At 38.7% G+C, this 72,089-nt stretch overlaps 1 protein-coding gene and 1 long non-coding RNA gene across 4 annotated transcripts in view; one reads left to right on the top strand and one right to left on the bottom strand.

The window, feature by feature from the left end:
- LOC125960858 (uncharacterized) overlaps positions 1-5,914 on the top strand; it is an 8,834-nt gene extending 2,920 nt beyond the window's left edge. The window contains exon 2 of the long non-coding RNA XR_007470949.1: positions 1-5,914. This exon is cut by the window's left edge and continues 1,777 nt beyond it. This is a non-coding gene — a long non-coding RNA (uncharacterized LOC125960858).
- A 6,646-nt stretch (positions 5,915-12,560) lies between these two features.
- LOC101285966 (RNA/RNP complex-1-interacting phosphatase-like) lies at positions 12,561-31,478 on the bottom strand. 3 transcript variants are annotated; one of them, XM_033401627.2, is made up of 8 exons: positions 29,409-31,478; positions 27,931-28,006; positions 25,083-25,206; positions 21,469-21,529; positions 16,180-16,226; positions 15,511-15,586; positions 15,105-15,283; positions 12,561-13,053 (listed from the first exon to the last, which is right to left on the bottom strand). In XM_033401627.2, exons 1-8 carry the CDS (start codon positions 29,507-29,509, stop codon positions 12,953-12,955), a joined length of 765 nt encoding a protein of 254 aa, XP_033257518.1. In that variant the 5' UTR covers positions 29,510-31,478; the 3' UTR covers positions 12,561-12,952. The 3 variants fall into 3 exon arrangements, with proteins under 3 accessions (XP_033257518.1, XP_033257519.1, XP_033257520.1); XM_033401628.2 differs by lacking the exon at positions 15,105-15,283; XM_033401629.2 differs by lacking the exon at positions 12,561-13,053 and having other exon boundaries at positions 15,111-15,317.
- Positions 31,479-72,089: the final 40,611 nt, after the last annotated feature.

Raw genomic sequence — 72,089 nt, 5'->3', positions numbered from 1 at the left:
CAAATGCTAAAGGAACTACTCTAGGCAAGAAACACAAGAGAAGGAAAAGACCTCCAATAACAAACCCAAAACAATTAAGAAAATGGGAATAGGAACATATATATCGATAATTACCTTAAATGTAAATGGACAAAATGCTCCCACCAAAAGACACAGATTGGCTGAATGGATACAAAAACAAGACCCATATATATGCTGTCTACAAGAGACCCACTTCAAACCTAGAGCCACATACAGACTTAAGTAAGGGGATGGAAAAAGATATTCCATGCAAATGGAAACCAAAAGAAAGCTGGAGTAGCAATTCTCATATCAGACAAAATACACTTTAAAATAAAGACTATTACAAGAGACAAAGAAGAACACTACATAATGATCAAGGGATCGATCCAAGAAGAAGATATAACAATTGTAAATATTTATGCACCCAACATAGGAGCACCTCAATACATAAGGGAAATACTAACAGCCATAAAAGGGGAAATCGACAGTAACACATTCGTACTAGGGGACTTTAACACCCCACTTTCACCAATGGACAGATCATCCAAAATGAAAATAAATAAGGAAACACAAGCTTTAAATGATACATTAAACAAGATGGACTTAATTGATATTTATAGGACACTCCATCCAAAATCAACAGAATACACATTTTTCTCAATTGCTCATGGAACATTCTCCAGGAGAGATCATATCTTGGGTCACAAATCAAGCCTTGGTAAATTTAAGAAACTTGCAATCATATCAAGTATCTTTTCTGACCACAAGGCTATGAGACTAGATATCAATTACAGGAAAAGATGTGTAAAAAAAACAAACACATGGAGGCTAAACAATACACTACTTAATAACGAAGTGATCACTGAAGAAATCAAAGAGGAAATCAAAAAATACCTAGAAACAAATGACAAGGGAGACACGACGACCAAAACCTATGGGATGCAGCAAAAGCAGTTCTAAGAGGGAAGTTTATCGCAATACAATCCTACCTTAAGAAACAGGAAACATCTCAAATAAACAACCTAACCTTGCACCGAAATTAATTAGAGAAAGAAGAACAAAAAAACCCCAAAGTTAGCAGAAGGAAAGAAATCATAAAGATCAGATCAGAAATGAATGAAAAAGAAATGAAGGAAACAATAGCAAAGATCAATAAAACTAATGGCTGGTTCTTTGAGAAGATAAACAAAATTGATAAAGCATTAGGAAGACTCTTCAAGAAAAAAAGGGAGAAGACTCAAATCAATAGAATTAGAAATGAAAAAGGAGAAGTAACAACTGACACTGCAGAAATACAAAGGATCATGAGTGATTACTACAAGCAACTGTATGCCAATAAAATGAACAACCTGGAAGAAATGGACAAATTCTTAGAAATGCACACCCTGCCGAGACTGAACCAGGAAGAAATAAAAACTATGAACAGACCAATCACAAACACTGAAATTGAAACTGTGATTAAAATTCTTCCAACAAACAAAAGCTCAGGACCAGATGTCTTCACAGGCGAATTCTATCAAACACTTAGAGAAGAGTTAACACCTATCCTTCTCAAACTCTTCCAAAATATAGCAGAGGGAGGAACACTCCCAAACTCATTCTACGAGGCCACCATCACCCTGATACCAAAACCAGACAAAGATGTCACAAAGAAAGAAAACTACAGGCCAATATCACTGATGAACAAAGATGCAAAAATCCTCAACAAGATACTAGCAAAGACAATCCAACAGCACATTAAAAGGATCATACACCATGATCAGGTGGGGTTGATTCCAGGAATGCAAGGATTCTTCAATATACACAAATCAATCAACGTGATACACCATATTAACAAATTGAAGGAGAAAAACCATATGATCATCTCAATAGATGCAGAGAAAGCTTTTGACTAAGTTCAACACACACTTATGATAAAAACCCTGCAGAAAGTAGGCATAGAGGGAACTTTCCTCAACATAACAAAGGCCATATATGACAAATCCACAGCCAACATCATCCACAATGGTGAAAAACTGAAACCATTCCCACTAAGATCAGGAACAAGACAAGGTTGCCCACTCTCACCACTGTTATTCAACATAGCTTTGGAAGTTTTAGCCACAGCAATCAGAGACGAAAAAGAAATAAATGGAATCCAAATCAGAAAAGAAGAAGTAAAGCTGTCACTCTTTGCAGATGACATGATACTATCCATAGAGAATCCTAAAGATGCTACCAGAAAACTACTAGAGCTAATCTATGAATTTGGTGAAGTAGCAGGATACAAAATTAATGCACAGAAATCTCTGGCATTGTTATACACTAATGATGAAAAATCTGAAAGTGAAATTAAGAAAACACTCCCATTTACCACTGCAACAAAAAGAATAAAATATCTAGGAATAAACCTACATAAGGAGCCAAAAGACCTGTATGCAGAAAATTATGATACTGATGAAAGAAATTAAAGATGATACAAATAGATGGAGAGATATACCATGTTCTTGGATTGGAAGAATCAACATTGTGAAAATGACTCTACTACCCAAAGCAATCTACAGATTCAATGCAATCCCTATTAAACTACCACTGGCATTTTTCACAGAACTAGAACAAAAAGTTTCACAATTTGTATGGAAACACAAAAGACCCCGAATAGCCAAAGCAATCTTGAGAACGAAAAATGGAGCTGGAGGAATCAGGCTCCCTGATTTCAGACTATACTACATAGCTACAGTTATTAAGACAGTATGGTACTGGCACAAAAACAGAAATATAGATCAGTGAAACAGGATAGAAAGCCCAGAGATAAACCCACGCACATATGGTCACCTTATCTTTGATAAAGGAGGCAAGAATATACAGTGGAGGGCTTCCCTGGTGGCACAGTGGTTGAAAGTCCGCCTGCCAATGCAGGCGACACGGGTTCGTGCCCTGGTCCAGTAAGATCCCACATGCCATGGAGCAGCTAGGCCCATGAGTCCTGGCTGCTGATCCTGTGCATCTGGAGCCTGTGCTCCACAACACGAGAGGCCACAACAGTGAGAGGCCCTCGTACCAAAAAAAAACCCAAAAAAACAGAATATGCAGTGGAGAGGAGACAGCCTCTTCAATAAGTGGTGCTGGGAAAACTGGACAGCTACATGTAAAAGTATGATATTAGAACACTCCCTAACACCATACAAAAAAATAAGCTCAAAATGGATTAAAGACCTAAATGTTAGGCCAGAAGCTATCAAAGTCTTAGAGGAAAACATAGGCAGAACACTCTATGACATAAATCACAGAAAGATCCTTTATCACCCATCTCCTAGAGAAATGGAAATAAAAATAAACAAATGGGACCTAATGAAACTTCAAAGCTTTTGCACAGCAAAGGAACCATAAACAAGACCAAAAGACAACCCTCAGAATGGCAGAAAATATTTGCAAATGAAGCAACTGACAAAGGATTAATCTCCAAAATTTACAAGCAGCTCATGCAGCTCAATAACAAAAAAAGAAACAACCCAATCCAAAAATGGGCAGAAGACCTAAATAGACACTTTTCCAAAGAAGATATACAGATTGCCAACACACACATGAAAGAATGCTCAACATCATAATCATTAGAGAAATGCAAAGCAAAACTACAATGAGATATCATCTCACACCGGCCATCATCAAAAAATCTAGAAACAATAAATGCTGGAGAGGGTGTGGAGAAAAGGGAACATTCTTGCACTATTGGTGGGAATGTAAATTGACACAAGCCACTATGGAGAACATATGGAGGTTCCTTAAAAAACTACAAATAGAACGACCATACGACCCAGCAATCCCACTACTGGGCATATACCCTGAGAAAACCATAATTCAAAAAGAGTTATGTACCAATATGTTCATTCCAGCTCTATTTACAATAGCCAGGACATGGAAGCAACCTAAGTGTCTATCGACACATGAATGCATAAAGAAGATGTCGCACATATATACAATGGAATATTACTCAGCCATAAAAAGAAACGAAATTGAGTTATTTGTAGTGAGGTGGATGGACCTAGAGTCTGTCATACAGAGTGAAGTAAGTCAGAAAGAGAAAAACAAATAACATATGCTGACACATATGTATGGAATCTAAGGAAAAAAAAGTCATGAAGAACCTAGGGGTAAGACAGGAATAAAGACACAGACCTACTAGAGAATGGACTTGAGGATATGGGGAGGGGGAAGGGTAAGCTGTGACAAAGTGAGAGAGTGGCATGGACATATATACACTACCAGACGTAAAATACATAGCTAGTGGGAAGTAGCCGCATAGCACAGGGAGATCAACTTGGTGGTTTGTGACCACCTAGAAGGGTGGGATCGGGAGGGTGGGAGGGAGGGAGATGCAAGAGGGAAGAGATATGGGAACATATGTATATGTATATCTGATTCACTTTGTTATAAAGCAGAAACTAACACACCATTGTAAAGCAATTATACTCCAATAAAGATGTTTTTTAAAAAAAGTAAATTACAAATAGGGTGGTTATATGCTATGAAGACAAAACCAGAGGAAATGGGGTAATGTCAGGCCGTGGGTATTACTATTTTAAATAGGATGGTTAAGAAAGATCTCACCAAATAGAGCCATTTGAACAGTGACTGGAGGAGATCTGGAAGCAAGTTCTGTGTGTATTTGAAGAGCAGCATTCCAGGCAACAAAGAGTGTTCAAAGGCTGAGACAGATATGGCCTTAGCCTATTTAAGAAAGAGCAAAGAACCTTGTGTCTTGAGCACAGTGGGAATATATAAGAAAAAAAAATTGTTCTGACAGAAGACTGGTATCCAGATTATGGAAAGAACTCCAACTCAAAAATTATGAGACAACCTAATTAAGAAAAGGAGATATTTTTGAACACACTTCACAAAAGATATATGAAAAGCCAATAGAAACTTGAAAACATGCTCAACATCATTAGTCATCAGGGAAATACAAATTAAAAACATAATGAGATACTACTACATACCCGTAAGATGACTAAAATTTAAAATACCTTAAAAATTTTAAATACCAAGTGTTGTCAGACATGCAGGACTGGAACACTCACATGTTGCTAGTCTGAGTATAAAATAGTATAACCACTTTGGAGAAGAGTTTGGCAGTTTCTTAAGAAATTAAATGTATTCTTACCATACGCAGCAGTTTCACTCCTTGGTATTTACCCAGAAGTGAAAACGTGTCCACACAAAGGCTTGAACGTGAATGTTCATAGCAACTTGACTCATAATAGTCCCAAACTGGAAACAACCCAATGCCCAACAACACATCAATGGATAAACAAATTGTGGTAAATTCATGTCATGAAATACTATTCAGTAATAAAAGGAATGAATATACTTGCAACAATACTTGCAACATGGATGTATCTAAAAACATGCTCAGCAAAAAAGCAAGAAACTAAAATTATGTTACTGTATGATTCCATTTCTATAAAACTATAGGAATTGCAAATTTATTCTAGAGTGACTGAAAGCAAATTAGTGGTTGCTAGGAATGGGCAAGTGGGAGACAGTGACTGAAAAGAACACCCAAGGGAACCTTTGCAGTGAAGCCAATGTTCTATATCTTGATGTGGTGTTAGTTAAAAGGGAGTATGAATTTGTCAAAATTCATCAAATTATGTACTTTTAAAGAGTACATTTTATAAAATTATGCCTCAGTAAAGTCAATTAAAAAATAGACGTAGAGGGCTTCCCTGGTGGCACAGTGGTTGAGAGTCTGCCTGCCGATGCAGGGGATGCGGGTTCGTGCCCCGGTCCGGGAAGATCCCACATGCCGCGGAGCGGCTGGGCCCGTGAGCCATGGCCGCTGAGCCTGCGCGTCCGGAGCCTGTGCTCCGCAACGGGAGAGGCCACAACAGTGAGAGGCCCACGTACCGCAAAAAAAAAAAAAAAAAAATAGACGTAGAAAAAATAGTTGTCCCAGTTCAGTGGCTTGTCTGTGACCACCAAAAGCTGGAAACAACCCAAATGTTCATCAAGTGAATTGACAAACTATATATCCATACAGTGGAATACAAGTTGGCAGTAAAAAGGAAATCAACTATTGCTACATAAAATAACATGGATAAATCTCAAAATAGTCATGCTGAAAAAAGCCAGACCTAAAAATAGTGTACACTGTATGACTCCATTTATATAAAACTAATTTATAGTGACAAAGCAAATCACCGGTGGCTTGGGTAGGGGGCCTGGGGTGGAAAAGGAGAATTACAAAGGGGCACTAGGAAACTTTGGGGTAATATCAATAGATGTATTCTATCTTAATTGTGGTAATGATCTCATGGATGTATACATGTCAAATTTATCAACCTGTTCACTTTAACAGTTGTACAGTGTAACAGATGTCAATTATATCTCTAAAGCTGTTTTAAAAATCATGAGACAACACTACATCTGTATTAGAACAGCTCAAAGAAATGAAAAAACTGACAATATAAGTGCTGGTGAGCAACTGGAACCATGTGAGCAACTGGAACCATTCCTGTGTCATGTGAAAATAACCCCCCAAATGAAATCTGTACTTCTTGATAAACTGTTACTTGACGTCTCTGTATTCCTAAAAGGTATAAATATTTGTAGGATCTCAATGTCAAGTCAGTGGAAGAGCTCTGGTACTTCTTGGTCTCATATGCGTGGTTGAAAAATTAACAGCTATGACTGCCAGATTTATTAACAAATAATAAATATATGAATTTTATTATTTTTAAATTTTAGTTATTTATTTTTGGCTGCATTGGGTCTTCATTGCTGCGCACAGGCTTTCTCTAGTTGTGGCGAGCAGGTGCTACTTTTTGTTGCAGTGTGCATGCTTCTCATTGCAGTGGCTTCTCTTGTTGTGGAGCAAGGGCTTTCGGTGCATGGGCTTCAGTAGTTGTGGCTCGCAGGCTCTAGAGTGCAGGCTCAGTAGTTGTGGCGCATGGGGTTAGTTGCTCCATGGCACGTGGGATCTTCCTGAACCAGGGCTCGAACCCGTGTCCCCTGCATTGGCAGGCGGATTCTTAACCACTGTGCCACCAGGGACGTCCCTACATTTATGAATTTTAAATGTGTTACATTTGTCTTGCTGATGTCCTCTAGAAAGCAGAGCCTGAGGCAAGGATTAAAATGCTGGTATTTTATTTGGGGTATGTAAGAACAGAGTTGTGAGGGTGAGGAACAGGCTTCACAATGAGACAAAAAGCCACACAGTTGTTTGGTATATGTGTTCACTCAGCAGGCTGGACTTTCTTTGGGAGGCTTGAAAGGAAAAACCATGCCTGAGAGTAATCCACAGAAGGGAGAGAGAAGCGGGAATTTGCCTGCCAGGCTTCCTCCTGTCTTACACGTCTCATTAATCAAGGCTCCTTCCATGGGAGCCAACTCCTCTACACTTCTGTTCATCATCTCACCCTTCTCTGGCAGCTCAGAAAGCCAGAGTTGTGGCCTGATATGTAGCATTTCCTCCAACTCTAACATGGAGGGATGGCTGAGAATGGAGAGGGCTTGGTATGGAGGCCCAGAGTTTAACTTGGGCTCTAGTGAGCTTAGAGAGTGCTAATTAGGTTTGGTGGCAAAGGCAAGACCAGGGAGTGTGGTCCAGGTGGCAGATGGCACCTTCAGGGAGGAGGAGGAGGTTGAGGGAATCTGAGACCATTCTTAGAACCTGTGTTTCACATAACAGGAGATATAAATGAAATAAATGCTAAATAGTGATACAAGGTACCTTGTAGAAAAAGGAGTAATTCAGTAGGGGGTAGGGTTGGGAGAGAAGGCTTTACTGAGGAGAGGGGGCTTCAAGAATGATTTGTTCACAGAGGCTATATGAGAGCCATTATAGCCAAGGGAACAACCTGAAAGACAAAGATACTGTGGCATAAACATGTATAATGTTGTGGTCAAGAAACAGCTGGCACACTGAAGAATGGAGTGGAACACAGCAGAGGCTTTGAAAAGTCAGCTGGGAGTCAGATTACACAGGGCCCTGACAAGGAGTTGGAAATGGATTCTGAAGGCCATAAGCCATTAAAGATTTCCAAGAGTGGAATAACATTAATGAGCTTGTTTTAGGACATAATTCTGGGGCAGTTGTTAGAATTACATTAGAAATGTGGTTCAGACAGGATCTAGATAGGGCCTACCTCCATAGCAGGAGTGTTTGTAGTTGATTTTGTGGGTCCAAATCATGACTTAGGGCCCTGAATGGCCTACAGTCCTGAGATACGAGGCATAAAAATCAAGCTTACCAGACTGAGGTTAAACCCAAAACCAATTTAATGGCAAAGTCTCATTACACTGGCTAGATTGAACTCATGCCTATATCTCTACTCTTTACTCAAACCCTACCAAGAAGATAAGACTCCTAAAGATTAAGAACTCACAAGAGAATGGGAGGGATGATGAATGGTAGACAGAGAGAGAGAGAGAGAACAATAAAAATTTCATAGATATTAACTCTTAGAATGGAGAAAAATAAAACCTAATTGTGTGCAGCAAGGGGAAACTAAACAAAAAAGTCAAGGTGCCTGACCACCTTATTTCAAGTCTACCATACACTTCCATCAGCTCTGAGTGCCTCAATCTTAAGTACTAAATGACAGGCAAAGATCACCAGATATTTCAAGATCACATCTAACAGGAGAGAAAGGCATCAACAAACAGGAGAAAACAAAAACAGCTGACACAGGGAACAGAAGAAACTTAAAAACTGATAACTTTAGAGAGAGAAAAGATAATACATTCATTTAAAAAAATAAAAGAATGAAGTGCCTGGGGAAAAAAACTATTCAGAAAAGAAGAGCTAGCTCTTGGAGATTAAAAACATATAGCAGGGGACTTCCCTGGTGGCGCAGTGGTTAAGAATCCACCTGCCAATTCAGGAGACATGGGTTCGAGCTGTGGTCCGGGAAGATCCCACATGCTGAGGAGCAACTAAGCCCGTGCACCACAACTACTGAGCCCACGCGCCGCAACTACTGAAGCCCACGTGTCCTAAAGCCCATGCTCAGCAACAAGAGAGGCCACCATAATGAGAAGCCCGCGCACCACAACGAAGAAGAGCCCCCGCTCCCCGCAACTAGAGAAAGCCCGCGTGCAGCAACAAAGACCCAAGGCAGCCAAAAATAAATAAATAAATAAATTTATTAAGAAAAACACATATAGCAGAAAAATATGTATATAATATGTAGAAGAAAACCTAAACAATCAACAGAAGGGTGGAAATAAAGCTGAGAAAATTCTTGTGATTTAAAAAAAAGAAGAAAGGAAAGGTTAAAAATGGAAAATAAAAGAAAAAATTTAATTAACTTAGAGGTACATTTCAGAAAATCCAATAGTCAACTAATAGAAGTTCCCCAAAAAGAAAATAGAGAAGATAAAGTGAAAAGAAAATTTCCCAGAACTGATGCACATAGCCTGCCAGACTGGAAGACCTCACTTAGTATCTAGCATTACGAATTTAAAAAATACCCACACTAAGTCATATCATGAACTTTCAGGACACCTGAAACAAAGATCCTAAAGCTTGCAGAAAGAAAAATTACAGTTCACAAATAAAAGTTCGGTAATCAGAATAGTACAAGGCTTCAAACAGCAACAATGAACTATGGAAAACAATGAATAAATGCATTTTAAAGTGCTTACCTACAATTGTACATTCTATCAAACTATCAGTGCAGTGCAAGAATAAAATAAACCCATTTCAGACATGCAAAAGCCTCAACAAATTTACATCCCATTAATCCTTGGGAAACCATGGAAGGATATGCTCCACCAAACAGGGAAGTAAACCATGAACGCAGCAGCTGTGGATCCAGGAAACAGAAGAGGGATATAAGAAAGGACCAGGGTGAAGGCAAAGAGAAATCTCAGGGCAAGAGCTATGCCCCAGGTGTAGAGAACAACCAACGTGCCTGTCATGTGTTGAGCTGTGCTCCCGCAAAAGTCATATGTTGAAGTTGTCCTAACCACCTGGACTTCAGAATATGACTGTACTTGGAGACGACGTCTTTAAAGAGGTAAGTTTAAATGAGGTCATTAGGGTGGGCACTAATCCAATATGACTGGTATCCTTATAAGAAAAGGAAATCTGGACGTAGACACAGAGGGAAGACCATGTGAAGACCAAGGGAGAGGATGGCCATTTACAAGTCAAGGAGAGAGGCCTCAGAAGAAACCAGCCCTGCCAACACCTTGATCTTGGACTTCTGGCCTCCTGTACTGTAAGAAAGTAAAACATCTGTTGTTTAAGCCACCCAGTCTGTGGTACATTTTTATGGCAGCTCTGGCAAACTAAAAGCAGTGCCCAACCTAGAACAGGTCAAGAACAAGTCCAATCAATCCAGGAAAGATTTCAAACAAAAAAGAATCTGATGTGTTTACCCTATCCACACTGAGAAATGTTACAGTGGTGTTAGAGATCTGGAGGATGAATTAGTGATAGGTTCATAGGAAAAGACACAAACAAAAATGAAGGGGACAAAATGGTGTAAGAATGGAAACATACCCGTGCACGATGGTTCAGAGGTGAATGATACTTACCTAGCAAATAACATAAACTTAGAATATTGATTAACCAAAAGTTGGGAAATAACTCTCCTGAAAAGATGAGGGGAACAGAAGTGTGTATGTGGACAGATGATGTGAAAGAGCTAAGTTCTCATCTTCCACGGTAGGAAGTCAACAGACAGTATCAGAAACTGAAAAATCAAGACGTGGTAATATACGCCTAGTATTTAAATATGGAGGCAAATGTTAGCAAATAATGCTAAAATACTTTAAGTGGTTGCCTTTGGGTAGAAAATAATGCAAAACTACTTAAAGTGATTGCCCTTGGGGAGTGACAATCAGGGGATAGGGCAGGGGTGCTGATGGGAAGACTACTCTCTTTCATAGACATCTCGGTAGAACTATTTGAATTTTAAACTATTGGGTTGGCCAAAAAGTTCGTTTGGGTTTTCCGTAACATCCTGCAGAAAAACCCAAACGAACTTTTTGGCCAACCCAATACTTACCTGTGTTTTTTTAATAAAAATAAAAAAATTAAAAGCTTAAACAGACCACTAAAGACCTTTAAAAAAATTTGCTTGTCCCTTTAGCCAGAGGACTTTCAGTGGTGTGATGTGAGCAGAAGCCGGGAAAACAGTGTGTTGAAGAATAAATGAGACACGAGATAGCAAAAGGAGACTGGTTTTCAATAAGCTGTGTTGATAAATGAAATGGGATGGGGACAGAGAGGACAACACGATCAAAGAAGGTTTTCAAAGGTGGCAGTGCTTAAGATGACACTTCTGCTGGCAATGTCCTCCTCAGAAACTGCTTGCCCAGGAACTCCTTAAAACTATTAGATTAGCTGGACTCACATGCCTGTCCCTGGTGGTTCTTTTTTTGCCTCACCAGTTGTCTTGCTGCGCCAGTATCTTTCCAAGGGAGAGTTCACGATGTATGCGAAGGAACAATTCCACAGAGCAGCCTTCTGGCAAGAAGAACTCTTGTATCTCTGTTAAATGTGGCGGGCAGAAAAAAACTTTCTGAGCCACCACCTAGATGAAAGGTAGTAACCTGACTGAGCTCATCAGACACAGACCAGGGAGTAGCTGAGTTAGAGCACATCCTTAGGGTCAGGTTCCACATGATGTTCATTTATAACACAGAACAGAGAAAACAACTATCATATGCAATATCAGACTTCCCATGATACAACACTTCAAAATCAGAGACTTAAACAATGCAGCCAATTTGCCCAAGTATTCATAAAATATTTACCAAGGCTTATGATGTCATGGCAGTTAGACCCTTTCTTGAGCAAACAAAGGTTTCTGGCTTCCTCTGCAACTAAAAATAATTAACACCTCCCACATGATCCAGCTGTGTGTTCCAGAGGTAAACTAGCAGAAGGGGCAACTTAGAAAAAGTCAAGGTCAAGGCACCATTCCACTGTGAGAGGCAAGTGGAGAAAGACTGCAGCAGGTTATGGTCAACAAAGAAGCAACAACACAAGGAGCCATGCAAGTCTCCCCAGATATTCCAGGCTTTAAATGTCACACCCTATTCTGTTCATCAAGCAACCTTTATAGTCTATAAAAGTTTTCAAGTTTTCTAAGTAGCTCCACCCAGTTGATAACAATTACCTCGTCAGGTAAATTACCCAGCATTTAGCATTTACATTTACCAATTGGTCTCTCCTGCTCAATTGACAATAAATCCCTAAAAGTTTGTCCAGTGTTAGATGGTGTATCTGACAATTCAGTGAAAGGAAATTGGTCAAATCCAACAGTAGACTGCCAAAAGAAAGAAAGAAATGTCTAATCACAAAAATACTACAACTAATTACAAATAGTGATTAGGTTCTAAAGAGATTATCTCCTAGGTAGATTTTGATAGAAATCTTGAACAGTTTGGTGGGGGGGAGATATCCTGATGATTGGGTAATAACAGAACATGACAGAAACACTAAAAATTTTCTGCACACACACACACACACACACACACACACACACACACACACACACACACACACATACTCTAACATTACAAGTCTAGTCAGAAGGAAATACACCAGAAAAGGAAGATAGAATTTTTAAAAATAATTTACAAGCGATGTTCTTTATTACTTTTTATCAGTTCTAAAATATCATCCTCCTTTAAAAAAATTTAAGATTAGAATGACAGACTATTTCCTTCACTGTTGTAAATACTGCAAATTTATCAGCGGAGCTAAGTATCAATATAATTTTTCCTTAAGCTCAAACACATAAGGGAGCACTAAAATAGATTATAAACCTCATTTGACCTGATTTTATAAAACGTCACTCTGGCTGTCTTCAGTCCTGTTCTGTCTCCAGGTAGATTTCCAGGGTAGGCTTGCGTCACTTGGTCCATCTATAATAGGTCGGATAGGGTAGTCTGTAGTAATTGCCAGGATACCACCTTCTGTTCTGCGCTGCTTGACTGGCGTTTGGCTCTACATTCCAAGAGTACCTCCTTTGTAAACAGTCCTCTCCGTGGGGACCAGGAGTAGGAATATGGCCTCTCTGGTAAATGTTTTGATTCTGTGAAAATTTTCTTAAACAAAACAAAAGTAATACACCATTATTAGTTTTAATAAATATATATAATAAGCTTTATAAAATTATACATAGATACTCTGGTTCTACTGTTTTCTACCTGTGTGATTTTAGCAGATAAAATTGCTTAATCTGGGCTTCCCTGGTGGCACAGTGGTTGAGAGTCTGCCTGCCGATGCAGGGGACACGTGTTCATGCCCCGGTCCGGGAAGATCCCACATGCCGCGGAGCAGCTGGGCCCGTGAGGGCCGCTGAGCCTGCGCGTCCAGAGCCTGTGCTCCGCAACGGGAGAGGCCACGACAGTGAGAGGCCCGCATACCGCAAAAAAAAAAAAAATTGCTTAATCTTTGGATTTCGTAGTTCTTTATAAAATAGAGCTAATAATACCTTCCATCTTCATGGATTGTTTTGAAGGTAAATTAAGATGATATACTTCAATTACCCACCACAATGCCTTGGCACACTGTAGGTTCCCAGAAGCCTTTCCACCTTTCCCTATAGAGATAAATGCCCATACTATTCTAATCAGATACATTCTCTCTAAGTGTGGCAGTGTTGACATGAAACAGAATAAGCTATTTATTTTTGAAACCAGGAACCTATTTTCACTTTATAAGTAAACACATATATAAATTAATTATAAAATGTAGAAATTCTAACCATGGCACATGCAGCAAATTTGGAAAATTAGAATTTAATTGTTTCAAAGGTAACATCAGTAAATCTAATATAATCATACAAAAGAAAATTTGGAGATCTGAGAAAAGTAAACACCTCCCAAAACCCCTCAATCCCACTTAATCTAAGTAAACTGGTTAATATTACTTTTGGTCTTTTTCCCCCTAGCATCTTTTTTTGACTGCTGAATCATAACCTATTATTTTCACTTATCGTAAGTAAGCTATCACTTTCAATGGCTTTATAAAATATCATAGTATGGATATAATAATTTACTTAGCTATTCTTCATCGTTAGAAATGCAAGCTGCTACCAATTTTTCCACTACTGTAAATAATGCTGGGATTAACATCCCAGAACATATACAACTGTATCCTAAGTACCTAGTCCAGAGTCTGATACATAGTAGGGAGTTTGAGGAATGTGCTGAGTGATTAAATGCATGTAGATTTTTCCATATTTTAAAGTATTTCTGTAACCTCATGGTGGAATTACCAGGTATGAACATTTTTATGGCTATTACAGTTATGTTTCGAAAGGGCTATACCATTTTTCAGTGCCCCTGGCAACACAAGCAACACCTTTTTGAAATGTTTACATCTGCTAAAAATGTCAAAACATCTTTTTGAAAACTGAAAGTTTACAATGTGCTAAAGTACTTTATTAACTCATGTAATAATCAACAACAATCCCAAGGTATATGTTATTAAAAATTTATTTATAATATTAGTAAAATTTCCATCTAATTGATAAGAAAATAGGAATTTAGAGATCTTACTCAAGATCACATACAGGGTGAACAGCAGAGCCAGGATGCAAACCCAGGTCCAGCCTTACAATCAATACACTGGACTACCTTGTCAAAAACTTGCTAAATTAATAGCAAAATGGCAAAAACTGTTGTTGTTTTAATTGTACTGAGGTTTTTCCTGTTTCCCAAGTAAAAGTATGTTTGTGATTTATGTGTTCAACCCCTTTGCAAGTTTCTCTACAGGAATTTTACCATTTTCCCTATAATTTGTATTTACTCTTTAAATAAAGCAAACTTCCTTATTCTGAAAACTATACCACTATTAATGCAGCCTAAGAATGTAAGATCCTTTCTGACACTCACATCAAATTATTGGCTTAAACTAAGTTTAAGAATCAATGAAAATTTCTAAGTCCTCTTCCCAACTGCCTCTAAAAACTCACCTATTCCCCCTCCTATACTTGACTTTCCACCCCTACATGCAAAATATGGAACAAACAATACCCCCTGGTTGACACTGATCAGCAAGAAAACACCAATTCTTCACATTATAATGTGTTTGCACTAATTTACAATATTAATTTCTATTTCAATTCTAGAAAAAGGGAAAGCAGAGATACCTTTCTGATTGCTGCAAATCTTGGGTCTGGGTATGGAAATGCCGAGATGTTGGGTAACCTGGGGTCTAATGTAGGTTATACTTCCTTGGTTAACAGACTTATTAGCTGTGTGAACTGGTTCCATCATATGCGCTGAGTCATCAAAACCACTTGTTCTGGATACACTGGAATCCCGATTCCTCAAACAGAATGTTTCCACAAAATGTTACTGGTCTGCAAATTCAGTAGCCAATTTAGTGACTATATTTTGGCCTGTGAAAATAACAATTCCATCCTCCCCCCATTCCTATTTGTTTAGGTTTCCTCGAGCAAGTAAACAAGCTACAAGAAGAAGGGACATGTGCAACTTAAATGATATAAAATAGATCTTCCTAACCACAAATTTCATATATAAAATGCAACTTACTTTCTGATGAGACCATTCTGAAGGTTTTCAATGTAGTTTTGTCTTTCTAAGCAATGTCCACAGCTCCTATTAAATACTGAGGAGCGGATGAACTGTTAGAAATAACTGTACAAAAAGCAAATCTTTCCCAGAGAAAGCAGATCAAAGCTGAAATCCAGGGACTTCCCTGGTGGCGCAGTGGTTAAGAATCCGCCTGCCAATGCAGGGGACAGGGGTTCGAGCCCTGGTCCGGGAAGATCTCACATGCCGCGGAGCAACTAAGCCCATGCGCCACAACTACTGAAGCCTGAGTGCCTAGAGCCCAAGCTACACAACGAGAAGCCACCGCAATGAGAGGCCCACGTACCACAACAAAGAGTAGCCCCTGCTCGTGGCAACTACAGAAAGCCCGCACAGCAACGAAGACCCAACGCAGCCAAAAATAAATAAATAAATAAAATAAATTTTAATAAGAAAAGAAAATGCTGAAATCCACTGACTAATTATTTAGGCTGTTATATCTCACTATTTCCAGATACATCCCTTTCAAAACTTTTGGTAAAAGGTTATCTTATGTCAGAACAAATGAATTACAAACTTTTCTCTTTTTCCAAAATTTGAGAAATTCCCCTACACTTCTACCTTCAAATTTTATAAAAAGGGAAAAGTAGTGACAACCCTTATACTTACATCCAATTGCATCATCTGGCCACATGCCTTCTACATCAACCAAATATCTAAAAAACAACAAAATTCGAGTCATTTGTAAATAAAAAGAAAAGAAAATCAAGGTTTTGCAAAAAAGGTCCAATTTTGCTTTATAAATATAGATATAAAAATCCTAAGAAAATATCAGCACATCTAATCAATAATTATTAAAGAATGATATATACCATGAATACAAAAAGGCTTTATTCCAAGGATGCAAGGATAACGCAACTTTAGAAAATCTATTAATATTTTCTATTAATATTAATATAGTTGTATTAATATTACACTAATACAACAATTTAATTAATAAATGAAAGAGAATAAAATACAGGACCAAACTGGCAGATGTTAAAAAGTTATCTGAGGGCTTCCCTGGTGGCACAGTGGTTGAGAGTCTGCCTGCCAATGCAGGGAACGCGGGTTCGTGCCCCGGTCCGGGAAGATCCCACATGCCACGGAGCGGCTGGGCCCGTGAGCCATGGCCGCTAGGCCTGCGCGTCCGGAGCCTGTGCTCCGCAACGGGAGAGGCCACAACAGTGAGAGGCCCGCGTACCAAAAAAAAAAAAAAAAAAGTTATCTGATAACATACAACAGTCAGTTTTGGTCAAAATGCTTTGTACACTCAAAACAGGAGACTTAATATGACACAGTATTCATCAAGAACCAACAAATAACAAAAGACAAATTAGGATAAATATTAACATCATATCTAAAAACCCTATCTAACCAACCATAGGAGCCAGAAACTTAGGAATCACCATCACTGACAGCTATTTCTCCCTCACCCTCATCCTCAACCCACCACCAGTGCTAACAATGATACTGCCTACATACCTCTAGAATCTGTCCACATCTTTCCACCAAAATGAACACCATAGCCTGGTCCAAGCCACCATTATGCCCAATTTCTACAAAAGTCTCCTATCTTGTTTCCTCGCTTCCACTCTTTCTCCCTGCAGTGTATTCTCCACTCGGTAGCAAAATGATAGGTTGAAAATGCAATTGGGTATGTTCCACACACTCACCTCAAAAAAAAAAGTTCAATGGTTTTCTATTACTCTTAAATTCTGAAACCTTAAACATAAGCCTGCACGATCGAGCTCCTGCCCACACTTGTAGCTCCATTATAATCACATGCTCCCCCAACAGCCCCACCTTCCTGGCCAGTTCCTCCAGCACAGCATATGCTTTCCTCTTATAGGGTCTTCTGCTATTCCTTATGCTCAGAAATCTGTCCCCAACGTCCCTATCTGGTTAATACCTACTCAACCTTCAGATATCAGCTGAAACATCCCTAAATAAACCTTCTCTAATCTCCATGATGAGATCAAATCCTCCCTAAAATATGCTCTCATGGTACCGTGTTCCTCTCCTTGGCACTTGTCAGAGTTGTAATTCTACATGCACAGTATGATTCTTGAATATCTATTCCCTCTCTGGACTGTTAGAATTCACAAAGGGGAGGTCAAGTCTCTTCACTCACGAAATTTCACAAGTCTTTTTACTAGCACCCAGCACAGTGCTTAAATATAACAGATGCTCAATAAGTATTTCCTGCATGAACAACCATAAATTGGTACAGAGTAGCAACATCCACAAAAAGCAAAAGGACATAAACTCTTTGATGCAGAAGTCCCATTCTGAGTGAAGTTAACTGAGACAAAGCATATATATTCAAAGATGTTCACACAGGAATGTCCATTACTTTGATGTTTTATAATATCAAAAACTTCTGACTTTTATATGTTCATCAGTGAGCAAAGGTACAATGCAGCCTTAAAAAAAATAAACAAATGGGACCTAATGAAACTTAAAAGCTTTTGCACAGCAAAGGAAACTATAAACAAGATGAAAACACAACCCTCAGAATGGGAGAAAATGTTTGCAAACGAATCAACAAAGGATTAATCTCCAAAATATATAAATAGGTCATGCAGCTCACTATTAAAAAAACAAACAACCCAATCAAAAAATGGGCAGAAGACCTAAATAGACATTTCTCCAAAAGGACATACAGATGGCCAAGAGGCACATGAAAAGCTGCTAAACATCACTAATTATTAAAGAAATGCAAATCAAAACTACAATGAGGCATCACCTCAGACAGGTTAGAGTAGGCATCATCAGAAAATCTACAAACAACAAATGCTGGATGGGGTGTGAGGAAAGGGAACCCTCTTGCACTGCTGGTGGGAATGTCAACTGATACAGCCACTATGGAGAACAGTATGGAGGTTCCTTAAAAAACTAAAAATAGAATTACCATATGACGCAGCAATCCCACTACTGGGCATATACCCAGAGAAAAGCATAATTCAAAAAGACATATGCACCCCAATGTTCACTGCAGCAGTATTCACAATAGCTGGGTCATGGAAGCAACCCAAATGCCCATTGACAGATGAATGGACAAAGAAGATGTGGTAAGTATATACAATGGAATATTACTCAGAGATAAAAAAGAACAAAATTGGGTCATTTGTAGAGACGTGGATAGACCTAGAGACTGTCATACAGAGTGAAGTAAGTCAGAAAGAGAAAAACAAATATTGTATATTAATGTATATATATGGAATCTAGAAAAATGGTACAGATGAACTGGTTTGCAAGGCAGAAATAGAGACACAGATGTAGAGAACAAACGTATGGACACCAAGAGGGGAGAGTGGGGCAGGGTGGGGGTCGGTAGTGGTGAGATCAATTGGAAGATTGGGATTGACATATATACACTAATATGTATAAAATAGATAACTAATAACCTGCTGTATAAAAAATAAATTTTTTAAATTCAAAAATAAATAAATTTTTAAAATTAATTAATTAATAATCATTTAAAAAAAAGAATGAGGTTGGAAGACTGTCAAAACAGCACACAGATCACACACTCAAGCCCCAGAAGATGGGGAAGTGCCTTAAGTACCCCACTTCGGATGACATCTCCCTGCCTCACAAGTCTCAGTCCGACTGGGCTAGCTTCGGCAAGGGGACGGAGCTGGATCAGGAGCCACTGCTGCCATATCTGGATCAAGTTCCAGTTTTGGTCTATCATACAACACCTAGCCAGACTCGCCTAGCAACTCAGCTGAGAGGAACAGAATAGGATAGCTCAAAAGAATAGGCCTCATACAGCATCAGCCTAAAGGAGTTTATGATCCTGGAAGAAATGGATCAGAAAAAAGGATCCGGGGGACTTCCCTGGTGGTGCACTGGCTAAAGACTCCACACTCCCAATGCAGGGGGCCCGGGTTCGTTCCCTGGTCATGGAACTAGATCCCACACGCATGCTGCAACTAAGAGTTTGCATGCCACAACTAAGGAGCCCACCGGCTGCAACTAAGACCCGGCGCAACCAAAAAAAAAAAAAATCAATAAATAAAATAAAACAAATATTAAAAAAAAAGATCCAGGAGTGTGTGATCTGTGTGATGGACTTTGTTTATGACAACCCAATTTGATTTCTGCTGTGTATGCAGGTCACCTGGGCTGTACAGATGACTGGCTGATGAGATCCTTCACGTGCCCCTCCTGCAAGGAGACAGTTGATGCAGCACTGCTTTTGTCCTACAAGACTAACTGAGCCAGTGTCTCTCACCTGACTTCAAGAGAACCATTATTTTTGGTGGTTTTGATCTTTTGTCGTTGAGCCCAAAGAGCCGGGGATTAGGAATTAAGATAATGCATGAAAGTTTCCTAATAATTCCTGAACGGCTGCAGATGTTGGGGAAAAGTACGTGATATTTTAGAAATTTAGGGGGAAACGTAAGATGCTATTTTTATGTAAAGCCTTCACCCAGTGTTTAAAAATATAATTGTATTTAGATCTTGTTATTGCTCCAGTACATAGGATTTGTGTAAAGTGTTACAGCAGCTATATATGTTTCAATTGTGTGTCGAAGATTAGGATAAAGATAGTGGTTGTTTTTCCTAAGTGAGATAACTTTCTTCTCCCCCCTACCCAAATTCTTTTCTGAAGTTGCTGGCATTTGGGTCAAGGTTTTATTTAAAGCTACATTTTATAACACTGGCACAAAAAAAAGTAGTTTTAAGCTTGTTTGCATAGTTATTTTTTTTTTAGAATAAACATAGAGCATTTATTTTTTACTTTATAGGAACTCCACAAGTTAAGGTCCCATTGTTCTTTTGCTGTGATTGTTGTTACTATTGATGTTGCTGTTTTCTGTCTTTGCTGGTTCTTTCTAATCTACCATTTGTCGTTATTGGCATATAATCATCTCATGGTCACAAAATGGCTGCTGTAAAACCAAGTATCATATTCTCACAAAACAAGGAGGAAGCAGAAAAAGAGTCCAAATGGTCATTTTCCTAATGCATATTTATCTTTTTTCAGAGAAAAATATCATTCTCGTAAGCACAATAACAGCCTTCCCCTGTTTACTTATTTGCCAAAACAGACTGATATGACCATTCATAAGACAATTCATGGCAAAGAGGGATATGATAATGATTGCCTCAGCCTAACAAGGATATATCCACCAAAGCTGAATGCTTCACTCCTCAAATAAATCAACACTTTTCTACATACAACACACAAGTCTCTTGAAGGGTTCTTCATAAGTGCATTAGGGAAGAATTTAGTATGTCATAAGCACTTAAGAATTTGACATTCAACTGTAGTAGTATCCATGTTGGTTAATTTTCTTATAAGCCCCATGATGAGTTTGAAAAAAACTGAAAGAATTAGAATATCAGGTTCTATTAAACTCTTACATGTATCTTGCTTAAGTTTTTGTTCATTAATTTATATCCAACTACATAAAGCAAATTTGGAGGAAAAAATAATAATAAATAAATAAGATTGAGGTCTCCAAATATTTTCATAGGAAGATGTGTACCATATAGTAAATTATAAACCAGAATGTCTAAATATTATACCATTAAATCACATGTACAGTCAGTTCTATATATCCAACGGTTCCATATCCTGCAGATATGGAAGGGCGACTATACTACACCATTTTACATACAGGACTTGAGCATCCGAGGATTTTGGTATCCATGGGGAGTCCTAAAACCAATCCCCTGCAGATACCAAGGGACAATTGTATATGCTTATATCTGCATTTTTAACGTCTGAAAAAGTATGTGCTAAATAATTACTGGTCTTAACCTCTGAGTAGGGGGCAAAATTGCCTTCCACTTCATACATTTCTCTGACTGCATGTTTTGCATTCAGCTTACATTAGCTTACGTTACTACTGTATACAGTACAATTTAAACAAGGTCTGCCTCCTGGGGTTGACAACTCACCTGCAGATGTGGTAGCCAGTCCTGTTTAAACCATGGGTACAGTGGACACCAATAAGCCTGTCTATAAAACAGTGAATATGGAATTAAGTAAGCAAAGTAGATACACTAAAAACAAGTAATACAATTTTCTGAATAGTAGCCTTTATTAGTTACCACAACACTACCACTATCCTGAAAAGGAAAAACTCTGAAGAAAAGAGTGTTTTTGCAGGAACGTACTATAAAGTCAAAATTCATTGTCTCTGGGAAATTTTGCATAGCCTCCAATCAGATGCAATAGTGTGGACTGGAGAATGCCCCAAAGGAACTGATTTGACTATAGAAAAAGGGAGTGGAAAAAAACCAGGCTATCAGAAGAACACAATTTGATTTTGAGTGAAACAAATGGAATGCCTTCACTTTTAATGCTCCATATTAAAAAGAACAAACAGTTTCTGAAGGGCTCTTGGGGTCCCAAAGCACTTCCATTCCTTCTCTCATTCACTGCTGCTCACACGTCATGGGTCTATGTGCCTGTGCAGTTCTTGGGTAAGTAACACCGTGCTTATTTCACAATGAAAAAGTACGGCTTGAGACGTAAGCCCAAGCTGCACAGCACGCAAACAGAAAAAAGACTAGAATCGAGTCTCAGATTTTTCCAAGTATGCCACAGTATTTCGTGGTCCAGCACTGGAAAAATTATATGAGAAAGTAAATAAAAAACAACAACATGTAGCTGATCTCTGCAAAAGGTATGTCTGTGACTAGGTGGTGTCTGGCATTCGTCATCTCCTGCCTGGATTACTGCCGCCCTACAATACAAGAACGATCTCTTCTATTTCAACTGATCCAGGCTTCCCTGGTGGCGCAGTGGTTGAGAGTCTCCCTGTCGATGTAGGTGACACGGGTTCATGCCCCGGTCCAGGAGGATCCCACATGCCACCGAGCGGCTGGGGCCATGAGCCATGGCCGCTGAGCCTGTGCATCCAGGAGAGAACACGGCAATGAGAGGCCTGTGTGCCACAAAAAAAAAAAAAAAAAAAAAAAAAGTCTATTTCAACTGCTCCTCCACATGGAAGATGTTATCTTTCTAAAATATAAACTTGGCTGGATTGCTCTGTTGCTTAAACATCTTCACTTAGCACAGAACAAAGCCCAAGTTTTTAGCATAGCATTGAACACTCTATATAAACAAATATCACTCTGTCTCTCCAACTGAATTATAAGTTCAAACTATGACTTACAAGGACCTACATCATCCACCTCCCTCCTTTCCCCTGCCACCCTCCCTGATCTTATTCTCTACTGCTCTGCCCTCACTCACTTACCCCTGTCCAGCCACACTGGCCTCCTTACTATTCCTCAAACATGCCAAGCACAGTCATGCCTCAGGGACTTTGCACCTACTATTCCTTCTGCTTCAGAACACACCCTCCCACCTCATCTGCACTCTCCTAGAACACACAATCCCACACCATCTCCTCTCTCCCAGATATCCAATGGCTTGTTTCTCACTCCAAGGCTCTGCTCAATCGACATCTTAATAGAGGGGACTTCCCTGATCACCTACCACATTCCCTCACCTCTTCATCTTCTTTTGTTATTCTCCAAAGCATTTACCACCAATTGACACTCCATATATTTACTTATTTATTCATCTCTCTCTCCCACTAGAATGTAAATTACGTAAGGGCAAGAACTTTGTTCTGTTCCTACTTCCTAGAAGAGTGCCTTCAATGTAGAAGGTATTATACAAATATTTGCTGAAAATGAATGTATGAATTCTCTGCCCTTTCACACTACCCTCTAGTCACACCAGAGGCTGCCCCTCCAGAGCACAAGTTCAAGCCCTGTGCCTTCTGTACCTGTCCCCAATACCTGGGCTGTCCTTTCCTCATTCCGGAAAAATCCTCTTCCCCAAAGCCCAGCTCAAATGCTGTCTCCTCAGTCAGGCCTTCCTCAATTTCTCCTCTATATTCCTGCTGCATTTGATTCTTCTATCATAATTAACCCACTTATAGTCACTACATGTTTCTCTTCCTAGATAACTGTAAGTTGCTACTGAACAAAGACTTCTACTCACTTCTGTATCCCCGTGCCCTAACAACAAACCTATAAGGCTCTCACTGTTTACTGAAACAATTTATTTTCTGAGTCTCTACCAATTCTAGGGAGTGGATAGTATAGTCTCCTCATTATCAGTGAGCCTGGCACCTGTGGGAGGGGCTTATACCACAGGAAGTCACCCATGGATCATAACTAAGGTTGTGAGACTGCAATGGCAGAGAGCATGGTGAAGTTAGCCCACTGCATGCAGAAGACCCACAGAGGAGTCAGCATATGCAATGGACTACACTTGGTATAACATGTGAACAATCAAGGTTTACAAACGTGTTCTCATGCACTTGTAAGGATCTACTAGCCCACGCGGAACAGACAGAACACACACAAAGGAGCCTGGAGGAAGTGAGTAGGCCGGCAGCTGCACCCTAACATCTTAAGAGGTAATATTTCTGTGACTACAGTTTACACGAATCAGATAATTTGCCTCCTTTCTAGACACCCTGGTTATCACACGCAAGGTCAAGTCTCTCAAATTTTAAAGCTAAAGTACAGGGAAGATCTGTGAATAGGGCTTAAGATATTTAAGAGCTAGTACCTGCATTAAGCAACCAGGTTATAGAATGAAAAGTTATCTTGAAATTCCAGTCTCTCCCTCTCTCTCTCACCTCCTATCCCCTATCTTCCCACCTCCATCTCTATTCCTTCTCCCCTACTCCCTGTTTTATGTATATATGTGCATCCTTTTATATATACACGGAATATTTACTGTCTGTTAGATTTATTTAATAAAGTGCACACTCCTCAGGCTAAATTTAGAAAGAGGACAAAATGAACACTTTCTCATGGGCGTCAGTGGTGTTCCAAAGACAAAAGATTCCTCAGGCTTAAAACATGACAAATACGATGTTCTTTCTGATAGCTAGATGCTAGAAATAGGCAAGTGGAACCTTAAATTCACATGCTATTAAGACCTACTATTAACAGAGTAGATCTTAAAGTGGAAACAAGAAAACATCAGCCTTTTAAGTTCTTCCTGTCTGAAGATAAGAATAAGAGGTGGGAGTGTTCTTCCTCACTTGCACCCGAAGTGTAAAAGCGGCAAAAATATCTTAAACACATATACGATGAGGAAGCCGCTCTTCTTGTCCACTCTGTTTTGTTTTGCTTCTACGGATCTGTCTCACTCCGAACCTTTGCTTTTTGTTTTCTCTTTTATATACGCTAAGACCCTGAGAGTCTTAACCTTTTCTTCCACCTCTCAACCAATAAATAGGACAGAAGAACATTTTTATGTTTTTATGTATTTTCCATTCAAATTTTTAAAAAAGAGGTAAGTAAGCTAGTTCAGTTGAGATTTCTCACAAAAATCACTTTCCAAACTAAACTAAATTGTTGTGACCATAAACAGGAAAAACACCGTACTCTATTAGCACCATCTGACATTTCCACCTTAATGTTACCAAACACAACAGGCCTAATATCAGAACTATTAAAAATGTTAAAAATCCCCAATCCCACTCAAAATGCATACCAAAGTTCAGGTAAAGGAAAAAAAAACAAAAACAACTCACCATTATCTTTATTTTCTTTCAGAAACCCTTTAACAGCACATTGGAATTTAAAAATGGTGTGATCATCTGGCACCAGATGCCCAATTGTACAAATTTTTAAATAAGGAATAATTTCTTGTAAGTCCTACAAGGCAAAACCATGAAAATATATATTATTTCCAAGCTGCTTCAAGATAATATGGAATGGGGTGAAACAGGTGGGGGTACAGATAAAACATGACAGCCATCAGTTGGTAAATAATAAAGCTGGATGATTTCATGGGTATACAAGGAACACTTACAGTATTTTAATACTTTTGTATATGCTTAAAATTTGTGATAATTGTTTAAAAACAAGACGACACTGTAGGAAACAGTCTGGCACTTTCTCAAAGGTTAAGCGTAGAGCTACCGTATGATCCAACAACTCTGCTACTACCTACGCTGCACATCTAACAGAACTGAAAGCAGGGATTTGAACACATATTTGTACACGAATGATCATAGCAGCATGATTCACAACACCTACAAGGTGGAAAAAACCCAAGTGTCAATCAACCGTTGAATAACAAACCATGGTATATACACACAATGGGATTTATCAAGCCAAAAAAGGAATGGCCTTTTGTTACGTGCCATGACATGGATGAACCTTGAAAACATGATGTCTAGTGCAATAAGCCAGACACAGAAGGACAAATACTGCAGATTCCACTTACACGAGGTACCTAGAATAGGCCAATTCACAGAGACAGAAAATGGAACAGAGGTGTCTAAGGGCCGGTGGGAGGGAAAATGGGGTTGTTACTGTTTGATGGTTACAGAGTTTTTGTTGAGCATGATGAAAAAGTTTTGGTTATAGACAGTGGTGATGGTTACACAACACTGTGACTGTAACTAATGCCATTGAACTGCATATTTATAAATGGTTGAAATAAATATAATTTATCTATATTTTACCACAATAAAAAAAAGAGAAATAACTGAGCTGAAATTTCAATTCTTCCTTTTCCGAGAGTCAGTTTCATCGCCTGTAAAATTAGTAATTGTAGTTGTCTATCCTCTGAGCTTAGTGCAGGGTAAGCACTCAGTAGGAGATATCAGTACTACTTCCACTTCAACAGCAAAGGATTGCTGTGAAGATTAACTAAGTCAATGCATATGAAAGAACTTTCTAAATGGCAAACTGCTATACAAATCTTAACGAACATGAGGTGTTACTGTCTCCCAAGGCCATGGAACAGGTCAGAAGAAGGATAATTCTTTTGCACTGGTATGTCCTACATGGGCCAAGAGGATACATGGGTTTTTGTATTATATCAGAAGATATTAGGGAAAGAAAGCATAAAACTTAGAGAACAATTGTCTTTTACTGTGATGCTTAAACATGCTCAGGCAACTGCTTAAAATAAGTGCTAAAGACATAATGGACATACCTTTCTTTCCTTTTAGGCTACTACTATTCTTAGTAAAAGTTTACTTCATTTTCAAAATATAGAACATGGAAGCTTATAGAATTTCTTAAGCATATCTAGAGCCTACTGACAAATATATAGTTCAATTCATATCTTTAATCTCATTTTGAAACAGCAATTACAAATGTGTATTTAAGGAAACCACTAGCTTCCCTTTTTGAACCCATGAAAGAGGGCCAGGATTCAACTTAGCATAAGATGATAACTACTGAATTACTATGAATTATTCCAGTATCAGAAAGAAGGTCATTTTCAATTATGGGTTCCATTTACCTCTGGCTTATAATAGCGGCGAGTATATGTTAAGTCAACAATCAGCCCAAGTTCTTCATTCTGCTCTTGCAGTTGTTAAAAAAGATCGAAGGGGGAAAATTATTCTTCTGGAGCAAGATTCTTTTCAAAACTCAGAAAAGAATCAGAAAGAATAAAATAAGAAAGCACATGTGTTTAAAATCCTTTACTGTATTATCCATTTATTCAAACCCTGTGATGCTAACATATGAGATTCAAAGTAAAGTTTCCTCCTCTGGAATTTACAAGCGATATTACAATCCTTTCTTCCAGAGAGATTAGATGGAAGAAAATAAGTTCACTTCTCTATATTTATTTCTATGTTTCTTTGTTTCATTTTGGTCTCCTAACCAGACTGTAAACTCCCAGAAGGCAGGGACCACATCAATTGTGCCTACCACTGTATTGCTGGCTCCAATCAGAGTGCCTGAAAATAGACACAAAAATAAATACTTCTTGAATATCTACATATAGGAAGGATGGCTTTCACTGCTAAATATTCTTTCATGTATTTGGCTTATACATGTACCCTGTTCCATTGATCTCTTTGGTTATTCAAGTGTCAGCAACACACACTTTTTTTAAAATTAGTAGACTAGTTTTAGAGCAGTTTGAGATTCACAGCAAAAGTGAGCAAAAAGTACACAGTTCCCACTTATACCCGCTCTCCTTCATCCCTCACAGCCTTCCCCATTATCAACATTCCATACCAGTGTGCTTCATTTGTTAGAATTCATGAACCAACACTGACATATCATTATCATTCAAAGTCCATAGTTTATTGCATTCATGGTACAAGTAACTGACTATTCTATATTTCTAGTATGGTCATCTCTAAACATTTACATACTGAGATACATATTACTTTCTTATAAATTACTTTATTCTTTATTTATAGTTAAGGCATTATATTGTTGTTGTTTTTTTCAATTAAGTACAGAATTAGGTTGTATTTATCTATGAATTCCATTTCTGGAGAGTAAAGGAGGTATTAAAAAGTATTTGCTATAAAAAGGGAAAATGGAGTACGACGGGGTTGAGAGCCAGGGCTCTATATGGTGAATTCAGATTTCTGGAAGAATACGGTATTAACTTTTGCTTACCTTTCTGAAAGGAACTTTGAAAGCAATGAAACGAGTCCCAGGCATCCGCTGTTCAACTGGGAGATAGTCCTTCCACCTGTTAATATATTTTTTGTTAGGAAAATTTTATGTTAGGCTGTCTCCCTGCATAGGATGGATGCGCATTGAAAATGGAAATCATATCCCTATATAGTAGGTCGTTCTTCTTTATGCTTTGCATTTTGCTGCTCCACTTATTCAACCCCACCTAATAATAACCTATACTTCCCTTGTTCCTGTTTTCCCATCTTGAAAACAGATAAAAGGCAACAAAACAATGCAAAGGTCTCAACAAATAAGGGATATCTAAAACCAGAGATGGCCAGAACTTCTGTATGCCTGATAAAACCTAGCCTGCTGTTGACTACTAAGGTATCATTAATACATGCGTGCTGACTGAAATAGCTCAAACTCAATTCTTCCACTTCACAGTTTATTTTCAGTCCTCATACAAAACCTGATGATAAAATTCCTTAATGCTAGGAATCACAGTGAAAAATAATATCTGAACTGACTTCTGTAAGATGAGTTAGAACTAAGGTTAATTCAGTGTAGCTGAAGCATAGAAAGTGAGGGCAAAAGTGGCGCAAGATTGGGCCAGAGCAGAAGAGAGGATTCTAGACCACGCAAAGTCTTAAAGGCCAACGGTTTGTTTTCTATTCTCAAAACAATGGTTTTGAGCTATGTTTATGGGCAATGTTCCAACTTGCTTTTAAGGTTTCTTGTGTGAAGAATGGATTGGAAGGAAACAAGATACATGGACACTAGTTAGGACCTAATTGCAACAGACAGGAAAGTTCAGTATTAGGATGTTGAGGAAGAGCTGACAGATTCAGAAGAAATTCAGGAGATAAACTGAAGCGGGCTTAATGGGGTATGAGATGGAGGAAAGGAAGGTCTTAGGGAACTAAAGCGTTTACTGCACATATGAGCAAAGTCTCAAAATTAATCATTTCATCGTACAGAGGTAGATCTCTCAAATGACATCAGTTAGGAAGCAACAGTATGCCCTTTATCATTCCAAGAGACAACACAAATCAACTGTTTCGATGGAAAATTCGGAGGTACCCGTGTGTTTTTTCACTCAAACTTAGTTCCAGTTCCTCTTACATTTTCTGTGCCAAATCAACACAGCTTGAAGAACTGAAGGGGATTCCATCCTGGTAATTAAGGAGGGTCCCCAACACTGACAGTCCCATCTTAAAAAGCAGTCACTCTGCATTTTACCCGAGGAGCAATGGCCAGAGCCTCCCTTTTAAAACGGTGGGGAGAAATCAGAACATCACACACTGTCCCTTTCAGCTACTGTGAACTGAGCTGCGAGACGACCAATACCCCCTAGCACAGCACGGATGGGCCAGCTCGCGGGAGCAACTGTGACAGGCGACAGCACAAGAGACGAAGCCAAGGCCCAGGGCTCTGAGCTCCACCGGCAACGCCCAGGGGCCAAGGCGTATTACCTTTCCAGGATGTGCTTTCCGCCCTTCCTCTTGGCCGACGGATGTCCAGAAAAGCCGCGACGCTGGCCCCAGCGCCCGCGGGCATGATGCCACTGGCTCATGTGACCCCCAAGATATCGTCCACCCAACGTCAAGAGTGCCAAAGTCGCCAACCCGGCGCCCCCGATGCCAGCACAAGGCCACGAAACATAGGCGCCTAGGCACAAGCCCACGCAGCTCGCAGACCTCCTTCTACTGCGCAATCACCATCGCCCGTCGAGATGATGTCATCACGTCGGCCTACTGAGATTCTTCATTAGTAAAGAGGATTCTGATGCCTGCAATTTCCCTCCTTAGCAGGAGGCTGGTAGCAGAGGTCCATTAGTTCGTGTGTGTACCCTTCAGAATTCCAATCATACGGGACATGGAAAGTTGTCCCACTCTCCCACTTTCTTGTGTGGTTCTTTCACATATTTCCCAAGTGCTTACATACACACCTGTATCTTGTATGTAAGTATTTGTGCGTAAGGGATATCCTGTATTTTATAGAAGAGCAACATACTGTACATAGTCTACAATCTGTCTTGGATAGTGATTTTCCCAGTCAATTTTTGCATACATCCATTCTATTCTCTTCAATAGCTGCGTAACATTACATAATTTACATGACCAGCCCAATATTGATGGACTTTTAGTTGTTTTCAGTTTGCGGTTTTTTGTTTGTTTTCTGGTTTTGTCCTCTGTTTCAGATAGGCTGCAATGTGAACCTCTTTACACATGTATATAACTATATATAAATTTCTAGACATACAAATTCTGGAATGAAAGAGATGCAAACTTAAAATATTGAAAGATTTTCGATCAATCTAATCTGCCTAATCAACCTTCAAAATTATTCTATCAACTTATACTCCACTCACAGTGAAACATTTATTGGGTTTCTATTATGTGCCTGGTATCATGCTGGAGGTTGACAGTATGGATTTACATTTTAGACAATTCCAAAAAATGCCTGAGAGAGGTAAAAGTGGAGCTCAAGTATAACATTTCCGCACAGTATCAAGCATATGGATCTGTACCTGTTAGAAAAACTATGAATCACGCCACAAGTGGAACAGCAAAGAACAGCATGTTCTACAGTAGTTCTAAGGGTATAATAGCATACTAATTTCCATTTTTATAATAACAAATGTTTTTGTCAGTTTTACTTTTTAGTTTCTAATTTCATTTTTATTAACATCTGTATTGAAGTATAATTGCTTTACAATGGTATGTTGGTTTCTGCTTTGTAACAAAGTGAATCAGTTATACATACACATATGTTCCCATATCTCTTCCCTCTTGCGTCTCCCTACCTCCCACCCTCCCTATCCCACCCCTCTAGGTGGTCACAAAGCACTGAGCTGGTCTCCCTGTGCTATGTGGCTACTTCCCACTAGCTATTTTACGTTTGGTAGTGTATATATGTCCATGCCACTCTCTCACTTTGTCACAGTTTACCCTTCCCCCTCCCCATATCCTCAAGTCTATGGTCCAGTACGTCTGTGTCTTTATTCCCGTCTTACCCCTAGGTTCTTCATGACCTTTTTTTTCCCCCTTAGATTCCATGTATATTTTTTTCCTTAGATTTGTGTTAGCAAATGGTGTTTGTTTTTCTCTTTCTGACTTACTTCACTCTGTATGACAGATTCTTGGTCCATCCACCTCACTACAAATAACTCAGTTTCGTTTCTTTTTATGGCTGAGGAATATTCCATTTTATATATGTGCCACATCTTCTTTATCCATTCATCTGTTAATGGACACTTAGGTTGCTTCCATGTCCTGGCTATTGTAAATAGAGCTGCAATGAACATTTTGGTACATGACCCGTTTTGAATTATTGGGTTTCTAAGGGTATACGCCCAGTAGTGGGATTGCTGGATCGTATGGGTGTTCTGTTTGTAGTTTTTTAAGGAACCTCCATACTGTTCTCCATAGTGGCTGTAGCAATTTACATTCCCACCAAAAGTGCAAGAGTGTTCCCTTTTCTCCACACCCTCTACAGCATTTATTGTTTCTAGATTTTTTGATGATGGCCATTCTGACCGGTGTGAGTTGATTTCTCATTGTAGTGTTGATTTGCATTTCTCTAATGATTAATGATGTTGAGCATTCTTTCATGTGTTTGTTGGCAATCCGTGTATCTTCTTTGGAGAAATGACTATTTAGGTCTTCTGCCCACTTATGGATTGGTTTGTTTATTTGGTTTTTTTTTTTTACATCTTTATTAGAGTATAATTGCTTTACAATGGTGTGTTAGTTTCTGCTTTATAACAAAGGAATCAGTTATACTTATATATATGTTCCCATATCTCTTCCCTCTTGCGTCTCCATCCCTCCCACCCTCCATATCCCACCCCTCTAGGTGGCCACAAACCACTTAGCTGATCTCTCTGTGCGATGCGGCTACTTTCCACTAGCTATCTATTTTACGTTTGGTGGTGTATATATGTCCATGGCACTCTCTCACTTTGTCACAGCTTATACTTCCCCCTCCCCACATCCTCAAGTCTATGGTCCAGTACGTCTGTGTCTTTATTCCCGTCTTACCCCTAGGTTCTTCATGATTTTTTTTTTTTTTTAGATTCTATATATATGTGTTAGCATACAGTATTTGTTTTTCTGTTTCTGACTTACTTCACTCTGTATGACAGACTCTTGGTCCATCCACCTCACTACAAATAACTCAGTTTCGTTTCTTTTTATGGCTGAGGAATATTCCATTGTATACCTGTGCCACATCTTCTTTATCCATTCACCTGTTTATGGCCACTTAGGTTCCTTCCATGTCCTGGCTATTGTAAATAAAACTGCATTGAACATTTTGGTACATGAGTCTTTTTGAATGATTGGTTTATCAGGGTATATGCCCAGTAGTGGGATTGCTGGGTCGTATGGTCGTTCTATTTGTAGTTGTTTTTTTTTTTAACATCTTTATTGGGGTATAATTGCTTTACAATGGTGTGTTAGTTTCTGCTTTATAACAAAGTGAATCAGCTATACATACACATATGTTCCCATATCTCTTCCCTCTTGCGTCTCCCTCCCTCCCACCCTCCCTATCCCACCCCTCCAGGCGGTCACAGAGCACTGAGCCGATACCCCTGTGCCATGCGGCTACTTCCCACTAGCTATCTACCTTACGTTTGTTAGTACGTATATGTCCATGACTCTCTCTCGCCCTGTCACAGCTCACCCTTCCCCCTCCCCATATTCTCAAGTCCGTTCTCCAGTAGGTCTGTGTCTTTATTCCTGATTTACCCCTGGGTTCTTCATGACATTTTTTTTTCTTCTTAAATTCCATATATATGTGTTAGCATACGGTATTTGTCTTTTTCTTTCTGACTTACTTCACTCTGTATGACAGACTCTAGGTCTATCCACCTCATTACAAATAGCTCAATTTCGTTTCTTTTTATGGCTGAGTAATATTCCATTGTATATATGTGCCACATCTTCTTTATCCATTCATCCAATGATGGGCACTTAGGTTGTTTCCATCTCCAGGCTATTGTAAATAGAGCTGCAATGAATATTTTGGTACATGACTCTTTTGGATTTTGGTTTTCTCAGGGTATATGCCCAGCAGTGGGATTGCTGGGTCATATGGGTGTTCTATTTGTAGTTTTTTAAGGAACCTCCATACTGTTCTCCATAGTGGCTGTAGCAATTTACATTCCCACCAACAGTGCAAGAGTGTTCCCTTTTCTCCACACCCTCTCCAGCATTTATTGTTTCTAGATTTTTTGATGATGTCACATCTGACCAGTGTGAGATGATATCTCATTGTAGTTTTGATTTGTATTTCTCTAATGATTAATGATATTGAGCCACGTTGCATGTGTTTGTTGGCAATCTGTATAGCTTCTAGGGAGAAATGTCTATATGGGTCTTCTGCCCATTTTTGGATTGGGTTGTTTGTTTTTTTGTTATTGAGCTGCATGAGCTGCTTGTAAATTTTGGAGATTAATCCTTTGTCAGTTGATTCATTTGCAAATATCTTCTCCCATTCTGAGGGTTGTCTTTTGGTCTTCTTTATGGTTTCCTTTTCTGTGCAAAAGCTTTGAAGTTTCATTAGGTCCCATTTGTTTATTTTTGTTTTTATTTCCATTTCTCTAGGAGGTGGGTCAAAAAGGATCTTGCTGTGATCTATGTCATAGAGTGTTCTTCCTCTGTTTTCCTCTATGAGTTTGATAGTGTCTGGCCTTACATTTAGGTCTTTAATCCATTTTGAGTTTATTTTTGTGTATGGTGTTAGGGAGTGTTCTAATTTCATACTTGTACATGTACTTCTCCAGTTTTCCCAGCACCAATTATTGAAGAGGCTGTATTTTCTCCACTGTATATTCTTGCCTCCTTTATCAAAGTTAAGGTGTCCATATGTGCGTGGGTTTATCTCTGGGCTTTCTATCCTGTTCCATTGATCTATATTTCTGTTTTTGTGCTGGTACCATACTGTCTTGATTACTGTAGCTTTGTAGTATAGTCTGAAGTCAGGAAGCCTGATTCCTAAAGCCTCATTTTTCGTTCTCAAGATTGCTTTGGCTATTCGGGGTCTTTTATGTTTCCACACAAATTGTGAAACTTTTTGTTCTAGTTCTGTGAAAAATGCCAGGGGTAGTTTGATAGGGGTTGCATTGAATCTGTAGATTGCTGTGGGTAGTAGAGTCATTTTCACCATGTTGATTCTTCCAATCCAAGAGCATGGTATATCTCTCCATCTATTTGTATCATCTTTAACTTTTTCATCAGTGTCTTATAATTTTCCGCATACAGGTTTTTTGTCTCCTTAGGTAGGTTTATTCCTAGATATTTTATTCTTTTAGTTGCAGTTGTAAATGGGAGTGTTTTCTTAATTTCACTTTCAGATTTTTCATCACTAGTGTATAAGAATGCCAGAAATTTCTGTGCATTAATTTTGTAACCTGCTACCTTACCAAATTCATTGATTGGTTCTAGTAGTTTTCTGGTAGCATCTTTAGGATTCTCTATGTATAGTATCATGTCATCTGCAAACAGTGACAGCTTTACTTCTTTTCCAATTTGGAAATCGAACCTGCATCGCCTGCATTGGAAGGCATATTCTTAACCACTGGACAACCAGGGAAGTCCCCACTCTTGTATTATTTTAAATTTAGTCCTCATTTCTGAATGTTTTTTCTTTTATTTTGAATTCCGTCCTGAGTTCTATCATCTTAACTAATTCTGGTTTATGCTGTTTGTTCATCTTTTTTTTATTATGGTAAAATATACATAGAACAAAATTTAGTATTTCTACCATTTTCAAGTATACAATTCAGTGACATTAAATACATTCACAATGCTGTGCGACCATCACCACTATCCAAATTCAAAATAATTATGTCTAAAGATTGAGCAGGACCTCAGAAAGATGGAGGCAGCAGCATAGTTTCTGAATCTCTCCAAACCGTTTCATGGAAGAAGATCAACTAAAACCAAACACCCATAGGTGGCATTTATCAGCATTTACCATTGCCAGAACTTTTTCACCATCCTAAACAGAGACTCTAGAGCCATTAAACAATAACTTCCCATTCCCTCCTCGATTCATGTTGTTTCATCTTTTCCATTGTTTTTCCTAACATCTTTTAGCCCACTTTGAAATAATAGATTACAGTTTTGATCTGTTTTGTGGACCTGTCTTTTCCAACTTGATTTTATTGTCTGAAGAGATCCTATTCTGCTCCTTATTCTCTTTTTTCTTACACTACCTCTGTGCGGGATTTGATCCCAATCCTTTTCTTTTAATGATTTTTGGTTGAAAAAAGTTTTAAAGCACTTTGAAAAGGAGGTGCGAGGCCATGTGGAAACGTGTTCCTCATGGCTGTTTCATCAGTGCTTCACACACTGTTTTGAAATAACTCTTTTCCAGGAGACATAAACCAGTGGGCTTTATCATTGGACAGAGTGCAGAGAAAGGACCCCACAAAGGCTGATCTCCTTAGCAAAAATGATTTAGTTATGGTTTCACCCAAGATTGGTCACAATCCAGCCTGGGAAACTCAATGAACCAGAGACAAGGTATAATGCCATATTTCCTTCTCTCTGCCTCAGCTCTCAAGGATTGTTCACCTACATGTTATGAGTAATTATTAGTTGATTTCTGTTCATAATTAGTATCAGAAGACACAGCACTTATGGGCCTAATTACACTGCCCAGCTACGCAACATTCTTCTTCATTTTGCCTTCCTGTCCACCAGCAGGAACCTGATTTATTTTTGTTCTCCCCTCACCACAGCCCAGTAATTTTTGTGAATGACTCTCAGTCTCGCCGGAATCTGTATCTCTCACTCTGCCCCAACATCCCACCCCATCATTCGCTCCCTGAAGTGTACTCTAGAAATTTAGGTAAACTGGATGTTTTACCACTGTTCACCATCTCTTATGAAACCAGAAGAAGAGCAGCTCTCTTATGGAATGACAGAGAACTTGTAAGGATAAAACACCAGTCTGCAGGAGAAAGGGAAGAAGAGAATGATGGAAATAGTTTCCAGGAAAACCATTTTTACATTTTGTTTTGTTTGTTCCTGGTAAATAAATTGAAATCTTCTAAACATTAAAAGAAAATCTAAACCACTAAATTCAATAATACAGGAATATAACTTGTTAAAAAAATTTCTTTGGGTGCGCAGCATGTGGGATCTTAGCTCTCCAACTAGGGATTGAACCCACGCCTGCTGCATTGGAAGCACAGAGTCTTAACTGCTGGACCACCAGGGAAGTCCCAGAAATATAACTTTTAGAGGAGAAGTTATAAACCCATTGGTTATATGAACTGGAGATTTTTAGTAAGAAGTCATATATTTTAAATGACTTGGAGCTTTAAAGGAAGGAAGGAAGGAAGGAAGGAAGGAAGGAAGGAAGGAAGGAAGAAAAAGGGACTTCCTTGGTGGTGCAGTGGATATAATATCAAAAATAAAGTAATTAATTAAATAAATTTTAAAAAGAAAAAAATGCTGAAATCCACTGACTAATTATTCAGGCTGTTATATCTCGCTATTTCCAGATACATCCCTTTCAAAACTTTTGGTTAAAGGTTATCTTATGTCAGAACAAATGAATTACAAACTTTTCTCTTTTTCCAAAATTTGAGAAATTCCCCTACACTTCTACCTTCAAATTTTATAAAAAGGGAAAAGTAGTGACAACCCTTATACTTACATCCAATTGCATCATCTGACCACATGCCTTCTACATCAATCAAATATCTAAAAAACAACAAAATTCCAGTCATTTGTAAATAAAAAGAAAAGAAAATCAAGGTTTTGCAGAAAAGGTCCAATTTCGCTTTACAAATATAGATATAAAAATCCTAAGAAAATATCAGCACATCTAATCAATAATTATTAAAGAATGATATACACCAGGACTACAAAAAGGCGTTATTCCAAGGATGCAAGGATAACGCAACTTTAGAAAATCTATTAATATAATTATTTACATTGATACAACAACTTAATTAATAAATGAAAGAGAATAAAATACAGGACCAAACTGGCAGATGTTAAAAGGTTATCTGACAACATGCAGCAGTCAGTTTCGGTGAACATTCTCTGCACGCTAAAAACAGGAGGCTTAATATGACAGAGTATTCATCAAGAACCAACAAATAAAAAAACACACAGTGTAGTGACTCTAAGTGGGTTAATTATGATAAAAGAATCAAGTGCAGCAGGATGTTGAGTGATGATTAGTGATGTTGAGCAGCTTTTCATGTGCCTCTTGGCCATCTGTATGTCTTCTTTGGAGAAATGTCTATTTAGGTCTTCTGCCCATTTTTTGATAGGGTTGTTTGTTTTTTTAATAATGAGCTGCATGACCTATTTATATATTTTGGAGATTAATCCTTTGTCGATTCGTTTGCAAATATTTTCTCCCATTCTGAGGGTTGTCTTTTCGTCTTGTTTATACTTTCCTTTGCTATGCAAAAGCTTTTAAGTTTCATTAGGTCCCATTTGCTTATTTTTTTTAAGGCTGCATTGTTCCTTTGCTCACTGATGAACACATAAAAGTCTGAAGTTTATGATATTATAAAACGTCAAAGTAATGAACATTGCTGTGTGAACACCTTTGAATATATATGCTTTGTCTCAGTTAACTTCACTCAGAATGGGACTTCTGCATCAAAGAGTTGATGCCCTTATGATTTTGTGTACGTTGCTACACTGTACCAATTTATGGTTGTTCATGCAGGAAATACTTACTGAGCATGTGTTATGTTTAAGAACTGTGCTGAGTGCTAGCAACAAGACTTGTGAAATTTTGTGAGTGAAGAGACTTGACCTCCCCTTTGTGAATTCTAACTGTCCAGAGAAGGAATAGATATTCAAGAATCATACACTGCATGTAGGATTACATCTCTGACAAGTGCCAAGGAGAGGAACACGGTACCATGAGAACATATTTTAGGGAGGATTTGATCTCATCATGGAGATTAGAGAAGGTTTATTTAGGGATGTTTCAGCTGATATCTGAAGGTTGAGTAGGTATTAACCAGATAGGGACGTTGGGGACAGATTTCTGAGCATAAGGAATAGCAGAAGACCCTATAAGAGGAAAGCATATGCTGTGCTGGAGGAACTGGCCAGGAAGGTGGGGCTGTTGGGGGAGCATGTGATTATAACGGAGCTACAAGTGTGGGCAGCAGCTCGATCGTGCAGGCTTATGTTTAAGGTTTCAGAATTTAAGAGTAATAGAAAACCATTGAACTTTTTTTTTTGAGGTGAGTGTGTGGAACATACCCAATTGCATTTTCAACCTATCATTTTGCTACCGAGTGGAGAATACACTGCAGGGAGAAAGAGTGGAAGCGAGGAAACAAGATAGGAGACTTTTGTAGAAACTGGGCATAATGGTGGCTTGGACCAGGGTATGGTGGTCATTTTGGTGGAAAGATGTGGACAGATTCTAGAGGTATGTAGGCAGTATCATTGTTAGCACTGGTGGTGGGTTGAGGATGAGGGTGAGGGAGAAATAGCTGTCAATGATGGTGATTCCTAAGTTTCTGACCCCTATGTCTTTTAAGATAGGGGTTCCCTCCTTGTGCCTGGGAAAACGCACGTATGTTTTAGCAGTAGGACACCAGCCTCTCAAACAAACTTAAAGGCGGTCGACTCTAGTCACACTAGGATACTAAGCTGAGCGCTTCTCATCATTGGGCTGAAGAGGAAGAGGATTAAGGCAGAGCTCTGCAACCGTTCTAACACACTGCGCCCTCTGGTGTGCACTCTTGGGCAGAGAGTACAACATAGGCGGAATTCCTTTTGCCTCAATTTGACAAGACGAAAGTATTTCTGGTCGGAATACGGATCATTTCAGGCAGTGGCAACGATTTCTAGGCAACTCACCGTTGGCTCCCTTACCTGAAGGCAGCTGTAAACTAACGTGCGGAAACCGTTGCTGCATAGGCCTTCCAGAGGGACTGTAGCCTTATTCCAAAGAGACCAAGGAGTTTCAAAGGCCGAATCGATACAATGGGTGACATTTCTGAGGTCTGGCACTCAGGAGACTCACCCATGGTCTACAGAGAGAAGCTAGGACGACACACATTTCACACAGCCTTCACTCTAGATGAATCCACCGTGTACGCTGGCACGAGGGCATGTTTCAAGGGCATGCCTCTTCTTAATTCGCACGGCTGTCCCTTTAACAGGGCTCACCTCGCACTTGACTTCCATTTGACCCTCCACCTAAGGAAAGGGCTCTGCCACTAGACTCTGCCTGCACTACCCAGAAAGCAAGCGCTACTCCTCGTGGAAGAGGAACCCGTCTAAGCAGGTAACACTAAAGACTCCGCCTTCTGAACGCTTCCAGTAAACGGTCAACGTTCGCCCTGAAAGCTGCCCTGGAAAAAACTCCCCTGTCAGGCTTCCACGCAAAGTGCAAGTTTTTCCTTCTGCAACATTACCATTTTCTCACACCCCTGGAGCACAAGGCTGTGTGGGGTTTTCGTGAGAAAATCCTGAAGCATACACGTCTGCATGTTCCCTTTGAGGCATGTGGAGGGGTCTGCTTCTAAAGAGTTTGTATTAGCAACTAATCAAGATGTTTTTGCAGAAGGCTCCTGATTAGCTGTTGGTATACTAAGAGTGAATCAGAGTTAGCATAGTTTCTGATTTACATTGTCAATGTGGATGATCATTTTTTACTCCTGGGTGTGGTGGTGGTGAGGAGTGAGGGAATGTTCCTTTCCTGCTGCTGCTGTTTCAGTCCTGTCAAGAGAGCTCTTAGGGTCATTTCAGCCCTGCTTCTTTACTGACTCTGCCCCAGGGTGATCAAGTGACTTATATAGAAATCTTGAAAAGAATTAAGTGAGCATGCTTGCCTTGACTAATTCTGTTCTCTCCCTTGAGAGTGTGAGTGAGTGTCTTCTGTTTCTCTCATTCTGTGTATTACTAGTTAGTAAATCTGCCCAATTCTGGAGTTCTGTTATATGATCATTTCATTGAAACTGGATTCTCAAGCCAGGGCTATCAACAGTAACAGGAATATTCGGCCCTCCATCTTTTCGCTTTTATCTTGTTTCCTAATTTATTCCAAACCAAATGGAGTTAAGGCATTGTACTAGCTGGAAGGTAATTAAAAAACCCTAACACTTGGTGCATTACCTGGGAACACTGAGAAATAAAAAGAAAGGAGCAGACATTTTAGAGAGCAAACTGTCCTTGTGGAAGATATTTTGTTACTGCCAAGGAAGGTAGCCTAGTGCCTTGGATTTTAATGTATGGTGGGATTTTGAGACCTTTGACTGTTTGAAAATATTTAGGTTTGTGCAGTAAACTGCTGAAGCCTAGAAAAGGTTTAATGCATGCTGTATAAGTGTCCCGTGCTTGCTGGGAGACTAATAAACTTGGAGGCTTAACACAAGAGAAATTTACTATCTCACAGTTGTAGAGGCCAGAAGTGTGATATCAAGGTGTCAGCAAGGCTGCTCTCCCTACAGATGCTCTAGGGGAGATTCTATCCCTTGCCTCTTTCAGGTTCTGGTGGTTGCCATCTTCCTTGGCTTGAAGCCACATCACTCAGTTTTTGTCTCTGTCTTCACATCACCCCCTTTCTGTGTCTGTATCTTCTCTTTTGTCTGTCTCAAATGTCCCTCTGCCCTTCTTGTATAATAAGGACAACTGTCATTCTATTTAGACCCATCCAGATGATATAGGATGGAAATCCCATCTCAAGATCCTTAACGACATTTGCAAAACTGTTTTTTTTCAAATGAGGTAACAGTCAAGGATTAGGACATGGATATATCCTTTTGGGGGCCACCCATCCAACCAGCCATAAGATACTTTGATTTTGGCTGATGGCTGCAGCTTATGGTGTGGGAGAGTGGCTGTTTCTTTCGAGTCACTTAAGTAAAGGTCTGACATAAAGAAAAGGGGCGTTAGGGAGTTGCAGGTGACTGAGCAATACCTGGAGCGGAATGAATAAGGCACCTGGAGGGTCTTTAGTATACAGAGATCTTTACCTGGCACTTGACTTGAGAGTGTGCAGGAGTTTACAGGGCAGGAAAGTCTCAGGCAGCCGTCCACCTTGCCTTACTCTTCAGGTACAGTTTTTCCCAAGCAGGCTTGACTGAGACAAAGACTCAGTTGTAAGGAAAACATGTCTTGTAGAACTTGTCAGCATTGACACATATGGTCTACCGTAGGCTGAAGTGACTCCCTTTACATGTGGACCCAAGCTGACACTGGATTTGTCAATTATGCTGGAGAAAGAAATGTTCTCTTAAAGGCAGCCGCCTTTGGTCTATGCAGTTCCATAGCAGGAGGCAGTGAAAATGGCCATGGCAGCATAGGACTGTCAAATCTACGCATCAGAACTGGAGGTGTAATGTCACTTGACAGATCCCGTAATCAGTTCAGTACTGCAGTGTGAACCACAAGGTCATCAAAGAGGAAGGATAACTCAAGAGTCCATGTGTGACAGATGCTCAGGGCTGTGCACTGCACGTGGCAAATTCATAGTGACAACTCAACGTCAGGCTTCAAAGATTCCTCCTGGTTCGAAGTTCGCAAGTCAGAAATTTCAGTTAAATGGCATAGACTAATGGACATCCTAGTGACGTTAAAATGAAAGAGACTTTATCTTTCTCTCAAATGCCATTGAGTTTCTGCTTTGTTCTTTGGTCAAATTCTGTACTGGATTCTGGGAACAAACATGTGCCTAGTTTCTGTCTTCTTGGAGTGGGGCATTGGCTTGCTTTTGAGATTGTTTTTAAATTTTGGGGATAGTGCTGTAAAATCAAATTGTATCTTAGTAACTCCTTAGACTCTTTAAAAGCATGGTTCATGAGAAACTTGATAAACTGATAAAACAGCCAAGGCCCTGAGAGACCCACACCCGTGTCAGTGACAGAAGTCCAAGCTACAGATACTGAAGGAGCCCTCAGTCCTATTCAGGCAATGAAAGCCCTGTCACTGAGAATGAACCAAATGTACATCTGGGAGGATGGTTTATGGACATTTAGGACTTTGGATTTTTAACCTACAGTAACAAGGAAACTTGATTTCAAAATTGGGCTTTAATACTTTGGGACCTTAACTCATAAGAGCGTTTAATGTGTGCCCTTTTAATTTCTCTGTGAAGAATTTGATACTGGCAGAGGTGTACTTTCAAATTTGCAACATTTCTATGATTTCTGAATTGTATTACTGGATGCTTTTATGTATTTAATCTTAGTTTGTCACTTAACCTCATCAACTTTCTATGGTTAGCTGTGCTGTGGATGGCTGGTAGAACAAAAAGTTGTTTCTGATCATTGGATATGAGTAGCCATGGAGTTAATTTAAATTAAAGCAATTTCTCACCCATATCAGAGACTTCTGGGATGAAACTCTAAGTCGTCCACCAGCAGTTCCCAGAAGCCACTCAAACGAGTAGCCCCATAAAAGTGCGAGCAGGACTGTCCCAATAAAGGTCTTTTCTTTGTCCTGAAGGGAGAGCCATATTCTGTTAATTACAGGCTTAAAGGCATAGTTGAGTGGGTTGAGATTGAAAAAAACAGGGAAACATTAGTGAAACAGGGAAGCATTAGTGACAATTTCCCTTCTCGTTCCTAATGGTACCAGCATGTGAAGGGAATTTGAGTAGTATAACTTTTAACCTCCCTGCTCTTATACTCACTGACACTGGCTAGGTGAGGTGACCTACTTGACTGGCAAAGTTGGGAAGAATAACTGGCCATGCTTTGCTAAGCTCTTCTTTCCTTCATCTTGGGAGTGAGTCTGGTGATAGAGAGACAAAAGTTCTCTGCTCCATTGTGGACATGCCCCTTTCACATGGGTTTGCCTGGAACCAACTTGCTGCAACAAAGTGTTGGTAAGTCTGGATAATTCTAGAATTCACTTGACAGACTCACTTGGCTGTCTCATGAAACCCCATTTTCCAACATGGGCTCTAAAAGTAAAAAGTGACATAATGTGTGGGCTCCAGTGCAAAATGAAAATATAGTGCCTCTTGTTCAAACTGCAAAGAAAAAGTGTTGTTGAAAGTATTTGCACTGGGGTGCATAGTGTCCTCCCCAAATTCATGTTCACCTGGAACCTGTGAATGTGGCCAAGTAAATTCTTTTTTCAGATAGAATCGAGATAAGATGACTTCATACTACATTAGGGTGAGCCCTAAATGGGTTCTATGGGTTGTTCTCTCTTCTGTTTTTCATATATGTCATCTTTTTCAGCAGAAGTGTTTGGCTAATATTGGGAAGTAACACGAGTAAGAAAGGATATGATAAGATTCCTTGGATATTCTTGTTTTTTAAAAAACAACTGCTTTCTTTCTGTGTTAGAAGTAAGTTCAGATTCAAATGGAAAGCATGGCCTCCCGGAGCTGTTAACACCTTCACTTAGTCTTGGATATGAGCAGTAGCACAGAATTCTGGTGGAACTCAGTAAGACTCCAAATGGGTACCAAATAAGCATGTCATGGAAAGCACACCATAAGCAGGGTGAAAACTAGATGTGAATGGGGCAGCAGGAATGGTGGCAGACACACATATTGCACATGTCTCCTCTGCTCATGTGTTTATTTTATTGTCCTATAAATTTTACTTACAGAACGTAAGTTCAAAGATAAAATCATTAAGAATTTCAAGACAGCAATAGCACAGCATGAAACCAAGCAAGCGTGGGGCCCTTCTGAGCATGGTTCATGCGGGACTTGATCGACTGGTAAAAGAGCCAAGGCTCTGAGATACCCACACCATGTCAGTGACAGAAGTCCAAGCTACAGATATTGAAGCAGCCCTCACTGCCACTCAGGCACAGAAAGGCCTGTCACTGAAAATGAACCAAAATGTAAATTTAGGAGGATAATTTATGGACTTTTAGGACTTTGGATTTATAACCCACAATAACAAGAAAACTTCATTTCAAAAGAGAGTGTCAGGTCTTCATGTTTGCTTAGGTTGTTGAGGGTCCTTTGTGGTTACATATCAATTTTGGAGTCGTTTCTTCTATTTCTGCAAAAATAGGGTATTTTGATAGACATTGCATTAAATCTGTAGGTAGCTTTGTGTAATATGGACATTTTAACAATAGTTCATGAGCGTGAGATGTCTTCCCATTTATTTATGTTTTCCTTAGTTTCTTTCAATAATGCTGTAGTTTTCAGTGTACAAGTCTTTCATGTCTTTGGTTAAGCTTATTCCTAAGTATTTTATTCTTTTTGATGCTATTGTAAATGGAATTGTTCTCCTAATTTCTTTTTCGGATTGTTCATTGTTAATGTGCAGAAATGCAAGTGATGCGTATATGTTGATTTCATATTCTGCAAACAAATTTTGCTAAGTTTTATTAGTTCTAATAAATTTTTTGTGAAATACTTAGCATTTTCTACATCTTTTTCAATAGTTTCCCTTTCAGCCTAAGTGTATCCTTAAATCTAGGGGACATTTTGACCTCCATCTTAGGCTTTCATCTTAATTCTCAACTTCTTCAGAGTCTTAGCTGGTTAGTGTTCTCCTTATTGTTTGCCACTTTGGAGAATCCAACAAAATGTTCTACTCAAGGGGAGACCTCTTTTCTCTTCCACCTCTGAACCTGATATCACTTATTACTTACTTCATGCTCTTAGAACTTAGCATTCGAAATTTAAATGGTGATCTTTCTTAAAGGAGGTCAATATGCTCACCGAATTCAAGACCTCTGGTGAGTTGTGTTAAGTGTGTAGGAATCATATTAACTTCTTGGCTGTTACCCCCCTGGAAACATTTCTAAAGTGGCTTTTGAGCTTGATATTCAGGTTTATTGGACACCGCACTGAAGAGTTTAACAGAATAAGAGTAAGCTGGTCTTTCCTAAAGCAGACTTTATCCAAGGGTGACCTTGTAGCCACCTGCATCAGGCTCATCCTCGTTGAGTCATTGAGTGTCCTCAACTCCCCTAAACTGTAAACTCCTTATAGACAAGAATTATGTTTTATAGCTCTTGTTCCCCTTCCCTATACCTAAACATGCCTGGAATAGAAGGTGCCTCTACGAACAGGTGTTGCTTTATTTTAAACTACAGTTAGTACATGTATATGTTCATTTCCCTCTGGGAAAGGAGGCTACATTCCACAGGATTCAAATATCAAGCCTTTAAACTTTCTTGAACCCACAGATATATAAATAGTTGCATAACTATCCTCCCTCTATACAACTCTAAGATGATCATATCAAAGTATGGTCATTAATGTTTTTTTTTTTTTTTTTTTTTCAGTACGCGGGCCTCTCACTGTTGTGGCTTCTCCCGTTGTGGAGCACAGGCTCCGGACGCTCAGGCTCAGCGGCCATGGCTCGCGGGCCCAGCCGCTCCGCGGCATGTGGGATCTTCCCAGACCGGGGCACGAACCCGCGTCCCTGCATCGGCAGGTGGACTCTCAACCACTGCACCACGAGGGAAGCCCCCATTCATTGTTTTTAATTGCAAACAGATAATAAGCAAAGTGAAAGGAACTTCTTCCACCAAAGTAAAGGCCAAAGTTCAAAAAGTCAAATTAATATGGGGTTTGTTACTATCCTAAATAGAAAAGAACTATGACAAGAAATATCACAGTGTTGGTTGCTATTATCATCTTTTCATTTTCCATTACAGTTGTTTATATTATCTTCATGGGATATCACTGAAGTTATCAAGGTTTCTTAAAAGTCAAATTAAAAAACAAAATCCCTTGAAATGCCAATACAAAGGAAAATTAGTCAGAACATGAAAAAATGTTTTAGACAATTTGACAACATATATTCTTTGCTCATATCTCTTTTTGAGAGAAGTTCCATCTTATTCACACCCACATGTACTAGACTGAATAAAATACAACCCCATCACTCAATGGTGATAAAAAAAGGAAAGACAAGCTGGTTCCAGAAAATTCCTCTATTTATTCCTAGTATCTGGCTGCATCTGGCAAAAAAGAGCATTTTGAAATATTCTATAAATTTTTGTATTTTATTTTATAATTTGCTTATCTCAATGTAAATATTAAAAACGCATGAGAAATATTTTAACGTTTGGCATTTGACTATTCCTGTCTATTTCCTTAATGTTTCCTTTGTGTCCTATGATGATCTTTTGGGATAGACAGCACACACCACTCTCATACTCCCCAGACTCTACAGTCCCATACACGTGCAAAATAGCTTGTGGGGATGCGTTAACATACTCTTGGTTGAGGCAGGAAGGCTGTAGAGTACATAGTTTTTACACCTGAACATTTTAAGTGTTTTTGGAAAGTAACCCTAGTTTGAGTGCAAGTTCCATCGATTTATCAAATGCATCTCTGGTATACATAGGTATGTCCAGTAAAATGGTAAGGCTATATTACTGGGAGACTATTTACATGAGCAAGTGGAAAGACATCCGTGAAAGAATATATTATAACCAAGAGTCACATATAATACGTCAATCTAATAGAATGTAGATCCCAGAAACGTATCCACACATATAAGAACAATTGATTATTCAACAGAGCTGCAAAGCGAATTTCGAGGAGAAAGGATAGTCTTCTTGACCAATGGTGCCAGAAGCATATAGCACACGGATACTGTGCATAGATAGCCATATGCAAAAGTATGACCTTTGATCCCTACTTCACACCATATAAAGAATTAACTAAATGTAGATCAAAACATAAATCTCTAAAACGTGGACAAAATCTTTTTGACCTTGGGTTAAGCAAAGATTTCCTATAGATGACACCAAAAACAAGATCCATAAAAGAAAAAAAGTGATAAATTGGGTTTCACCTTTGGAAGCCATTATTAATAAAAGAAAAGCCACAGGTTGGAAGAAAATATTTAAAAAAAAATTATATACCTGAAAAGACTTGTGTCTCCAACACATATAGAACTCTCAAAACTCAGTAATTAGAAAAAAAATTTTTAATTAACAATATGGGTAAAAATATTTAAAAAGAGATCCTGCCAAGGAGGTGTACAGATGCAAATAAGCACATGAAGTTGCTCAATGTAATCAATTATTAGCTAAATGAAAATGAAAGCCCCAGGAGATACCACTACACACGTATTGAATGGCTAAAATTAGAAAAGTCCAACCACACCAAGTATTGGTGAGGCAGTGTAGGAACTGCAAGTCTTTTACACTGCTAGTGGGAAGGAAGATGGTACAGTCACTTCAGTCAACAGTTTGGCTGTTTCCTTATAAGTTGAACATACACCTACCGTATGATCCAGCCTTTCTGCACCTAGATGTTTATGCAAGAAAAATGAAAGCGTATGTTCATACAAAGACTTGTACATGGATCATCACAGCATCTTTATTTTTAATAGACAGAATTGTAACAAACCTCGAGCACCCATCAATAGGCAAATGAATAAACATACTGTGGTATACTCATACAGTGAAACACTACTCAGCAAAGCAAAGTGATTAACTATTGCTACCCACAAAAATATGAATTCCTCTCAAAATAATTACATTGTGTGAAAGAAGCCAGCTAAAAGCGTCCTCACTGTGTGAAGCCATTTATGTAAATTTCTAGAAAAATGCAAACACGTGTCTAACGATAGAAAGCACATCAGTGGTCACTTGGGGATGTGGAGGGGTGGAATGTGAGGGGAAAAAAAGGGGCTTTATGAATGAGGCATAAAAACACTTGCAAGTGATGGATATGTTCTTCCTTTTCATTGTGTTGGCAGGTCCATGGGTATATGCATATTTCAGAACTTAAATTGTGTGTTTTTTTTTTTAACATCTTTATTGGGGTATAATTGCTTTACAATGGTGTGTTAGTTTCTGTTTTATAACAAAGTGAATCAGTTATACATATACATATGTTCCCATATCTCTTCCCTCTTGCGTCTCCCTCCCTCCCACCCTCCCTATCCCACCCCTCCAGGCGGTCACAAAGCACCGAGCCGCTATCCCTGTGCCATACGGCTGCTTCCCACTAGTTATCTACCTTACGTTTGTTAGTGTATATATGTCCATGCCTCTCTCTCGCCCTGTCACAGCTCACCCTTCCCCCTCCCCATATTCTCAAGTCCGTTCTCCAGTACGTCTGTGTCTTTATTCCTGTCTTACCCCTAGGTTCTTCAAGACATTTTTTTTTCTTAAATTCCATATATATGTGTTAGCATACGGTATTTGTCTTTCTCTTTCTGACTTACTTCACTCTGTATGACAGACTCTAGGTCTATCCACCTCATTACAAATAGTTCAATTTCGTTTCTTTTTATGGCTGAGTAATATTCCATTGTATATACGTGCCACATCTTCTTTATCCACTCATCCAACGATGGGCACTTAGGTTGTTTCCATCTCCAGGCTATTGTAAATAGAGCTGCACTGAACATTTTGGTACATGAATCTTTTTGAATTTTGGTTTTCTCAGATAATTTTGGTTTCACAGATTTAGAAACAGGTTGGTTTTCTCAGATAATTTTGGTTTCACAGATTCAGAAACAGGTTGATCAAGGTCACACAGCTGATAAGTAACCCAGCTACAACTTGAAATCTGAGTTTAGAACTAACACTCTTTATTAATATATTTTGCTGCCTCTTAAAGGATAGTGCAATCCTAAAAGTGAATTCAGTTACAGGTATTAGGACCTTATTCAGGCAATATCTATGTGATAAAGTGAGGGAGAAAATCCATTCTCTTGGGGAATCAGACAGCAAGCACACATTGAAATCTCATTAGAAATTAGTTACAGCAAATAATACGTTTAAATGTTTCAGTATATCATCCTCCTCCACAAAAAGGACACTTCCACTTTCGCTTAATATCCTATCCTTAATCAGCAATGACAAGAGCCTCAATTATGGATTGCTTTCTATATGTGCCTAAAGCCATGCTTAGCAATTTATATAAAATATCTCATTTAATCCTCACAACCAGACTATTAAGTCTATGATTTCTTCCTGTCAATCAAGGGAACAGTATACAAAGCTCAAAGAACTCGAACAGCTACTAACCTACCTAGTTAAGGGAAGCAGAGCAATTCTGGCCCACAAACACCTTGGAAGCTAATCACCTCTGCCTTTCACATGGAAGCCACAGTTGTGAGATTATTCAGCAGTCACCCGGTGAGATGTAATGCATTTTATCTGATACGACTGTGGGAAATGTGCTATAAAAATAAACCCAGTGTGCCTTGCTTGTTATGCCGAAGAAACCTCCCTGGACAGTGTGAGTGGATAAAATATTGAAGAAATATTGCTGCCCATGATTAGAGTTAGAGGGATGGAAAAAAATGAAGCATATATTTGAGAAGGGGATAAACAGCCACAGACTTCCTTACTTTTGTCCAGAGAATGTGAGCAATTCAGCAAAGAGCTCCTAGCCTTCGTCTGTGTAAAACTATTGCTAGATGTTAACTTGCCAGGGCTGCAGGACCCAGCACCTCCTGCATGTATACCCTGTCAATGGAATGTGAGCAAAGGTAATGAATGTCACTTCTGGGATGGAGTGATTAAGAGCAGAGCCTCTACACTCTTTTCTCCTCTGTCTTCCAACTACATTCCAAAGGCTTTGAGGCCCTAGGAAATAGAATCAGGACATAGAAGAAGCCTGGGCTCCTAATTCACTTCATGGAGAAAAGATCTCAGCAAATAAAAAATATCATGTTGGATTATGTCCTTAAAAGCACAAACTCTATTAGATAGATTTCCATCTTGGGCAGGTGAATACTCAAATACATAATAAGACTAAATAAAATATTTTTCTCTGGATATTCTGTTCATAAGACTATAATGATACTTGTCCAACTGTACAATAATTATGTGTTAACCTCTATGACTCCCCTCAAGACTGGGAGACCCTCCAAGGTAATGATAATGACTTTTTCACCTTTCCAGCTCAGCACCTAGATCAATACCAGGTATAGTATCCACAGTAACAAATATTTTGTGAATATATGAATGATGTGTAAATAGATGAATACAAGTATGAATAAATGAGTGAAGAGACTGGAGTATACAGAGAATAAAACAATTATTTTCATAACAAGACCACACAAATTACTTTCCATTTGACTTTAGAATGCATTTTTGAACTTATATTTAAATGTGGGTGTGTCCAAATCAATTCAAAATCATTCAAATAATAGAATTAAGTCAAACCATGAGAGGTTAAAAAAAAGAAAAGGAAAAAGCTTGTCTCTTTTGTTCTTCATCCTCAATTTCTCTCCCTAAACCTTTCTGGCTTAGGCAAAGCACCAACCTAACTTGAATTGTCCTTTTTCATTCAAAGTGTGTTACCTTCCTGCTGAGCGTCTTAAGTAAAAGATAAAGAATAAATATGTTCTCAGCTCCTGTGAGGCTGCAGGTTTAGTCTAGGTAAAGAAAGGGTAAAATAGAGAAGTTTGCCATTTTTTATATTACTTTCAAAGTTCTTCAAGGCTGTTTTAAGTCACATACCTGAATCAGAGGGTACCAAGCAGTCTGCTTAGGTATACAGTTCTGAATCTAATGTTTGTAAGTGGGACATGAGATAATGATCCCCTCAACACTTGGGGCTGCCTGGTACAGCCTGGGTTACCCAGAACCCTGCAACTATTCACATTCAGCCACAAATAGCCTCTGTAGGGTCTCCCAGGAAGGTTACCCAAGAGAGAGAGAGAGTCAGACAAAAGGTCAAAAGTGGTCTCGGATGGCAGACACCGTGAGAAACGCCACACCCATGGGTCCATCAAAGTTCTCTCGCCATTCAACCAGCGGGCATCAACTTGTGCAACAGCCAGCGGCGAGTATGCCAATGCTCATGGTGAACAAGAGATCGCCAGGACTGCTACAAGAACTAATGATCCAGAGCAAAGATACAGCAGGTCAGGGGCGGGAGTCCCAGGAGACCTTGTCAGCGTGGGTTTAGGTGGTTACCCGCCCATCTCTGTCTTCATGTAAAGATGATATGACCACCTAGTGGATGTGAAGTCTCTACCACAGTCTGTGCCTTCTACCATCATTATTGGGACATACCTTACAAAAGCAACCACCAACTTGGAATGAAATCAGTCTCATACACATCATCAGATGATACTGCAATGAGTTTTTGTGTGCCAAAGAAAGAAGAAACTAGATTCTTTGAAAAACACTGGCTTGAAAATTTTTGATCGTAAAAATGATTAAAATTTTCTTGTCTAATGTGACGATCAAAAATAGATGTTATTAAAACATTGATTAGAATTACAGTCACAACTTCAAGGATAAGACCTGGTAAACAAAACAAAACAAACAAAAAAACCAAAAAACACTTATGTTTGTGGAAGCAACTACAAGTTTCTCAGTAAAAATCCTGAAAAGCATTACTTGAAAATTATGTAAATTAAGTATTTGATATCTTTCCCAATACTTTATACTTTATTATGGCTTGTTATTTTAAATTTTTATTTATATTAGTTGTTTTACTTTATCATTGTTTAATATAAAGGCTATACAATTTTTACCAAGCTCCATTTAGATCCCCTCTAGTTTATTCTAGTATAGCATACAAGTATCATTTAATAAGTGTGCCATGAAGTGAAAACAGTAAGCAGTAGTACCTACCTATATAAGCAGCATATTAATATTCACAACTAGACAATGCGTTCTAGAGTCGAAGGGGGCAGAACCCAGAAGATACCCTTAGCCTACTGATTAGGTAAATATTCAATTTAAGATGATATATTTCCTAGACCACACAAAAAATAGATACCAGTGTAATAATAAGATTTGAGGTCTGTAATTTTATCTAGCAATGTAGCCCTTAAGGCAGCAATCCCTGGTGTTTCATGAATTAATTGCCTACCGTGGAGCTTTTCAACATAGAATACAAATTAATCCCACACACCTTACTATTATAAAATTTACTTACATTTTTCATGACACATGCAGAATCTAAAGATTTATAAATATGGAGTAGATAATGCTTTCCATTTAAATTTGGCATCAAGCCATCGCTCTGAGCCCAAAATAACAATGCAGACAACGCTGGTTTAAAAAAAATCCCAGATTTACTTAATTTTGGCTGTTTGTTCCTTTGCCTAAGTGTTTGTTTTTTCTTTTTTTAAAATCTTACTCTCTAAAGCCAAGCCAAAGTTCTTTCTTCGAAGAATCAGATTTTTTGACTGATGGTGAAGCAGATGGATCACAAAATTAGGAGGTAGGACAACTGGATATTTCTGATTACAACTCTTTTACAGATTTGTTTGCTTGAGTATGGTTTTTTGCTTCTTATTTGAGCTAGAGTTTCCTCATCACTAGAATGAAGGTTTTCATTAAATATTTCTGAGTGTTCTTTTGAGCATCATGTGAATTTGTGATCCTGTCTAACTTGTTGCAGAAAAAATTTAAATGTATATAATCTTAGAAGTATTTATACTAGTTATAAATTCAAACAAAGTAGGGATTTTAAACGCTGAATTATCCTGATTTTATGCCATGCTGCCACTAATAAACAAACAGCAAGTTCCCTGATAGTGATTCTCTATTATGGGATATTGATATATTTTGGGATTTGGAAGTTGGATTGATCTCCCCCTGTTTACAAGACACAACTTTCTGATTTGCCACCTGCTACGTCTCCTATTCATCTTTTTTTTTTTTTTTTTTTTGCGGTACGCGGGCCTCTCACTGTTGCGGCCTCTCCCGTTGCGGAGCACAGGCTCCGGACGCGCAGGCTCAGCGGCCATGGCTCACGGGCCCAGCCACTCCGCGGCATGTGGGACCTTCCCGGACCGGGGCACGAATCCGCGTCCCCTGCATCGGCAGGCAGACTCTCAACCACTGCGCCACCAGGGAAGCCCTAAAAAGGAGTTTTTATCACATAATCAGTGAAATGCAAATTCAGGCCATAAGATGCCATTTTTGACTAAAAAACAAACTGACACAAAGAGTATATAATATTAAAACGTTAACAATGGCTCTCTTTGGGTGGGAAATTACCAGTGAATTTCTCATTTTTCTTGGAGCATTGCCATATTCCTACAATATAAATGTACATAGATTTCCAATGCACAAAAATAAAATACAATTATCAACTCAGCTACCCAATAAACTTAATATTCACTCAATAACTTTTACTCTGTATTTAATTACAGCATAAAATGTAAGAACAAATGCAATATGGATGCTGCATATTAAAGGGACTCGATCAGTCTTACTCATTTTGTGGAATCAAGGAAAGGACCATTCAAGCGTTTCCATGAGTTTCTCTTCCATTCCACCTAAAACTCCCTCTTGCTGGAGGAATTCTGTCCATCAACTTCTAGTTATCCAAATCAACACATTTAATATATCTTACAGGGGTATTAGTGCTTTGTGTGTGTGGGGGGGAGGGGTGGTGGGTACAGGTGAAATAAGTTTAGGAAATGATCAATGTACCAAAGGGGAACAGGTTTACATATTACTGTTTCTGTCTGACATACCACACAGGTTTGTACAGAACTGCAATAGTGTTTGGATCTAGCTAGAGCCTGAATATGATTCTGCTTTACCAACCCAACAAGGAACTTCTCTGCACATGACTGAATCAAGGTGAATGAACATGTTTGGGGGAAGTTTTAAAGGCTTACACAAAGCACTACAGCTCTGTCAAGTGATGTAATATAATTATAAACTGTTGCCTTTCAGTCTACCTTCCTGTATTTTACTACATTCTACCTTATTTTAAATGTGATTTAAGGAAATGTTTTGCTCCATACTTTCTTAGTCTATCCCTCCCTTTCTTCCTCTCTGCCTTATAAAAGAATAAATATATAATCGAGCCAAAAACAAAACCCTCCAGCTTATTTGTACAAAAAAGCTTCAACTAGCAACCTGTCCATCGACGGATGAATGGATAAAGATGTGGCACATATATGCAATGGAGTATTACTCAGCCATAAAAAGAAATGAAATTGCGTTATTTGTAGTGAGGTGGATGGACCTAGATTCGGTCATACAGAGTGAAGTAAGTCAGAAAGAGAAAAACAAATACTGTATGCTAACACATATATATGGAATCTAAAAAAAAAAAAAAAAGGCTCTGAAGAACCTAGGGGCAGGACAGGAATAAAGACGCAGATGTAGAGAATGGACTTGAGGACACGGGGAGGGGGAAGGGTAAGCTGGGACGAAGTGAGAGAGTGGCATGGACATATATACACTACCAAATGTAAAATAGATAGCTAGTGGGAAGCAGCTGCATAGCACAGGGAGATCAGCTCGGCGCTTTGTGACCACCTAGAGGGGTGGGATAGGGAGGGTGGGAGGGAGGAAGACGCAGAGGGAGGAGATATGGGGATATATGTATGTGTATAGCTGATTCACTTTGTTATAAAGCAGAAACTAACACACCATTGTAAAACAATTATACTCCAATAAAGATGTTAAAAAAAAATAATCTTTAAAAAAAGCTTCAACTACAAAGGGACATGTTACCGCCTGCTACCATCAATATAATACCTAACAATTTATCACTGACGCTGTAATAAAGTTAGTGGTGTACCTAAAACCATCTTTTATTTTAAATATCCCTTGTTGTGCTAGTAATGATTTTCCTTTATTATCCCCAAGTCATATATTTAAACCTAAAGGACAAACCCAATTTCACTTCTCTAAATTATTCTACTGTAACCACATGTACCCTAACTGTAGGAGATGCTTGAGCCATTTTCTACTTCAAATTCTGAAAGACTCGTGCTCACATAATCCCCACTGACACTTTTGCAAATGACCAAAAACTTCATCAAGGCCACTGGATCAGAACAATTAGTGGGTACATCAAGTAAAAAGCAATATAAAGGGTTAACACTAAGAATACCTTGAGGGAAAAGCCTAATTGTGTGCCTCTGTAGGTAAGACATCCATATTTCTTTTAAAATGCTTTTAGGGCAATACTACAGATGCATGTTAATATACCCTGCTTGATTAAAAAAACTTTAATGGTGGAACACATCAAATTCAAATCGCACAAGTTGCAGCGCTTGATTTTTCTTAAAAGGTCCATTTTTACTCCTTACTCTTCAATCTTGACATCACTTTTGGAATGCGTCCCCAACACCTGCCCCCTGATCCAGGCAGCAGTGATATTTCCTTACGTCTATGTTTCTTTTATCACATTGCATCATAATCATTTACTTCATCAACTTTCTGCTTCACTACAATATGAGTTCTGTGAAGCCAGGATCCATGTTTTATTAAGTTTGAATCTCCAAAGTTTAGTGGATTTGCTGTTTCAACAAATATTTATTAAATGTCTACTCTTTCCCAGATGTGTGTGCCGGGTGTAAATAAGGTGGCTTGTCAAAAAGAGAGATGCGGTTCTTGGGCTCATGGAATTTAGAGTTCAGTGAGGGAAACAGTAAATTAACAAGAAAACATTCTAACAGATAATTACAAATTCATACAAGTTCTATAGTATAAAATAGAAAGACGTTGCGACACATATTAACCTGGGGGAATTTCTCGGGATAAACAGGACAAGGCCACCCTTGGAGGCCACTTGGAAGCCACTTGGAAGTATGTGAGGCTCAACATAAGGGAATAGAGTGTGTGAAGTTTCTGAGTCCAGGAGAACTCAGCAGGAATAAATGGAGGAGTGAAGAAATAAATGATTTGGAAATGAACACCGTGGCAACATGATGGAAAGTTGAAACATTACCTGTGTCTCTAAGAAGCTTATAAACAGCAAGGAAATTGAGCCCGAGAATCCCCATCCTTTCCGTCCTGCAAGTCACTCAACCTATTTCTATTCTTTTTTCTTTTAACCAAGGCAGACATTGCTAATCAATCACGGCATTCTTCCCCCCTAAGGCTGGACAGAGCTTAAATTTTTTTCTTAATTCAGTGCTTCTGCCAACCATTACCACTCATTCAAAATGGGCACTCAAGATGATACCCTTTTGCCCTTCCTGATGTAAGTGGTTAATACCATTTTTACCTAATTAATAAACATTTGATATTGGCTTGAGGGGGACAAGAGGTAGCAAACTGAGCTAATATATATAAAGCAGTGAAGGTTGTAAATGGATAAGCAGCCTGGCTCATTACAGGTGCTGAACTGCTAGGAGTGATTATAATGATGCTGGGAAAATATGGGGCATCCAGTAATTGATGGGAGTTAGCATTTGAGGCTACTCCTGAGGGTGAGAGAAATTACCAAGTGGGAAGCACTGAGTCACTGAAGTCACTCTTTCATAACGCCATAGTTTTTAGCTAACATAACGTCATATGTTAGCTTGGGACAGCCAAGCTAATATTTTCTCAAAAGTACAGAGAAAAGAATATCTTTACACTCAAGTAAAAAAAAAAAAAAAAAAAAGATCATCATCAGAAAGGATATATGCAGTTGGAAACTAGCATCTTGACCTAGTCCTAGTACATTTAGAAATGAAACCTCATCAGCTTTACTGACTTCACCACTTAGTCCGTGTACCAGAACTTCAGCAAGCCAGAGTTAGCCAGTCTAAAACATTCAGTTTTCCCCCACCTGCACTGAGTGAACCATGCATCTTAGGTATAAAATGATAGCATTTATAATTCAGTAAGAGCTAAACCCAGAAGTACTCTAACATATTATTAAGGTTGAAAATTTCTTAGAAACCAAAGAAATACAGAGGTTTAGTTCTTATGATGATATTAATTGGAAATACGTTGCATCTACTACATGTTGAGAATCTCCTTGGATATGAATTGATGCACTGAGACCTAGCCATAGGATATAGCTACCCAATCCACTGCCTACTTATAAGTTCTTCTGAATAAGATTTTATTATATATTGTTTCACTTTAGAACTGCCTATGTTGGGCAGAGTAGTTTTCCTGAGTTATAGTAATACTTACCACTTTGAGTGTCTGTTTTATGTCAGTGCCGTGCTAGGCCTTTTATATATATTATTTATAATGCATACAATAACCCAGTAAAGACTGACCTGATTTCTACCTCACAGACAAGGCAACTGCAGTTCAGAGAATTTAAGGAACTTGTTCAATTTACGTAACTAAATCAATGATAGGGATGGGATTTGGATGCAGTTCTGTCTCACTCCAGAGCTCATGTCATTTTCACTACCCTTTGTTTGCACGTTAGCTCTATCTCATTCCACAGCCACACACAGATTAGGGAAAATTAGAGGACCACCCCAGACACCACATTTGTAAGGGCCTGCCTTTAGGAAGGGGGAAAGCGGGCTAGCTTGTGGGGGAGAGAGTTGTTCCCATCTGATGCTAGGGCTTGTATAGCCTCCATCAGCCCCGGAATCTCTCTGACAGCACCTGAGCAATGTATGTGATCAGCACTTTCCATCTTCCTTATGGTTACAAATGTTGATTAATTTTTCCTGGTATAGATGCTCATTTTAACAAGTCACTCGTTGTAAACAAGGCCAGGTGTAGGGCCCATTTCCTGCTCCACCCACTTTATTGAAGCCAAATACTCCATCTATATCCTTCCCGAGTTGTATCTCACAGTTATAGACAATAGGCACTGTGAGTCTTAAGCATGAATAGATTGACATAAAAGCATTCTCTCTTCACTAAAAGGAAAAAAAAAAGTACACTTACTGGGTGATAATATGGCAGGAAGTCTGCTATATATCTTTATAAACAGGGTACCGAGGTATAATTATTCCACTTTAGCTCACAGATGCTTTCACTTGTTTCCTGATTTTCGTTTTGTTTTGTGCAGCTCATGACAGACCAATCCATTTCTGCAGAGATCAGGCCCTGCAGCTCAGGGCTGACTCTCATAGATACTCTGAATCAAGTACAGGGATGAGCAGCTGGGAAGATGGGGGAGGCGGTCAGGGAGGCAGGGAGACCTGAACAGATGAGTAACGGGGACCAGGAAGGAGGACAGAGGCTCCATACATGATTAAACATGAATATGGGCCCTCTTGCCAACCAGATGCATCATCTTTATGCAACTGGAATGACCCCTTTTCCCACACCTCCCTACGCTACACAGAATGCTTTGACTGATTTTTATTGACAGCTCAGCACGTGCTATAATAGCAGTAGCACACCGAGTAGAACAGGTTGACAGTGTGGCAGATACCGCCATCCCTTTCCAATGTTTGTAGGCTTTCTGAGCAGGCCGTGGGCGTCCCGTGCACCTCACTCCTCTTCTAGCAGAGGCCAAGAGATGCAGACATTAACTATGCACCTAAATGAGACTCCTAATGAGACAGAGCAGGACCCTATGATCCTTTCCCCTAACCATGTCCTCTGCCTGCTTTTTGTCTGTGGAAAAACTTTAGCCCAAAATTAAGTTTAATCAGAGAAGTGAGAAAATGCAGAAGCAAAAAATAATAATAATTCATCAGTAAGCAAAGTTAAGGACCTTTAGTTCCTCCTCAATGGCTATAGATAATATTCTGAGCCATATCCTGTGAGCTGTGTGAAACCCCACTAGGTGAAGAAGTTAAGTACATGATGACCAGACTGTAGGCATGACATAAGCTGCCACAATTCACAATTCTGAGAACTGGCCTCAAAGAAATGAGAACGAACCGACCCTGGAACTGAAGACTAACTGTACTTAAAACAATCAAGATGACACTGGTCAGACCACCGATGACCAATTTCAAGATGACGGTCAGAGCTGACTGTGCTGTTTCTGCATGTAGCCCCCCTCCCTCCGTCTATAAAAGCTCTTGCCCCCTCATTGGGTGGGTGCGGGGAGTTGGCCTTCGGACAGGCGTCCTCCCTCCCACACCCCCTGGTCGCCGGCACCCAAAACAAAGTAAACTTTCCTTTCCACCAACCTTGCCTCTTTACTTGCTTTTGAGCGGCGAGCAGCTAGACCCCACCTCCGGTTACACTAACAGGAAAGGCAAAGAGAAAAAATCATTTAAAAACATGATGTAGAGAACACAGATGTAGAGAACAAATGTATGGACACCAAGGGGGGAAAGTGGCGAGGGGAGGGTGGTGGTGGGATGAATTGGGAGATTGGGATTGACATATATACACTAATTTGTATAAAATGGATAACTAATGAGAACCTGCTGTATAAAATAATAAATTAAATTAAATTAAAAAAAAACATAAGTGGCATTTTATGCACCAGTTCAAATAAGGGGGAACCTAATCATTGTGAATGATAAACCAGTTTGTGAAAAACCCACTGCTTATTAGAACAGCACGCTCCATGTAAAAAGAAATTTTCTAATGGTAAATATAGCAGAAGGCTACAATTACAACCTTTCAATGATTGCAATCCACAGAAAAGCCATTTAGTGATAAATTGGAGAGCAATAGGAGATTATCACCTGTTTAAGCTTCCACTGATTCTATCAAGTTGTTTGCCTGGCAGTAGCTAGGCTATGATGGAAAAGCTGAGAAAAACTCATTTTTCCCCTATCTAAATATTATTAATTGCAAGCATTCATTTTGAAAGATTTGTGGCTCTTTGGGAGAAAAGGATCTGCTTGACAATTACTAATTATACTTAATAATAAATAATACTTATCATTTACATAATTATTTTCATATTTAAATCCTTTCACAGATTTTGTTTCCTCATATGGAATATCAGTGCAACTTGACTGCATATAATGTTATGATATTTCTGTGAAACCAGCCCCAAGTAGTAAGCTTTCGTAAGAAAATTGGGGCCTTAATCTTATCTATATTAACAAGTGTTAACAAATCATTAGAATTTCCTTTTTCAGCACCTGAAGAGGCAGGCAGTATTGAACAACTATCTGAGGAACACTGAACTGACTTTTTGGCAAAACACCCAGTTAACGCCAAAACTGTGCAAAAATATTTAGAAGAGGCAGAGACATGAGGCAACAAGACCAATGAGAGACGTATTAAATGAAAAGAAATGCCTCTCTCTCTCTCTATCTGCCTACCTATCTATCAACAGGGTGAAAACAAAAGAGCAAAACAAATGAAATCAATATACTTAATATAATTGTGAATGTAAAGGTCTGAATATAGATTTTTTAAAAATTGTCTGCATGAGTTGGATATTTGACCTAGTGAGTACATGTGTAGAAATTTATTCTAAGGATTTCACAGAAATCTAGGTACCATGGCATTAACTGGAATACTATTTGTAAAAAAGAAAAACTTGGAAATAATTTGTTTCCAACAATAGGGCATTGTTTAAATAAGTGATATCATATGTTGAAATATTAAATAATTTTTAAATTTTCTAAATGAGGAATATTAGATCATGTGGGAAATTGTCATGATAACATTAGGTGAAAAGGTACTAGAAATAAAAATTATATAAACAGTATATCTTATCCTTATTAAATAATGTATGTATAAAATATATGTAAATATATATGTTTATATAAATATATATGCATATATAAGTGGGAAAATGCAAAAATGGAAAAGATAATATTTATCTCAGAGTTCTGCAAGTGTATTTATATTTTTCCTTTACATTTTTCTGTACTTTATAATTTTTCTACCATAAAATATTAATTTAATTACTGTTTATTTTTGAACAACTCTATTTTTTAAAATTGTTTTTACATATAGAGTGGTCACGTGTTTGCTTAACAGAGTGCAAGTGAAAAATAAAGGCTGTTTTTGTGGTTCTCATGATGTCTAAAAGACTAAAACAAGTTCTGAGACCTCGAAGTCTACTTTGGCCACACAATTCCACATCTAGTCTGGGAGCTCATCATAAGACTATCAAGCAACTGGGTGAAAAAGATATATGCTGCAACACTATTTATAATAGGAGAAACAAGGAACCAACGTTAAGGTCTACCGAAAGGGGATTTATGAAATGAATGGTGGTACAACCACTGCCTAGAGCTACAGCTATTAAAATGATCATGTTCCGGGAACACAAATTCACCCAGGAGGGGCTGTTCTTGCAGGCTGTTTGCATCAAACAGGAAACGCTGACGATGAAGCTCTCGTTGGAGAACACCTCCCAGGGCATCAGATGTACCTGCACTTCAACTTCCCCCACATCCAGGTAAGGCTGCACACCAAGTATCACCAGACTGTCCACTTTTCAGGAGAAGCTGCAACATGCCTAGGCTTTTCAGATGTTGTGCAGGCCCAGGGGTGGGACTGAGGGGTGGGAAATAAAATGTCTACGGGCTGAATTTAACTAGTCAGCCAAGAGTTTGCAAACTTTGATGCAGAATTAAATTTATAACTATGTAATAATGGCCAATGCTTACATTAAATTTTAAAATGGGTTTAAAACATTGTTTTTATTTAGGTTAAACTATGTGTATATATTAGTATGTTTGTGTGATGTTCACACAAATGAACATACACACAATATAGGGAGATAAAAAGCAGAGATGAATGGATCTGAAAGTACTTTTCTTTGGGTAATGGGTTATTTTGAATGACTTCAGGGTTTTTTTTCCATACTACTCTATATCTATATTCTATTATATAAAATATTGTATATTTATACTATTCTGTATTTTTATTTTGGAAACAAACACATGCAGATTTTATGATATAAGAATTAGACAATTATACTTAATAGAAATATAGATTTCCTTTTTTGCATATGTTGTCTCATTCTGTCTCAAAAGGACCATGTCAGAAGCACTAGATCCAGTTCTGAGCATTGCCTTTTTGGGAGTATTTTAGAAAACAAAAGCAAGTACAAACATCAATAAACAAGATGGGGAAGGGCCTAGACATACTTTCACAGGATTTTTAGGAAAAAACATTAGATGTTTTCCTGAAGAAAAGTAGACTTCAGTTGTGTGATAATGGACTACAAAGATGTGAAGTGCAAACATGGGTATTTGAAACTCAAATATTTTGCTCTGTAGTTCCATCAGGTCAAGCTAAGACCAATGGGTGACATGCTTCAGGAAGGCAACTATAAGGAAGTACTTTGTAGAAATTATAGCTGTTCGTATGCTGGATGACTTAACTCACCAGGTAGAGCATTCAAGATACGAGGAGAGCTCAAACAGAGGCCAGATTACCAGTACTTTTATAGCATGAATTCTTACACTGGATGAGGTGATAAAACAGATGACGTCAACTTCTAAAATCGAGATATTTCCCTTTGAGTCCTAACACTATGATAATATAATCTCAGTTATGGTATAAAGCAGGTAACTGATTTGAGAAGGGTACTGAGTTTGAGGACATATTGACTGATTCATTCCACAGATACTTTACTAAGGGACTACGCTAAGGGCCTGGGATCCCATGAAACAAAATGCCAGCAGAAGTGAATCTCTTTAATGAAGCAAAGTATGTGGAAGACAAATCATTAAATGCTTACTTACAGTAAAGCATGCAATGTATCCTGAAATAGGATATATAAATGACTATATGTCCAGGGCTTGCCCCAAGAGCAAGTCTTCTCTAAATGGATTCTTTTCTTTTCTCTTTCTTTACCTTGTCTTCCCCACTTATACCTCTACTCTCTGCTTCAGTGAAAGATATTTCTCCTTTCCACTTCTAGCTGAAAAAAAAACAAGTCTCAGGTGTCAATTTACTATGTAACTGTGGGTCCCTCTCTGTATTACAAAACAAGACTCAGGGGACAGTGAGTCCTGATATGACCTCCAAAAGGGTCACAAGAGATCTCTGAAAATTTCAATCGTTCTAGAGTCTTTTCTACATCTTTTCCAATGATTCAGGTATGGAGGTTTCTATATCTTGGGCCTAGAATTCCTTCTACTGAGTGGCGAGTCGATGTGGTTTTAGTGCTTATATCCTGTAAGTTCTTTTAATTAGTGTCTTATAGCCTCCCAAAGTGTTTATATATATATGACTGGCCACCATTTAAAATGAAAAAAATAATTTACATTGCTACTTATCCTCATTGAGTTGCCCATTTAAGAAGCAGAACTGCACTGTCAGGGCATCCACTTTTGCAATACCTTAGCCATAGTATTTTAACATATATAGTAGTTCTCAATATTTACAGTGTATTGGAAGCACCATATTAGTCAGGGTACTCCAGAGAAACAGAACCAATAGGAGATATATAATAAACATAATATAATCTATGTAATTGCTTTAACATATGTAATTGATATTAAACATATTAAATATATTGTATATTAAATAGAAGCTGGAAACTAGGAAATCCAGGGGTGTAGTTTTCAGAACTGACGTAAGCCACAGTCAGAGGGCAGGGGATCACATCAAACACTCAGGCAGAGAGAGCAAATTCTCCTTTCCTCTGACTTTTTATTCTTTTGGGGCCCTCAAGAGATTGGATGAGGCCCACCTACACTGAAGAGGGAAATCTGCTTTACTCCATCTACCAATTCAAATGCTAATCTCATCTGAGAACACCCTCACAGACCCACCCAGAAATAATGTTTAGCAAAATATCTGTGTATCTCAGGATATAGTTGAGAGTTGACACTTAAAATTAACCATTACATTCTGCAAACCTTAAAATATACCAATGCCTCAGTCCAACCCCCAGAAATTCATATTTAATTGGTATAAATTACAGGCTGGGCTTTAAGATTATCAAAAGCTCCCCAGGAGATTTCAATGAATCACCAAAAGTTAAGAACCATTAACATCATAGAACATTTCTTTCTTGATGAGAAATCAAAATGCTTCTCACTTTTAGCGTTGATGCCCTGGGAGAGATATTATCTACCTGTGTAAGGTGCCTTCAGAGTATCCCACTGTACCCCATGTAGTCAGTATTTTCAAACAGGCCACTGCAAACATGTGCCTCCAAGTCTGGTCAAAGTCAATCCAAATATTTTTCCCCAATATGGTAGTAGATGGGTAGAATTTCTTTTATGATCACCACATTGTATGGTAGGCATAATTATTCCCATGTAGAGGGTGAACTGAGATTCAGAGAAAAATAGGGGTGCATATTGCCACAAAGCTAGCAAATGTAAAAAATTAGGAAAAGGTCAAGTTTTCTGATCTGAGTTAAATAAGTAATAGGTATCATTATTTTATTTATTCCACAGATACTACTGTCAGGGGTGAGTAGAAAAAAAGCAAATGAATAAAAATGTAGTCAGCCTATGAACGGGAAGATTAGCTAGCATCCTTCACACAAAAGACCTGATATGTATTCGGCCACTAGAGAGGTTTAGTCAGCTGTATTTACAGTCCCATAAATGGAAAGAAGCATCATGACAAAAGGAAATGTACTATGTACATTTACACATGTACTATGAATCCAGGAAAAAACACATCAAATTAAATAAATAATTCACGGGCAGAGCAAAGATTACAGAGTTGGCTCTGATAACAAAGTATCTAAAATAAATGGTGATGTGTTTCTCCAACCACACAGGCTGCCAGTCCAGGTGCAAAGGAAAACAAATAAAACTATTATAGATCTAGTAAGAGTTAAACAGACAATAAAAACCAACAATGGAGATGAATTTTAAGTTGGTGATTCTTTGAACAATCTTCAAAAGATTTCATTTGCTCTGTTAACGCAATGTCAAGTCCATTTTAGAAATAAAAGAACATTTTTCTGCTTGCTAGAGTTTAGACATAAATCCTCAAACTGTATTATATCAAGATGCTTCCAGAATCATAGCGCTAAAGATCATCAAGGATTATTAAAGAACTATAGTCACGCCCTCATTTTACAGGTGAGAAAACCAAGGTGGTAAATGACTGTGTGATGGGCTGAAAGTCCACATGATTCCCATCAGTGGCCAAAACAAGATTAGAATGCAGGTCTCCCATTTCCTCTTCACTTAATTAGTCATCATTCTTTAGTCATTTTGAGCACAACTAGTGCACTGCTGTTTGAAACCTGACCTTTCCAATGGCAGTCAAAATGCCATACTTTAATAGTGCTTCCATTGTCTTTGACCAGAATATTAAATAACTGGCAATCATGTTCTGAGCTTCTTTCCAGATGAATTATATGTTAAGCTCTATTTCAATATTGATTTGTAATATACTTTAAAGCATGTTGATCTTCCTCTGGTCTCTTCTTACAGTTCTGAGCTACATGAATGCTAGAGTTCCTAAAATTTGTGATTTTCTGAATGGCCATCTCTACTATGTCCACCAACCCAACAATAGTCACTGCTTGTTGCTAGACAGAAAAAAAAAAGTTAATAAATTTACAAGTGAAATCCTGTGTTCGTTTTTTTTTAAATGAAAAACAGAAACCTATTTGATTTAGAATCTAAACCCTAGAAGCATACACAGGGCTTAAAGAAATGTATGATTCTTCTATGGAATATTGGAGAATTCTTGTTTAATCAATGGAAGCACATCATTAGTTTACTCAGGTCCCTAAAAAGGTGGAGGACCTCACTTAAAAGAAACAAGTGACTATCTTAGTTAATGTAAATAGAAATGCATTTCCAGCTTATTTATGGTTGTTCATTTCTATACCATACAGTGGTCTGTTTCTCAGGACATCAGTATAAAAGGCAAATTGATAGGTGAGAAGGATAAGTCGTATAATAAAAAAGTTACAAGCATGGGCTACATGACATGGACAAGTTACTCAGCCTTTCTAATCTTCCATATGCACATCTATAAAACAGGGAATAAAACATATTACAAAGAGATATGCTTCTCCTCCCACCATGCTTCGGCCTTCACATGTTTGGGAGGCATAGGAGATCCAGTGCCTTTCCCCTCCATCCTATTCTTGGAAGAGGAATTGTTAATGTTATTGGTCAGTAACCAGAACATCTATGGAGCAATGGGTAGAATTATTACATTTGAAAGTGACAAACGTGTCACATGGCTCTGTCCCAGTAGCTCAGCCTATGATTCACAGAATAAGGCATGTTAGCTTAAGCTTGTCCCATGACCTAGTCATCTGTGATTTGGGGGCAAGAGAAAGAGAGAAGGAAAGCCTCAATTAGAATTCCAAAATGAAGTAACAGCGGCTAGCTCACTAGTAATAAATAATACTTTGGTCTTTTCTGATTATCATTTCTTGTGTATGGATCCCTTGGCAGGAAACTTAACCACCCACTTCAGAGGTCTGTTATGAAGTCCGATATGGTATAAAAAGTGCACAGTGCAGTGCCTCATATACAATAAGCTGTCAAAGAATATTATCTAGATGACCTTGGATTTGCACTTAAATGTTTGTTATTAAGTCAGTTTGCATGGGACTAGTATCCACAGTCTCAGGATAAAGTAGATTCATGTGAGTTAATAAATGAAAAGCTCTCTGAAATTCTAGATGGCAGGTCATGCTAACTCAGGTAAGTGGAAGCTGGTGGCTGGGCGTTCCCTCAGGACACGTGTTTTGATGGAATGAGGACTCAGGGTGAAGAAACCAGCTTGGCAGTGGATGGTAAACCATTGCCCAGCACATGCTGCCTCCTGTTAAGCAGAAGGCTCTCATGCAAATTGCTTTCTGAATCATTAGCTGTCGGCAACCCTCATCTCGCCTCCTGCAGCTGTTCTTTCTGATTTTGCCTGCAAACTTTTCATATTGGGCAGGCTCCCAAGCCAAACAAGTTGCCCCTCTGCAGGCTTTGTTCCTGGGGGCGAGAAGTGAACCTCACAGATAAGTCAAAGTAAGGATGCACCATGGACTAATACACACTGAAGGAACAGATTCCTGCAAGCTAAGGTGATGAATGCCTTTGAAAGTAATTTTCATGCGGCTTCCTATGAGAATGTCAGCCAGGCTCCAGAAGTTACATGCTGCAATTTAAAAATTATCTGCCTCTGTAGACTTCTAAAGCTTCTAACAGCTAAGAAGTATCTTTTTTAAAAAAGAAAATATTTTTATACAATTTTAAAGACTACTTTCCATTTATTACAAAATATTGGCTATATTCCCCCTGTTGTATAATACATCCTGGAGCCTACTTTACACCAAATAGTTTGTACTTCCCACTTCCCAATTCCAACTCTGAAATTGCCTTTCCCCCCTCCCCCACTGGCAATTACTAGTTTGTTCTCTATATCGGTGAGTCTGCTTCTTTTATGTTATATTCACTAGTTTGTTTTATTTCTTAGATTCCACATATAAGCGATATCATACAGTATTTATCTTCCTCTGTCTGACTTGTTTCTCTTAGAATAATGCCCTCCAAGTCCATCCATGTTGCTGCAAATGGCAAAATTAATTTCATTCTTTTTTATGGCTGAGTAGTATTTATATATATGTATGCAAATATATAAATTTAAATTATATATATTTTATACATATATATATATATATATATAAAATCTTCTTTATCCACTGATCTGTTGATGGACACTCAGGTTGTTTCCACGTCTTGGCAATCGTAAATAACGCCTCTATGATGCTGCGAACATTGGGGTGCATGTATCTTTTTGAATTATAGTTTTGTCTGGATATATGCCCAGGAGTGGGATTGCTGGATCATATGGTAATTCTATTTTTAGCTTTTGAGGGACCTCCGTACTGTTTTCCACAGTGGCTGTACCAATTTATTACATTCCCACCAGAGGAACGTGTGGGAAATCTCTGTACCTTGTGCTCAATTTTACTGTGAACCTAAAACTTAACTAATTAATTCCCAGCAGCATTAGCAAATAAGACCATGCATTTTTTTAAAAATCTTTTTTGAAGGCGTAGTCAATATTTGCTGAATAAAATGAGAAACTCTATCTCGATTGGGTGGATTAAATCAGCAGAAACTAAGCTTCACCTGTGATTTTAGCAGCTGAACTGGTTGAGAAATTCAAAGCAGAACAGGCACAAGTCCTCTCTGAACAAGGTACGGTACAAGAAAAGGAAGGATGGATGTTGTAGGCAAATCATAACACTCTACCATGGCTAAATATAATATCAGGAATTAAATAACTTGAAATCATATAAAAGTTTCCTTTACTCGTATGCCCCCTCCCACATAAAGTGGAAGGTGAGCACAAATGTAAATCAAGCAGGCAGAGGCTCCCACTATCTTATATATGAAATCAAAAATTTAAAGTGTTTTCTTCAGAATCCCTTTTGCCTGGGTGCAGAAGAAAAAGTAGCTGATCAGTGCACCCAAAGGTAAAATGAAAAATAGTAAAAGAAAGTTTTTCTACATTTTTGAATTTAAAATCTGAAATACATTTCTTTAACACTCTTCTTATTTATACCCATGTACCTTAAAAACCAAAATTAAAATTAAATTGTATTAGAGCAGAGGAGCAAAAATTTCCAGCCAATCCAAAGGTTAAGTGGTGCCTGATACACTGTTTGAATAGTTATGAATCCATATCCAGACTCAGCTAGAAAATTAAAGCGTGCTGTGATCACTCGGTACGAAGAGGGGTCATGGCAATTGATTTTATTTATACACACTTTCATACATAATAATTTATCAAATTTGTCCTATGCCACTTTCCATGCTTATTTAATCCTCATTTAATCTCTACCAAATGAATACTGTGAAACATGTTTAATCATTATTCCCATTTCCAAGATGTGGAAACTGAGGCAGGAAGTATGGTACATCAAAGTTCAGAAATTTTGTCACTCCAAATATCTCCAGGTCTAGCTCTTTAACCTGTATAATAGTCTTTTTCTCTTTTCCTTGCCGTGTGAACCTTTCATCTTCTCCCACTGTCAAATTCAAATGTTAACTCTAACCTCTCTTGACCTCCGCTATCCACTGGAGGATGCCTTCTGGCTTCCTAGAAAAGCTTCACCATTCTTAGCAGAGTACTTGAGATCTAGCAGGTGCTTTGTTAAGTGAATGAGTTAATAAACATATGAGAGAGCATTCAAATTGCCATTTAAGGGATGGAGAAACAGGCTCTGAAAGATTAAGTAACTTCCTTCATGGAAGGGGTCAAGCTGGAATTCAGATTCTGAAGCCCAAGTGATCATTCTCAGAATAATCTAAGTTATCTTCATTGGGATAGAATATGCTCAGTCTATATCCCTCACTAGACTCTAAGGAACAAGAAGGCAGTACTAGGTACCTAAAGCACTTCATTTTGGGTAAATTTTTCATTTATGCAAAACTACTTGTGTAAAGATAGACTAAAGCCTTATTAAGCTTTCCCTGCTGGATTCCCTGCTCAACTGTGAGGACTCCTGTGATGAAAACTCGCCTAACGCACTGAATGACCTTGACCAAGCAGCTTTCCTTTACAGCCTCCATTTTCTTTTCTGTAAAATACTGTTGACAGGACATGTTCCACCTGCCTCATAGAAATGCGTTTATAAAGCACTTTGGAAAGCATGAAGCTTTCTTTTTTTTTTTTTTTTCTCGGTACGTGGGCCTCTCACTGTTGTGGCCTCTCCTGTTGCGGAGCACAGGCTCTGGATGCGCAGGCTCAGCAGCCATGGCTCACGGGCCCAGCCGCTCCACGGCATGTGGGATCTTCCCGGACCGGGGCACGACCCTGTGTCCCCTGCATCGGCAGGCGGACTCTCAACCACTGCACCACCAGGGAAGCCCAAGCATGAAGCTTTCTTCAAAAGCAAGCAAGTATTTTAAATGTCATTATCATAGGACTCCTTAAAAGGAGCCTTTTTATGGTGAAAAGAAACCTTAGCTTATCAATTGTGCAACTCAACCACAGAAAAGCTAAGGCAGAACATGCATGACACAATCATAATTCCAAATAAATCCTTCTAATAGTTAAGTAAAGAGAAGTCAAAATTCTTCTCTGGACTATTTTGATTTCATACAAACGGCATCCCTTTAGAAGTTATGGAAGTTCAGATACAGAGCCTCAAACTCTAGATTGCAATGCGACATTTGTTTCTGAACTTCTGCTGCCAGTCTTGCTAACAGTTCACTTGCAATGTAATATATTACTGCATTTCATTTCGAGGCAAGAACATTATTTACTCACAGGAGAAATACTTTCCTGAGGAAAGACTGTCTTTGGAAACTTTCAAGGACATTTGAGAAATGCTTCAGCCCAAGCCACAAAATTATGAGCATGCTTTTGTGCCTCTCTGTTCCCAGGGCACCATTTTAAAAAATCTTTCATTTAAGTTTATTGCAAGCATCCATCTTCCCTTTCCAGAAAAAATAGCAATTAACACAACTTCATTGATTTCCAGTTTTCCTAGGTGTCATTTCATAATGCATATATTGTAAGCAGTTCACATCATCATTTTCATCGCTTTCAACATTTTCCATGTTGTCTCCCTACCTGAATTGTGACTTTTTGTATGGAAAGTTTTATTTATCACTTGCATCTTACTTTGAATAAGTCTGAAATCAACATTCCGTATTACTTAATTATTTTTATTTTCTTCAGTATGTTTCTAACTTAGCAAACTATGGGTAAAAATGCCATGTAACAACAATATGTAATATTTACATAGAGCCCATGTAGTGAACATAGTCCTAAACTCTTACCAAATCCTCACCAGACCCTATAAAGTAGGTACTATTAACCTTGTCATTTGATAGATGAGAAAACTGATGCATAAACTGGTTAACTAACCTGTCTGAGGTCAGATAGCTAGTGATTACTTTCCCCATCACCGCCACTGTTTAGGTAATGCGTCCTTCCCATCTCAGTTCAAATGGCACTGACACAAAAAAGCCTTTCTTTGACCTCCTGAAAATACTGGGTCTCGTTGCTTTTACAGCATCATATGTTTATTATTCATTTCACATATTTGTGTGATTATCTAATTATATTTGAACGTATTTTTCCTAAGGGTAACTCTAGTCCAGCTGTGCTTTCCAAATTATGAAATCCGGGACTACGTGGGCTATGTCTGTTTTGCTTATTACTGTAGTTTCAGTATTTGGTGCATGCTAAGTATTCAGGAAATGTGCTGGATGGATGAATACAGGACTTTGTAAGAACAAATAAATAAATGACTGGATCAATAAATTTGGTTGATCATAACATAAACAACAGTGCCATGTTAAAATTTTTCTCTGGGTCTATACACAAACTCTTCTCAGACAGGGTTCCTGTTTGCTGTCTACATCACCAGTTGGGAGAGAAAAAAGCCAATCAAGGTCTGACTGTCATTATGTGTACAGGCTGAAGCTGATGCATTAGGTTGAGAGACAGGGTGATTTAGGAATAATTTTACTTCTGGCTGAACTATATATAGAACCAAGTCTTACGTAATAAAAAAAAAATCTACTTTTAATATGTTTGTGTGAAGAATGAAATAGCAGCATCAAGCCCATTAATTGTGATATTTAATTATATCGTCCCATTTCCACATTCATTTCCATGAATTTGGATGCCTTTAGGTCAAGCTAACCCAAGCATTTACACCACCATGATAAATAGTGAAATATCAATGGATACACAGAAAGAAAATTTCCCAAATTTAGCAGAGAACACATTAGCATGAACTTGTAAATTTAACATTCAAGTTCATTGGCGTGCAGAGAACCAAGTGACTTTTGTTAAAGTAGGAAACTTTATGACTATGTGAGGAGATGAACATTGAGAAAGTGCTCCCTATCTTAAAACCAGGACATTAGAATTATTTTAATGAATTTATTTTTTGCATATCTGCCATCTAGGTGACAGTAAAACTCAATATTTATACATCAGATTTTTAAAACATTGTGCATATATACTGTATACTGCTACAGAATATAAGTTGCCCCCAAATCTCCAAGATACAATATGGGATCAAACAAACAAACAGAATGACAAGAAAAACCAACTGTAATATTTTGACACCTCTTAATTATTAAATAATTATGTTTCGAGAAATACAAGTTTAAAAATTGTGCTCTGAAGAGTATTTAAAATATGAATGAACCTTCAAGATGGCAGAGGAGTAAGACGTGGAGATCACCTTCCTCTCCACAAATACATCAGAAATACATCTACATGTGGAACAACTACAGAACACCTACTGAACACTGGCAGAAGACCTCAGACTTCCCAAAAGGCAAGAAACTCCCCACGTACTTGGGTAGGGCAAAAGAAAAAAGAAAAAACAGAGACAAAAGAATAGGGATGGGACCTGCACCTTTGGGAGGGAGCTGTGAAGGAGGAAAAGTTTCCACACACTATGAAGCCCCTTCACTGGTAGAGACAGGGAGCAGTGGGTTGGGGGAAGCTTTGGAGACACGGAGGAGAGCACAGCAACAGGGGTGCGAAAGGCAAAGCGGAGAGCATCCCGCACAGATCGGTGCTGACCAGCACTCACCAGCCTCAGAGGCTTCTCTGCTCACCTGCCAGGGCAGGTGGGGGCTGGAAGCTGAGGCTCGGGCTTCAGAGGTGAGATCCCAGGTAGAGGACTGGGGTTGGCTGCGTGAACACAGCCTGAAGGGGGCTAGTGTGCCACAGCTAGCTGGGAGGGAGTCCAGGAAAATGTCTGGATCTGCCTAAGAGGCAAGACACCACTGTTTCGGGGTGCACAAGGAGAGGGGATTAATAAAGCAC

The sequence above is a fragment of the Orcinus orca genome, chromosome 13 (genome assembly GCF_937001465.1).
Source record: "Orcinus orca chromosome 13, mOrcOrc1.1, whole genome shotgun sequence".
Taxonomy (NCBI): domain Eukaryota; kingdom Metazoa; phylum Chordata; class Mammalia; order Artiodactyla; family Delphinidae; genus Orcinus; species Orcinus orca.
This window is presented reverse-complemented; position numbering and strand designations above follow the sequence as displayed.

Excerpts from the sequence above, each read along its gene's own strand:
- LOC101285966 (XM_033401627.2), bottom strand. The coding sequence starts at position 29,509 with ATGAGCCAGTGGCATCATGCCCGCGGGCGCTGGGGCCAGCGTCGCGGC. Across the intron at positions 25,207-27,930 it reads TCAAAGTTCCTTTCAGAAAG|GACTTACAAGAAATTATTCC; the intron begins GTAAGCAAAAGT and ends TTTGCCTTGTAG. Across the intron at positions 15,284-15,510 it reads CAGAATGGTCTCATCAGAAA|GAATCGGGATTCCAGTGTAT; the intron begins GTAAGTTGCATT and ends ATTCTGTTTGAG.